This window comes from Homalodisca vitripennis, chromosome 6, assembly GCF_021130785.1.
Source record: "Homalodisca vitripennis isolate AUS2020 chromosome 6, UT_GWSS_2.1, whole genome shotgun sequence".
Classification (NCBI taxonomy): domain Eukaryota; kingdom Metazoa; phylum Arthropoda; class Insecta; order Hemiptera; family Cicadellidae; genus Homalodisca; species Homalodisca vitripennis.
In genome coordinates this window covers 143,165,074-143,237,162 of record NC_060212.1, presented here as the reverse complement: position 1 = coordinate 143,237,162, position 72,089 = coordinate 143,165,074, and the positions used below count along the sequence as shown (strand labels likewise).

Genomic DNA, 72,089 nt, shown 5'->3' with positions numbered 1-72,089 from the left:
TCTGTAGACGAACTCAGTATAAAATCATATTTTAGCTAAATAAATAACCCAAATGAGGAATATAATATTTATATAAGTTATAATATAAGTTTATTTCTGCTGGATAGGTAGACACACTATGGCTGGCACAAGCACAGTAGCCTAGTTTGTTTATTTAGGATAAGGTTCCGATAAAGCTCCCGTATTAGCTTGTAGATGTTTCTATCAAATCTGTATTTATTTTTAGCATCCACTCAAGTGTGTACAGCTGTCAAGATCTAGATTTCTCCGAAACTACTACTACACGTCCTTCGTATTGTCGAGAACTCCTACTTAACGTTATTAATTATCGTGTTCCCGCTTAGTAAGGCACACACCGTATGTCGCGTAACAGGATGCTTCGATGAGGTGGTATGCTAAGTATCAATACTGTAGCTAATTTCATTCTTGAGATGTCTTGCGGACAGACAAACAGACGATCGTGCAGAAAAGGAGTTTTTACATCCCCCGGCAGACAAAAGAGGGTTTTTTACATCCCCCAGCCTACTTCCAAGAGTGATAGACGAGTGCTAAATCCATGAATGGATACTGGACTTGCACTATCGTATACAACTCATTCTTGTCTACGTAGGAAGTAATTTCATTCAAACGTTAAACTCTACAGGTGAAGTCTTGAGTCTTGAGATATCTTACGGATGTTTAGCCTACATAATTATATTATTATGTCACATCTTCAAATGTCATATGATTGTAATCAGTTTGTTTAAATATTTATTTACTCTGCGATTGTTTCGTTGCCATCACGATTGCCCATAAGACCAATCTAGAAACCTTTCGTTAACGCTTAAGCAACTCTCATTAACTTTGATGTTGCCCGTACAAAAAAATAAAGTTTCATGCAAATTTGAAGTCTATAAGTCATGTCTTTCTCGAGATTTAGTGCGAGCATACAGTTAAATAAACAGATAGGCACTCAGAAATGTTTTTGTGGCACCTCTAATTAGGCTTTGCTAACGCCCAGCCATACATGCGTTTAACTCTCCAGATACCCCAGGAGAGTTCACTTGTGGTTGGTTTATAACTTCCAGTCCACCCTTCACCGGGTACAGCAAAAACCCGATGTGACATTTAAATCTAGGTAACCCTATGGATGCCCAGGAACGGGCACATCACCAACCGCAAATGTTGAGTTATTGGGGTGCAAGAATGCTAGTCTACTGTAGGAGTTGGTGGGTTCCTAAGGGTTAAAGGAAGTTGCTGGCCTAGATACAATGGCCTGCCACCCCTGCCTGCTTTGACTGAAGAGGCTGGCACAGAGCTGGATTTCCCCTCTTCCAAAATCATTTGTAATGAATCTTGGCATGAGGCGCCTACTTCCAACCCTACCAATCAGAATATTCTTCTGCTCCGGAAGCAGCGCAAAATTCTTTTTAGGACTAAGTGCAATTTCTCAGCTTCTTGTCCTAAGAAAATAAACACCCAGGTACAGTGAAAAGAGAAAGTATTTAGTATCACTAAGGGAATGATTGGACGAGGCGGAGCGGAAGGCGGTAATCCTGCAGAGGGTGAGATGCAACTCTGCTCTCCTGATACACGATTCCCTTCTCCTTGGATACGTACAGTGTCTATAGATAAGCTGCTCATTTAGGCCCATATTCTGAATCACTATCCATTGTAAATAACACTGACTTCTACCACAACCTCAATAACTCAAGATTGTTTGTTTTTGTTAGTAGTGATTAGCCGGTGTTCTTATGGTAAACAGTGAAACAGCTGTTTTACTTTACTCCCTAGGGGTAAAGTAAACCACTTTAGAAGATGTAATGGCTGTTTTGGATACCAGATGGGGGAGGGGGGTTGAGTAATTAACGCTGCTGTAAAAATGTATATTATAGTTTTAAATCTTTTAAAGAAAACACATATTTATTCGCTGGAGGCATAGGGTTACAGTTTCGGTGTTAGGAAACATTTGTAACGATCAACCATATTGGACTTATTAAAAACCTCACTAATTTATTATTATATATTTATTACCTAAGTGGAACATTGTGAAAACGGTGTAACTTTACTAAAATATTTAATTTACAAATTAGTACTAGACATTCCTGTCAATTTTGTTTATAATAAATTGTTTTAGTTCTCACACCCATCCTACGCGACCGGTATGTTAACAATCATCTACGTAATCCGACTAATATCTCAAGATTTTAATTATGTCTACGAATTTTTTTTCTATTATTTTACTAAAGAAAAACTCACAATTATCCAATAATTTGTGTATTTTATAAAGAAATTAAAAAAGTATTTAGAAAACATCTTGACATGAACATAACATTTTGCACACCATATAAGATAAATAACCTAATTGGAAATCCAAAAGATAAAATTTTAGATGAAAATAAAAGTGGCATTTACAAAATTAACTGTGAAGATTGTGATAAAATTTATATAAGGCCAGACAAAAAGAACCATTAAAAAAAGATTCAAAGAACACGAAAGATATTATAAATATGGACAAACTGAAAAATCAGCTATTGCCAAACATGCATTTGAAACAAACCACACCTTTAAAAACTTTACATTATTAAAACAAGTCCATAAACAAGAAGAACTCGACGCATATGAAACATTATACATAACAAAACATAAAGAAAAAATATTAAACAATGATTTTGGACCGATTCAAAATTCACCATTCCTTTAAAATATAACTAAATTCTTTTTTGACAAAAACTTTTATATATATATATATATATATATATATATATATACATATACTAATATTTATTTTATTTTATTTTACTTTTAACCATATAAATTTTGTATTAAGTTTGATTCAGCTGATATTTATTTTCAATTGTTTATACACACCTGATGATGGCATCTTCGATTTCGAAAGGCCTCGTGATAAAATACACAAATTATTGGATAATTGTGAGTTTTTCTTTAGTAAAATAATAGAACATTTATATTCCAATAAGAAGAGCTCCTCCTCCTTCATTGCAATGTCTACGAATGTTTGACTCATTATGAAATGACGCATAAGGTTGTGTTGATAACGTTCGCTTAATCTCCAACACTTTAAAAAGTGTCTCGCTTATGCTTCGCCCTGTATACATACAAAGTTTCGATTCCAATTATGGATTTCTACCATTTCAAAGTTTTGAATATTGATTTCTCTTAGTCGCCCTTTCCCTTCTTCAAATGGAATAGCGGAATAAATTCCAAACCCTCCCCAGTCACACGTGTAGGGCGACCCACAGGTTGCGTGAGGGCGAGGCTGGAACTGCGTTCTAAGGGTTGAGAAGGGCGACGACTTACTGGCTCGGGGGCTAACCCCCCCCCCTACAATCGATATCAAGTGCAGTAGCGTCAGCGTGTATTGTTAATATCTTTGTGCCTACTAGTGAGATCGTACACGTGTCCCTCCCCTGCAAGTGCATTGACTCACCGGCTTACACACACGGCAGACATTGATTAGTGGTTGTAATTAAATAGTGTGGCATTTCAAGTGGTGAGACCAAAATGTCTGCAAGCCTTTGTCTAAGAAGTACTCGCTACACGTTTCCTTTTCCAAAATAAATTTGGCAAAAATTCAGCTACCCTAGAAATCAGAGTTTTGTCTTCAGTTGCCTAAGAGCTGATAGTTGTTATAATCAGCTAATATCTATGGAACTGTAGTGTTTGGAAGGGTTGAGACAACACAGTGGAAATCATTGGTGCACATAAACACCTGGTACAGTTCGAGGACTTTAGCTGTGCGCGTGTCCTTGATACTACCCTTTCAAAAAACGCGGGAGGGGTGGCGGGGTAGCATTATGCGCTACGTCCCGAAAACATTTCCTGTGACTCACGGGTAAAACCCTCCTTTCAGGAATCGTATTGGCCCGATTAACTAACCACACTCGCTAAAATCAGTCTGTTTTGTAAAAGTGCTGATTGTGGTGGAATTAAATAATAAGAGAAAACCAAATAATAGGAATAATAGGACTTATCCTTGTTTTTCAGTTGTTATAGTGCTGTCTAACGTGTTTTTGAAAATAACGTATTTGTCAATTTTATCTGTAAATCAAAATCGTGAGTTTAAACTCGTCAAAGAGATTGTTGCGCCTTCATCTCAGCGGCTAGCACGTAAACGCAACCCGCCACACACATAGCGTTTATTTGTTGAAAGGGTAGTATTAGGGCTGCACGAGCACAGCTAAATTCCTCCAACTGTACACTGGAAATAATTAGTCTGGGCGCGCGGCCGTCGGTGGTTAGGCTATGGCGCGGGGGAAGAGGGGTGTGTGAATCGGTCATTCCTGAAAAACATCACGCCCGCGCCACGGTGGGCGGACTTCAAGGTCGGGCCAGCCGGAAGGGCTTGGCTGACTTGTGACTCATCTTTCCCTCCAGCAAACCTTCCCTCCAAACAATTTAATACCAGTGTGACATCTGTTGTCATAGAGTGAGCATCGCTAAAACTTCAGTATTAACAGTGAGTTGTTCTAAGCTGTGTGTATTTACTGTGTGCAGTTAACTGTGAATAATTATTACGTTCAGTGTTTTTGTATTGTGTTATTTTGTTTTAGTAAGAAGCTTACTTCATAAGCAATAGTGTGACCCGCGTGAAATCAAAAACTGAAGGGTAAGAGTTTTGCACAGTCAAAGTCGTGAAATTGTCAGTAATGTATATACATTCATGAAAAAGGAGGCTGATGAAAAAACTTTAAGTATTCCCTTGGCAAAGGCCCGTGTCCGAACAGCAGTAGCTACAGGCGTCTCAGAACGTGAAATCTCAAGAATTAATAAAGAGCTTAAAAATTTAACCGTTAATAATGACAATGGTGAAAGTAGCTTTCTCACCCCAAACAAATTGAAAAGGAATCGTAAAAAGCCTATTACAGGATTGGATGACTTTGACAAAGCTCTGATAAGGCGAGTTGTGTACGAGTTCCATCTTCTAAAAAACAAGCTACCAACTGTATCTTTGTTACATGAAGAATTGAAACAGCGGATCGACTTTAAAGGATCAAAATCAAGCCTCAACAACTTCTTAAAGAACTTGGTTTTCGGTGGAGAAGGACACAAAATAACCGCAAAGCTTTTGATCGAGACTAATGAAATAAGAGAAAAAAGAATTTCGTAATTTAAGAGCACTCAAACGTTACAGAGATGAAGGACGTCCAATTATATACTTAGACGAGTCTTATATACTGACAAGTCACGTGTCAAGTTCATCGTGGTCTGACGAATCAACTAAAGGAATGCGTGTTCCCATTTCGAAAGGGGAACGGTTGATCATGATACACGCAGGAAGTGAAGCTGGTTTTGTTTCCCAATGCATTGACAATGTGGAAGGCATCGATGTCATTCGGGTCTCGTGGAATCAATGATAATTTCACTCGGCAGCAGTGACAGTGAAAGCAGTGAAAACGCGCCAAGATGACTTGAGCGGCATTGAAGACTTGGGGTGATTTGAGCGGCATTGAAGATTTGGATTGAAGCGTATGTATTAACTTTGTACATATTTTATTATTATTTATTAACATGTTTTTAAATTACTTCTGTCATTACAAAACTGTGGAGAATGTTGAATACAACACTGTTCTGTTCTATTCTATTATGTAAGGATCTAGCTTTATATTTAAGCCATTTAAAGACAGTTTAAGATTTAAAAATGTTAAAACTAAACTTTTATCCTTATTTTATCCTAGAAAATATATTAGGTGAGGTTTATATGTAAGCCAAAATGTCATTGCTTTCACGCTAAAAGAACTGAAGACCGTACTGAGACTGGGAGAAGCTCGCGCGCCGAGTGTTTATAAATATTAAGATAACGCTTAATTTCCCCCGGAATGAGGGGTCGTAGAAAAAAGTTTTTTAGACAAAAAATGCAGTTTAATATCGATTTTCTAAAACTTTTCCACGGGAAGTTTGATACTGACAGAATAATAAAAAACTTCCTCGCAGAGCGAAAATTTCATGTCATAAAATTAACCAAACTAAAACTGTACTTGGTTTTTACTAATTTAGACATTATTATTTTAGAATTGACATTTTTTATACGTATTGGTTGGAAAGACAAGAATGTGTTCTTTAATTTGATATAAATTTTATTACGATAAAGTAATGGCAAAATGCTCATTTCATGTATTAAATGGAATGACTTTTGTGAAACGTTGCGCGTGACAGCGAAATAGAACCTCGACCGAGCCGAACCTTAGTTGAACGGCTAGTAGTGCCAGAGCGCGAGCCCAGACTAATTATTTCCAGTGTATGTTTGGGTGGTGTATCGTCGCGGCAAGGCGCGGCGTGTCGCCCGGATTTCAGGGATCAGCAGGCGTGTTGAATTTGTCGCCAGTTGACACCTGGCGGCTTCGCTGGCCAATCTTGTCTAGCTTGTATCGCCAACTTCGGTGTTGAAATATTTATCACGTACTTAGGCTTTTAGGCAATTCTTATTTTGGAATACCATAAACGTTAAAAGCAAGGAGATTCGCCAAAATCTTAAGAAGCTGTGGTTGTGTAGTTAGCAATTAATTGTATAAATCAATATTTTATCACAAAATTTCAATTTTTTATCAATTTAATTGACAAAAGAATTTGACAGTCTATTTATTACATGTTTATTACAACACTTTAGGGTTACAAGGAATACGCGTTGGCGTAGGATCACGTTGTAAGCTATGTTCCAGTGAGACTTATCTTTCCAGTTGTTAAGGCCTACAAAGCTGTAAATTTGTTCCTATGGTAACTAATGACTAATTTTCATATGTTATACATCAGTTAGTTTTGGATTATAAGCTATTACTGTGTATAGGTACGTTCTCAATCTTAGGTCATAAATACGATGTTTTCGAATTGTTCCGTAGACAATAAAAGAGCAACCCGATGATGTGTATGTTCAACTGTTGAATATTTTTATCCAGACGTAGTGGATGGATATTATTCTATACAGTGATTATTTAGTTTTCCATTGTCAGCAATGCGAATTGGGAAAGGAATGTAAATTGGAAAGAAGCGAAAAGAGAAGAGGGTGGCACCCACAATAATCATCCACTTTAATTAATCCGATTACCAATCAAAGTTACGATCACGACAAGATGTAATTCCCAAGATATGGCTTCCAAACCTTGATTCACAAGACTTGATGCCCCAGACGAAATTCTCAAGACATAACCTCCAAGACGTATTCCCAAGATGAGACTTCCAAACCTTGATTCACAAGACTTGATGCCCCAGACGAAATTCTCAAGACGTAACATCCAAGACGTTATTCTCAAGATGAGGCTTCCAAACCTTGATTCTCAAGACTTGATACCCCATACCGAAATTCTCAAGACGTAACTTCCAAGACGTATTCCAAAGATGAGGCTTCCAAAACTTGATTCACAAGACTTGATGCCCCAGACGAAATTCTCAAAACGTGAGTTTCAAAACGTATTCCAAAGATGAGGCTTCCAAACCTTGATTCACAAGACTTGATGCCCCAGACGAAATTCTCAAGACGTAACCTCCAAGACGTATTCCCAAGATGAGGCTTCCAAACCTTGATTCACAAGACTTGATGCCCCAGACGAAATTCTCAAGACGTGACTTTCAAAACGTTATTCTCAAAACGTGATTCCCAAGACGAAATGTCCAGAGAAGTACAGTAAGCTCTAACTTACTGAACTCTACCACAAGAGACAGGTTCCGCTCCAAGAGATCGCAGCAATGAAAAACTACTCAGCACAGGAATCTTCCTTATTCAAGTAACACCAACACTCAGGTCGTAATTCCTTTCGCATACTGTGCCTGAAGCCTCAGTAACTGCTCTTGTGTCAAGGTTCAGCTCCATACAATCACCGTCTCGTATGACTCTGTTAATAAAGCTTTATACGACCACCACCACGATCTATGTGGCAGCTTTGCATTAAAAGAGCGCTAGGACTGATATGGATATTCCAATCACGTCACCTTTGTAGTTGGTTATTTTATTTGGAAACTGTTGTAGTTTGTCCAAGCCAGTCGAAGTTTACACTAAGGCCTGAACAGTGCTTCATGAAGATATGGACATTGAGGTTGTTAGAACTCCGATGGTTCTTAGTCCACTGTTCCGCTCCGTCTATCATTGTGGGAAACGCGGCCCACCGTCGTCCATCATTCCTAGCCTGAGAACCCACGAACTTTCACTTTCGTGCTGGATGTCATCTGTCACTCTTGTTGTCAGTCGTGTTGTATATAAACTGAGAGCTATTAACTTTTCGATTCACTCGTACTTCTGTGACTCAATCTTGGATTTTTACCCGGACATAAACCTACTGTATAAAGGTAAATTAGTGACAAAGGCAAACAAGAGATGCCAGAACAGATAGGGGTGGAAGGTGAAGACGCTGGTAACCATATAAGAAGGTTGGACGGTCAATTCGTGAGGAAACTGTAGTGGTGCAATTGTATTTACAGCACCCTATCTGCATTTAGACCTTCATTAGTAATTCTCTTCAGGGATCGAGATACCCACGTGCAAACAGACCGCATTCTGCTCTGATGTTTTCCTTCTTCATCTAACCCCTAGATCAAATAACACTTGCTATTTTCGGAGACTTCATTGCAGCGTTTTATCAACTTCTAATTGTGAACAGCTCTGACAAAAATTACATTTAAAAGGCAAGAATCGATCCTATACAAACTGAACATCATACTTGAAAACATCAACGCACGCTCTCCTCCGTTTTAAGTGTTCTGTTTGTAACGCCAATAATAACTTATTAGAATTCCAAGAAAGAGCAATTCACGAGAAGCTTTTATCAAGATTAATACTCAGTACAAACACTTTTTCCTTGCACAAAATCATGTTCAAGCATTTACCTGTTTTTAATTTAAGTTTTTAAGGAAAGGATTAGAAATAATTTAGCATGCAACAATTTTGACCTTCGTTGTTATATTACACCGCGAAATACGCATTTTACACTGGCTTTAAGGTGGCCATTGTTACGTTTAGCTACATCATTTTAATACAAAAATATAAACAATTTTAGTTACTCCACAAGGATGTATATGTATTAAAAGTAGTATTTGAATGGTGGCAATGAAAATAGATTATTAAAGGTTAAAAGTGTAATTCCTGTGAATTATAAATAATTAAAACCCGAGTGATTTTCTGAAGTCGTAACGAACATTGTGCAAACAATCATACTTTTTTATATTCAGGTGTTTTTATTTGGATTTTTTGTAATTTTTTAATACCCGAAATTCGTATTTAAAACTACTATTGTATTTTATTTCGTAGATAAAGAAAAGTAAGTTTGAAATAAAAACAATTAAACCAACCAAACCCGATTGCGTCGTGTACAATATTCGATGACAGTACTCATTGTTGTGTAACTGTTCATTGATAGACGTGTATTTACTAAATTACTGGCTACTTTCGGACATAAATTGAACAGCTTCTTGTAAACTGACCAAATTTATGTTTAAAAAACACTGGCTTTTTGCAGTTTTAGAGCAGACTGAAAGTTAATAAGTCAGAAAATACTTTTTCCTGTACGGCAGAACTTATGGCTTGTTTACATTGAACTTTGCTCGAAGTCAACAAACCCTTTACATCGTCCCATTCCTTAAAACTGACGATGCATTTATGTCACAAGTTCCAATTCAGTGCTACAACATAAATTTACCACTTTCCTTTGTACGAATTGTAAAAATATTGACAGGAATTTCTTTGTTAAATAACTTTCGTTTCTGTCAGAGATTCCTACTAAGGTCAAGTTTATCAAGTCGACTTTAACACCGTATTGTGTTTTCACTTATCACGTTTGCACTTTTACCAGTTGCGGCCGAATAGAACCTAGATAATTTTTTGTTTCGTTCCCTGATAAACAACGACCTTGTTGGTTTTTCAACTTGTTGAGTCTTATCGGAAGAAATAAAGTTCGAGGTCAGTCATTGTTTACGTTGTACTGTATTAGTACTTCCTCGCCCAAGATGAAGCGATTATTTCTAGTTTTCGTGTAGTGTATCCGTCAAACGCCCACCGCCTCACAAGCGAGCTACAAACATTTCCGCCATCGCGTTCCAATCCGATTGGAATGATATCGCCGTGATTTGTTCAGCAGGTCGATTGAATAGCCTTGCCATATTAAGGTCGTCCAGGTAATATCTGTTGGCCCGTATCGGGTGGATGTAAAATAATTGGCCGGCCCAACACAAGATTGGAGTGGTAAGACACGAGCGGAGAACAACCTCCGGGCACGCTAGACGCGACTGTGACGGAGGCGTGGGCGCTGACAGGCTCCTCTAGTAGTTACAGCACCTGATGAAGGCCGAGGGTTTATGGCTCGAAACGTTGTTAGTTTTCCGTACAAGCCGCCGTGGCGACGCTCCAGGACAATATTTCTCGGGATTTCCACTGTTTATTTTTGCTAGATCACCCGGACAAGGCAAACAGTGTCTTGTTGGATTTAACTTTATCGCTTGCTAGTAAAAATACAGCTGGTAAGAAATGTTGGCTAACCATTAGTTTTTAGAAGTGGCGTTGGTGTTTTGGAATTTTCGGCTGGACACAAGCAAGACTTCTCAACGCATTTTCACACTCGAAGATTCTTAAACTGTCATTTTATTTCACGAAAATGAATAACAGCAGAGTTAGAGACGGATCAATCTCATGTGACAAATGTATCATTATCATTCCAACTGTACTCTTTTCTCTTCATTTTATGAAAGTGTAACACGAGGTTACTCTAATTGCACTGTTGAAAATCATAAACGTGCAAAAGATATCACTTAGTTCAGAAAACGACGTAGGAGATTGTTTTTAAGCGTTATAATTAAATGGGTTGCAATTTATTAGCGCGCGAAAGGTCAACACAAAAATGTGTCACTTTTAAGATTTGTTTTGTTGCATGAGGTATTATTTTATGAGGTTTCTGTTAACCAATAACGGACAAATAAATACATAAACACCGATTGGTGATAACTCTAATATACTCGTATTACTTCTTCTCTTGAAACACGTTTCTGGAATTAATTCCCGAGAAATTCTCTGAATTTCACTCCGAATGAAGTGTTAATAACGTCCAGTAACGTAATATGCTACTTTACCGTTCATAGTACTCAAGTACGGACTTTAATTGTTATTACAGACCTTCCTTTGGTATATTTTCTATATATGTCATTTTCGTTTTCATTATTAAATTTTCACGAATCCATTTGAAGTTAGCTTTATTTTGTTATCAACTCATATGCCTGATTGTTTCGTAAATAAGTGTAAAAATAAATACTAAATTATTATTTATTTCGTGATGCTTGTGTAGATTTAGAAGTTTTATTTTCCATCTTAATATTTTAGCACGGAATTGGTACCTATCCTGTTATTTATTCTTTTGAATCTGTAATAAGTTTAACGAACGTGCAATAACATTTATTGTATATATAAATAAAACTTTTATATACTCGTACATAAATAAAAATTATATATATATATATATATATATATATATATATATAAAATTTTGTTTTAATGTAAACAAATTACTGTACAATCTTCATGTGCATAAATTGTATAAAATATACAAATTTTTTTTTTAGAATATATATACTGTATATATATATATATAAATCATATAAGAAATAGGAAGATATTAAACAATTTCTATATTTCGGCTTAAAAACCGTCTTCAGGAAATTAAAAATGATAAAATATTAGAGCAAATAAACAACAACATCAACACAGAAAATGAAAGTTAAAGGATGAATTATGTATAATGGTAAACAAATGATTTGATTTTATAAATATTGATATATATATATATATATATATATATATATATATATATATATAAAAATGAAACTGTTCGTGTGTAACAGCATCACTCACAAACGGCTACGATTCGCCTAATTTTTTTTTAATTTGTTCGTCTTGATCTGTAGAAGGTTATAGGATACTTTTTATCCCTTCCCGATTCAGGATTCCGCCCCACTGGTTACAGAAATAGTAAGAAATGCATTGCAGCAAACATATGTTATTAAGTGAAAGAGTCTTTTCAAAATAATCAGCTGTTCAAACATATATAATGCGACAAAAAATTGTTGTTATTTTTGACAGTAACTAAGTAAACATAAATATTTTTGACGTTTCTATGTAAACAAACATTTTTTGACATTTACAACGTGTAAAATGTCAAATTTTTGATAAACGTGATTTGATATCTTATACAAGTTCTTAAAGTGGTAGCATATTAAACCAGAAGTTCACATACACGATATATATTACGAATATGAAAATATATATATATATATATATATACACACACACACACACACACTAAAATAATTGAACTCTGGTTAAAAGTTTAAACTGAAGTTAATAATCAATTCTTTAAAAATACAACCTCTGTTCATGTTCCTTTTTCATTGTTTGTAGATAAACCACATAAATTGTACAATTGATTCATATACGTGATATAAGTATTTTAAGGGCACGTTCTGAAATATAGGTTCGATTGAGCGTAGAGGTTCTGTGGATTTTTATCACTATTGATATCTTATAACATGCATGGTTATTCATACATACGTTGTAATTGTAATAGCTCGAATTTGTTACTCCAAATACTGATGTAGTTCGGTAATTGGGTTAATTAATTTTCCCACGTGTTTGTGTCATTTGAGGTAGGTCAAGTATTAGGCTACGGCGTATTGTCCAACGTTGGTGGTGCCACACGATGAAGTTCTAAATGTGATGTTGATTCTAATCAGATGTCCGATGAAGGTGTTGAATTATCTTATATTACGTGTTCTGGTTCAAAGTGAGGTTATGTTTACCGGCACATGTGGTCACTGCGTGTGCTGAGAAACCAATGTCACTTAGTTTAATTAATAATTTATGTTGACTGCATGTATTGATTGGACTTTTCGTACAATTTTACATGTATAACATGATATCGAAGTAATTCCAATGAGTTCCACTCCGTAATGAGTAAAAACGCCGTACTCACCAATTAGCTGATCTCTAGGACAATAAGTTCTGTTATGTTTTACTCATATAAATTTATATTTTGTATTTCAATATATTTCCAGTCACCAATCTAATTTACTTGAACATGTTACTGATGATCGTTATAACAATTGTTTTTTTTTTTTTTTTTTTTTTTTTTTTTTTTATCAAAATAATAATGAAATTCAAGTACATTCAGATATCAACTGCACTACATTGTCTAAATTCCAGTTAACACTTTACAGATTTTATCAAAATCAATTTTTTAACGTGTGCTTTCTATCACGAGGATCACCAACACACGGCTTCCCTCATTAACAGACCAGGAAGAAGAAGGGTGAGCAATACGCTACAACTGCCCTTGTCTACAGACCGGAAGTTGTGAGCTCTTTCAGCCTCCGACCAAACTAATACGTTTTACTTTGATGTTAGTTAATATCACCAATAGATTTTAAATGCCTTTAGTGATGATCGCAATTAAATAACTTGAATTGATTCCAGTATAAATTTCACTTATCTTTTGCTTTATTAATTATTGTTTTAGACTTACACGTGATGAAAAACATAACATCTGATCTGCTTTATCAGCTGTTTGTGGTACACGACAACTTCCGCTTACCGAACTTGCCGCGAACTATTTGAAATTTAAATTTGACCGATATTGATCTGTTACAATACAACGTTGATTCTAAATTACCTACGAACGTGCTTTATCCCGTTCGCTAACATCTTCACATTACATTTGCTTGGATAAAATCGTTTTAAAATTTAATTTAATAAAAATTGCCATTTTAACTGGTACTTTTGTTTGGATGTTATTCATCGTGACGACTTTGTATTCCATAAATAGCTTAGCACATTACAATGAAATAATGGTGGGCCCCTTATAGTAGCACGTGGTCGGGTAAAAATAACAGAGCGGATACAATAGGAATAGGAATAGAAACAATTAAATGGCTGTTGAGGCGGGCGCGGCCGCGCAACAATAAAACGTTTGGTCACTTTTGTTTGGAGCGCTCGCAATACATTGGAAGGCGCGTCTGCCAAATCACAATAATTATCGCTGTGTGTGTGTGTGTGTGTGTGTGTTTTTGCCAAGTTTATCTCCACTAGCGCCACCTTGGCAAAACGACAGAAACAGTTTTTACCCTCCCTGTGAGGGTTAATTAGTAGGGTTTTTGTGTATACAAACTTTATACATTGTGTTATAGCCTACAAAATTGTACATTTGTGTATGCCGGTGTATGATATCCTAATATACTTGACTGACAAGTGGGTAGTCTCGCCGTCGCGTGTATATTGGTAGTGCGGGTCCAATCATGGTTTTCTAACAGGTACACAGTCTCGCCACCTTTTATAGGATTCCAAATTTAGGTAAAAAAACCATAGGTACTTATGAGTATTACAATGAACAGACTATAAAGGAATTATTCAATTACTAGCACATGCCGCTGCTTCACACGCAATTCCTCTAAATTGCATTGCATGTATTTGACTGAATGATTTCAGTAACACTGGTAGCTATTTACACCAATGCGAAGAAAACGCAAAGTGGAAGTTTTTTATCTTTCTTAGTGAAAACATTTATGATGTAATACGATGGAATGGAAAATGGACGCAATGCCCTGCGACGATTTTATCTCATTCAAAAATTGCATTTGGTGTCTGGTGTATTGCTTTGTGTTTCACTTGTAGTTACCCGCAGCTTCGCATGCAATTTCGTAAGCTTTACAGATGTATGAACACTTCTGGTTCACGTGAACTATATTTCAGACGCCAATGTTGAGATTGGCTTGTTGCAACGATAAAAAGGTATAAACATATGTATGGTTGTGTTGTCATAAAAACGGGTTAACAAGAAAAGTTGATTATATTTAACAGACTCTTTCAGTTAATACTTCGCAACTTTAGAGACTAAGATAAGATTTTTCGCTACTTTAGGGACCAGCGGAGCGTAGCCCGGAGGGATTTTCGAAGTAAAAAAGGTTTATATCATGTCCGACAAAAACCTGGTACCATATACCAAAAAAAGTCCTAACACTCACCAACAAAAACACTCCAAACAATGAATTGAATTTATTTTTTCTGGTTATTGTATGGATTTATGGGACCCTACGAATGTCCATTTAAATTTCAGTACAATCGGTTGAACGGTTTATGCGTGAAGCAAAATAAACAAACAAAAGCACTTGCACGTATAATATTATATTAGGATAACGCGATAATTTTTTACATAATTTCAACTTTGGACAGGTAAATTATAACTATTCTATAGACGTTTTTTTATAAAAAAGACATGTTGCGCGTAGTTACCGATATTTTGTGGTCATGATGTATTACTTTTTTCTTCATCCAACCGAGAAAGTTGAAGAAACTAACTGGTACGTAGAGTTGAGGAAGATTACTACAGCAGCACTGCCATCCGTTAAATGGAGAACACGCAAGGTTTACTTTACTACTTTACGAACCGGAAAGACTTGAAATAACCATTCGGTGGCCACCATTCTTGAGCGGGTGTGACGAGAGTAAAAATACTCCATCAGCGAGCGCGTCGCTCCATGCACCTGGAATGGAGTTGGATGTAAACGGCGTTATGACGAACGACTCCATCCACGCTTTATGGAGCATTTGAAAACTGTGTTAATGGCCTCACTCGTTATCGTCGCCACTAAAATCAAAGGCCTTTTAATTTCAATAGTTTATTATCGGTTTTTATTTACTCCCATACGTTAAAGAGGTGGAAGCATCACTTGTCATAGCGCGTCTCCTGTGGTTTTAGGAGCATCAGCCGCTTTCTGAGTGAAGCACGTAAACTTGTTACTCTCATTTTGATCGTTAGATTTCTCACCATTTTATTTTGTTGCTTAGGAAAATTCACGATCTTGGCATCTAAGGAAGATCTTGTATTTTCAGCAGTCCACCTTCTCACCAACTAACCCCTCAGAACGTTGTAGAAACTGTTAAACGTTTTTCTGGAATAAACACGCCTGATTAGATACGTATGCCAGATACTACTTGGTGCATCGCAGTTTATAACAATTTGGAACTCCCCCTATTTGGAACCCGTGAAAAGGTAAGTGGAAAATTGGGGATTTTAGGCTTTTCTCGACTTAACATCAAACTTTTGCACCAAATTTTAGGTCTAGTACGTCTGGAAATGCCAAGACTTTTTTTGTCGCTGGATGAGTAAGATCGAACGTTACAGCGAACAACACCTTGCCACCAATTGGCTGTTGGTTTTGCAGAGTACTCAGTAAGACCTTAAGTATTAAAAAAGTTGCAAAAACATCTTTGAAGACTTTCCGGACGCATTTCATATTAGAGTTAAAGATGAAGAATCTTGGAGCTTATACTCCTGTTGAAGTTTCTTTGTTGAAGATAAAGTCTCTGTGGGTTTTTGACCTTGAAAGATTTCTACCTTTGTTATTAACTTCTTTTGGAACAAAAGAAGCGACCGTTGGTGACTGGTTGATACCTTAAAACCTCCTTCAGTTAGGACCGGAAACTGTGGTCTGGAAAAGATCTTCTAGGGTACCTCAGTCTTCAATCTCCTTCAACCTCCTTTTGTTCCATAGGACATTTGCGGCAGCGGAGGACCGACATTTTCCTAAGGAAAGACGAACAACTCTTAAGACGTTCCTTCTGGTCTGCCTTGCAAACCCTTGTTCAAGGGTTGTTAGAATTGGATGACCTGATTCCCACGAAAATATTTATCAAGTTTTAATATTTATGGTGTTGCAATGGAAGGAAATACACCTGTGTTCTGAATAAGTATCAATAGTTTAAATTCATTCAATTCGGCACGAAACATAGTGAGTTGTGTTAAGACGCTATTCTTTTATCTCGTGGCTTTGATCACAAAACTCGAATGCTTAAATCAGAGCTCCGAAAAATCAAATTTCCCAAATCGGGCAAAGAAAATCACAGCCGCCAGTTTCCCTAAAATGGTTTTGACCTTGCACCGTTTAGAGCACATAAACGCTCTAAATATATCATGTCTTAAGCCGCATTTGAAAGGACAATATAGGAATTTCCTTTTCCGCCGTCTAGTCTAGTTATACAGAGAATAATATTTGTTGCGTCGCGTTTAAACTGGAAGTCCCGTACGTCATCAAACCAGTTTCCTTCACGTCTTCAAGAAATCTGTCTAGAGACAGATAAATAGATTCCTTTTTTGTAATGTTGTTCAGTAAGAAACATTTCCACTCGTATCCGTTCTCAAGAATGTGACTGGCGTTTTTAAAAGAAACTTCTATATTAAAAAAAATCAGCTCAACGCGAACAAATTGGAATAATATATATACGTTTGGACATTTGTAACTTCGGGTAAGCTTTTAATTTGGCTATTTTACATTTTTTAGTTAACCTCCACTCATTTTAAAATTATTTAGAAGATGTACAACAGTCTCGGAATGAGTTGTTTATGATTTTTAATTCAACACATTGTTCTTGTACGTTATGGTTAGCTGTTATAGACATGAAACGCCTCGCTGTGGGTTATCAGTGGGAAGTTAGCCGAATTCAAGCAAAAAATTCTAATAAATAAATAAACACCTAACCTTTTACGTTAGCTCACAATTCCGCAATAAAAGAAAAATGTGATAACAAATTAGAATCTAAAAGCAATTTTTTTGCTAAACACACAGATCTAGCACAGTTTTCTTTTGACATGTATAGTCATAGTCAATCATAAAATAAATTAATGTGTCCGTATCGCCAGATTCGAGCTACAATCATACGTTTGAACACGATATTCGATTTTCTGCATTGTATTTTTGAAGGTTTTACAATTGAATGCATGTTTTATACTTCCACAAAACTATGTGAAAGTATGAAACATTTTTTCTGAAACATAATAGTTGAGCCACGAATAAAATATGTGAAAAATATAAATATAAGTGTATTACAATATGAAAGTGCTACATTTGGTTATTGTTCTTATTGTTTGGAGCCGAATTTCATATCTTGCCGCTCCTCGAAATACCTTTTTAATATTGCAATACAAATACACGTATTCCCACAAGAGCGTGTATGCTTGTACAGGTACTCGTACGTATTATGTCGGTACATGTGGATAGTACAAAAATTGATCTTCAGTACATCCGGGAACGGTCGGAAAAAACCCGAGTCAAACTACACGTGAGCATATGTGCTGCCATGTTTGTAGTTCTTTGGGAGGCTGAACAGTCTCTCGGTGTACGTGTAACTCCTAGCCGCCAGAAATTAGCTTTGGTCTCAATATTAAAGGTCTTGAAGTTGAAATAAACCCGTCTTTTTGGTTTCCTGTCGCCTACTATACAGAAAACAAAAAAATGAGTGAGGCCTATTCAAATTCCAAGAACTACAAAAGTACATCTCACATGTGTATTGATTATGTCAGTATTTTATTACTGCTATCTTGAATATGGTAATAGTACATAAAAAGGAGACTTAGTTGTAGAGAATTAATGTGCTGCTACACTCAGTTATGACATTTGTTTTCGTTATTAAACGACTGGATCGTGTGTCCGCTTTTCGAGTAGCTGCGATCCTGCCGTTTATGGAAAAGTGCGTGGGATGATGACGTACTGTGTGACACTCACAAGGTCCTGCAGGGAGCCGCAATACTTAATTGGGGAGCTGCGAGACACCGGGTAGAGGTCACTCACTCAGCGTGACACCCGCCGGAACAGGAGGTGAAGCCCGTACACTAAGGTTGAAGTGGGAAGGAGCAGTTTTATTTTGGACGGCAACTGTACAATCACCTCCTTGAGAATGTTAAAGTAGATATGCATTTACTTTTAAATCCACGTTAAACACTTTTTTCGTCTAATATATTGTTTTGTTCGTTATTAGGTTTAAAGTACTATATGCATCTATTGTACTGTAAGTCTGTTGTATGTCTTTTTACCATTATAACAGATATTTAGTTTTTAATCGATTATGAGCCTAAGCATTTTTGTCGCCTTGTCGCTTTATTAGTTTTAGATTATATTTTTATTTATAAATACACAAGAGTTGTTCTGAAAATCGATGTTAACTGAGAAATGCTTAAAATAAAGTCATTTTTATGTTTACGTAGTGTTGGGAAATATGATGTTTTTATTATTTGAACCTCCATTTACATTTGGCTTCATCTGTATTAATCTACTTTTTCAGATTTGTAGAGTTCACGTTGACATGCACTATTGTTGACTAAATAACATTTAAATATCCCCACACCATGTTTTATTATTAAGGTGTGTTTACCTAAAATACGTATGTACCATCTTGAGGATGACGATTGGGAGTTACCAGTAAAACACTTTTAATTCCTATGCCGACGTTGATTTGTTGCAAAACCAATGCATTAAACAAGTATATAAGGTTGGCTTGGCAGGGATAGGAGTAATGGGAAAATGTTATTAGTCGGCAATTGTAGTGGAAATAAGGAAAAGTCGGTTTAGGAGAACTCGTATTGTAGAGTGTAGAGTGGTAAGAACAGTTTGCGCCAGTTACGTTGGTACTGCTGACTATGTAGTACTTATCAGAACTGTCCTCTAGGAAGCATCTCGTTTTGGAGCGGGCTTCCGAGTAGCATGTACAGGCTTCTGGAAAACCGTTTCACGGAAGATCAACGTGCAAACCCGTCCTGCCAACAAGGGAACGTAAATTTGCAATTGATTTGAAGACAATGGATTGTACATGAGAATCGATTAGTGCCTTCTTCGGAATCTTATGGAAGCTTGCATACATTACCATAATTAATTATATTAACTGTTTCAAGCGTTTTGTTCTAGGGTTAGGTACATCGGATTGAAAAAAAAAACTAGTGAGATTGAATTTCATGAAATATGCCGTAAATAAAATTAGCATGACCGTTATACGACCAGAAACATTAAAACAAATATTAGTCACTTTCTACTCTAGCAAGATCGGTTTGGCCTCTTCGGAGAATCAAGAAATTGTATAAACAGTCGTGTACAAGGACGGTTGTGTGTTGAACACGATTAGACCTCACAGGTATCGTGTAGGCTTTTTTAACACTAGACGTACGCTTGTGGTAGTTTGCCTGACATTTCCACAGTAACTTGAGGTCATCCGAAAAAGTCACAGCATGATTGTATAGTAAGGTTGGTGTTTGGTTTTACTGGCTGAGCTTTATATCACTCGTGGAGCTGGATAAATTTAATTCCTATATGAGGAACAATGAGTTCTATGATGTAGCATAGTACTCTATGGAATTTGGATTAGATTTACTGAATATTTTTATACCGGTCTTATTTATGGGTAACCATGATGGCCACGAGAAAATTACAGAATAAATAAATTTGGAAACAAGCCCAATACATCCATAAGAGATTCAAACATATGTCACATGTTAACACATATAGCCTAAATCATTTCGTAATCATTTCATAGTAAATAGGTGTGTAGACTCATGGGAATGTATCATGTAGCAAAATATATCGAGAAAGATTGCATACTGTATGTAGTTTTTAAATTTTGCGTGAAACTTCATTTCTACAAGAATGACTTACATGATGCGGCATTTTTTGTCAACTTCTGTTGTATGATTGTCTGTCTGTCTATCTGTCAGCAGGACATCTCGGGAATGAAATGACCTCTAGATTTGACCTCAACGAAGCCTGTTACGACACCTGGTGTGGCGTACCCCTTACCTTGTTTGTATTCAAATTGTAATTGTGTTATACACCAAGGCAACCGATACAGATCGATAAAAAGATTTGGATTAATTGTCAACCATTTTCTTCATCTATACAGTTCCAGAGACCCGATCGTTGCCACCGTGGACAAGGTTACATTACCGAACGCGTGTCTGTAAGAACTAGCCCCTCATTACAAACAATGAGAGCGCATGTATAGTGGAAAATATTTATGCTAAGTTGTCCCCTTACAAAGGTACCAGCATCAGACCAGTTCTTGTATGAATGTAACGAGTCTAATCCATTACTAATATCTAATCAGTGAGGCCGCATAAGTTCATGTAGCTTAGTAATGGATTCTTAGTAATCCAAGGATGAGTGTTTTATTACCATGCATGTACTTGCGCAACGACGAAGAAAGTAATGCCGTCTCTACATTGTAGTAAAAGAGCATTTATCTGTTACATTTAAACTCTTGACTGTGCCTTTTTGCACACATAATTAAACCAGAACATTTCTTCTTAAGGGGACCCGGAAACCCAAAAAATGATTTTTTTTTCAATTGTTATTTTATATTTTTTTATTAAAATATGGCTCATTCTTTAAGAGTTTATTGATATATAATACTTCTAAATTTATAATAACATATTTACCTCACAATAATTAGTTAAAATATGTTTGCACAAGACGTTTTGCTCAAATATAAGGGTGCGCTTCAAATATATTGCCTGTGTACACTATTAATAATGCTTAATAATAAATATTAATGGCATAATGCTATGCCAGAGGCTATAATGGCTGCAATAAAGCTAACCTTCAGGGCACTCGTTGACCAAAACCTACTAAAAAATGTTTACATGGTAAGACGCAAAATGTCAACGAGAGTGTCAATAGTGTTCATATGGGCTAGGATTCAAAAAAATAATGTTGTTACTCTAAAAACTCTTGAATTTGGAGTGTATGAAGCAGTTTCCAAAGCAGTTACAAAATGCAGAGTCCTACATGAAATGGGTCTTCAACCAGGTATTCGCACAATAACCGCGTTGAAATTATTGGACTCTGAACGTATCCGAAGTGCTGAAAAAGCAGTGTCACACTTTGTTAGGCAAGCTAGAAGGAAAAAACAAGCTAAATAAAAGAAAACTTGGACATGATGAAGAAGAAACACCAGCTTATATGGCTGGAATGTATTAAGGTAATGAATAAAATAAGTATTTTCAGTTTTTTGCCGTTTTCCGAAAATTTAATTTTTTTACATAAAAGGAACATTATCTCATAAACTATTGCAGATATTAATTTAAAATTTTTACACAATGTGTAGGTTGCTATGATACATATACTGAGTTTTTTTCACTGGATATAGTTAATATTTGTGTATTTTAAAAAATATAATAAAAAAAATAATAATTTTCAAAAGCGATATTATGAAATAATTTTTTTCTCAGTTATGCTAGCACATACACACCCATTAAAAGACTCAACATATGTATCAAGAGTTACTTAAACAGTGATAAAAAATTCAAGTCTGTACTACATACAGTTTCTTAGAAAATGTTCCTTATATTAACATTACGAAGATGGGCGTTCCGGGTCTTGTTAATGTTCTTGTTAATGTTAAGGTTCTTGTTAATGTCGTTATTTGATCGGCCAGTGTTTATGATTAGCATAGTAATGGGTAACAATAATAGTACATTTTATTCTTTAAGAGAAATTTCAGAAAGATATAATTAACAATGTTGTTTCTCTCAATTAAACAGACCATCCATATATGATATTATCAAAACGTTATTTTCTTTGAAAATACGTATGTGTTGCTTCCCTTTTTTTAATGGTGCTCATAATCGAAACAATTCTATTGAAATGGCTCCTAAGTAATTCGGTAATGATTCGAAAAGTTGATTTACATCTCGGTAATGATTTCTTGTCTTTCTTGTTATTTATGTTTTTTAAACAATATGCCAAAAAAAAAAAAAAAAAAAAATAAAAAAAAAAAAAAAAAAAGGAAAAAAAAAAATAAAGAAAAAAAAAAAAAAAAAAAAACAAAAAAAAAAAAAAAAAAAAAAAAAAAAAAAAAAAAAAGAAAAAAAGAAAAAAAAAATTAAAAAAAAGTAAAAATTAATTTTTTTTTTTTTTTTTTATTATTAAGAAAAACCACTCTCATTGTATTTAAGGTCTTGAAAAAAGGTCACCACTTCGACCATGAAAACTCTTCCCACGATTACTGTTAACTTAATAAATTGGCTTTCGGATCCGGAGATACATGCATGGCACTGCACCCATAATTATGGCGAGAAGAAACTAATAGTTTACATCTGCTGCGGACATAAACTTCATGTGGATCTGGACTGTATCAAACTCTTTTGCACAATCGTATTTCTCAATATGGTACTACGAAAATGAAAATTTGTACAAAATAATGAAGTACGTTAGGTAAGTATTCAAAATTGCCTTTGCTTATGTAATATCGACTTAACATAACGATAACATACTAATCTGTATTCTGGTGAGGGGAGGAGGAATATAACAATCAAGTAGGACTATTATAATAATAATAGACTTATAGTACACAAAGTTCTCGAGGAGTGGGGCTATAGCACAATCTTGTAGGACTGTAATAATAATAGACTTATAGTACACCAAGTTCTCGAGGAGTGGGGCTATAGCACAATCAAGTAGGACTGTAATAATAATAGACTTATAGTACACCCAGTTCTCGAAGAAGTGGGACTATCACACAATCAAGTAGGACTGTAATAATAATAGACTTATAGTACACCAAGTTCTCGAAGAAGTGGGACTATAGCACAATCAAGTAGGACTGTAATAATAATAGACTTATAGTACACCAAGTTCTCGAGGAGTGGGACTATAGCACAATCAAGTAGGACTGTAATAATAATAGACTTATAGTACACCAAGTTCTCGAAGAAGTGGGACTATAGCACAATCAAGTAGGACTGTAATAATAATAGACTTATAGTACACCAAGTTCTCGAAGAAGTGGGACTATAGCACAATCAAGTAGGACTGTAATAATAATAGACTTATAGTACACCAAGTTCTCGAAGAAGTGGGACTATAGCACAATCAAGTAGGACTGTAATAATAATAGACTTATAGTACACCCAGTTCTCGAAGAAGTGGGACTATAGCACAATCAAGTAGGACTGTAATAATAATAGACTTATAGTACACCAAGTTCTCGAGGAGTGGGGACTATAGCACAATCAAGTAGGACTGTAATAATAATAGACTTATAGTACACCAAGTTCTCGAAGAAGTGGGACTATAACACAATCAAGTAGGACTGTAATAATAATAGACTTATAGTACACCAAGTTCTCGAAGAAGTGGGACTATAACACAATCAAGTAGGACTGTAATAATAATAGACTTATAGTACACCAAGTTCTCGAAGAAGTGGGACTATAGCACAATCAAGTAGGACTGTAATAATAATAGACTTATAGTACACCAAGTTCTCGAAGAAGTGGGACTATAACACAATCAAGTAGGACTGTAATAATAATAGACTTATAGTACACCAAGTTCTCGAAGAAGTGGGACTATAACACAATCAAGTAGGACTGTAATAATAATAGACTTATAGTACACCAAGTTCTCGAGGAGTGGGGCTATAGCACAATCAAGTAGGACTGTAATAATAATAGACTTATAGTACACCCAGTTCTCGAAGAAGTGGGACTATAACACAATCATGTAGGACTGTAATAATAATAGACTTATAGTACACCCAGTTCTCGAAGAAGTGGGACTATAGCACAATCAAGTAGGACTGTAATAATAATAGACTTATAGTACACCAAGTTCTCGAAGAAGTGGGACTATAGCACAATCTTGTAGGACTGTAATAATAATAGACTTACAGTACACAAAGTTCTCGAGATGTGGGACTATAACACAATCAAGTAGGACTGTAATAATAATAGACTTATAGTATACCAAGTTCTCGAAATTTTATGTAGCCATACATATTTTGTTTCACTCATTTATAGGCAATATCAACCCTCGCAATATTTCTCTCAGTTATACTATTTTAGCCCCATATCAGCCCTGAAAACCCTGTTGGCCCTTAACTAGTTTGTGGCCTTTCCAGGCAATTTCTAAAAGAATGAAGTCCGATTTCTTTATGTCTGTACGCACGATAACTGTCGAAATAGTTGACCTAAGGGGTTAAAATTTATGTTGAAATTTTTCAGTACCTCTACTCAAAAATGGTACACATTGATCCTTTGAGAATGTCCGTTTCTGTCTGTCGAAATGTTTCTCCGATTGGATTAGCATTATGGAGTAACCGTGTTGGCAACGAAAATTCACAGAAGAAACATATTTTAAACAGAGCACATAGTAAAAGTTAATCATATGACATATTCTAGTAACTTATTAACACATTTTATGAAGTTACCTTGTTGGATTAATTAACATACGATATTATCTTCAAGCAGGCTAAAAGGTAAATGGCATTTTCACTGTGATTAGTTGGCTGTGATTACTGATGAAAGATGGGATGATGAATGGATCATGTATCTCATATGTGGTAATTAAAAGTTTATATTGACCCACATTCTTGTCTACCTGTTAAGTATAAATATTTTATCAGATTTAAATATAGTTTGCAAAGTCCTTAGAGTATTTGAATTTATGATATTGCTTCCAACTAGATAACGGTCCAGCAATTTAGTACTTTATATGATGGACATTCGTATATACTGTACGAACATATGAGATTTTAAATAATTCCGTAATATAAAAATAGTAAATAAACATTAAACAGTTGCAAACATGAATATTGGTCTATTGATTTCACCAGTTAATATTTCTGGCGTGATACAATACTATAAAGACTTTAAATAATGAATAGTTTTGCTGCTGTGAGAACAAGAACTTGACTAAATCCTTAATGCATTATCTGGAATTGAAACAGAGGTTAGATAAAACTCCGCCTTTGTCTGCTAGAACGAGATTTAGAAGGACAATGTTGGACAATCGACATGGGGGGGGTGGGGGGGGGGGGGGGTGGGGGGGGGGGGGGGTGGGGGGGGGGGGGGGTGGGGGGGGGGGGGGGTGGGGGGGGGGGGGGGTGGGGGGGGGGGTGGGAATTTTTTACAAGAAGTTGCGAAAAATAAGAAGCATAAAATTATGAACGAAAAACGTTTTTTAAATACCTCGTCGTAATATAAATAATCCATAAAAACATCACGTATATAACCTCAAATAAAGGGTGATTCATTTTGGGTTTATTTAATTCCTTCCTCCAAAAACTATTTTTATTGGTAAATCTTGGTAATCTTGCATCAACAGTAAAAGCCTCCAATTTTGAATTTCAGCCTGAAATACACAGAATAACAATTTTAAGCAAATACCTTCAACTAGCAGTTTCCCGCGGATCCGCACGCAATTTCATTTTGAAAACTGGGTCACCATGGAGAAAAAAGTATTGAGATAAGTTACTTACTGAAAGATATTCCAAGCTCTGATCCATTTTAGATATCAGATATTTTAGATGGGGCCTTCAAGGCAACTGTTTTTTGTGCATACGTCCGAAATTTCTCGAATTTCTCTGCAATATTTCATTATATTTTATTGAATAGCTCCAATGATAACAATAACAATTTAGCTATTTAAGGCTAATGTGGAGAACCCTCAGTCTAAAGGTAGGGTAAAGTCTTTAGCTTTTAGTTAACACACCTATTGTTGTAATAAATTATGACAATTTTACTGTATTTGATAAAAATCCCAATAAAAGAAAACTAGGACAAAAAAGCTTCTACATTAACGTGAAATTTGTAAAGTGTAACTGATTTTTAATTATCAATAACAACAAACACTTGCTACTACCTGTTTAATTGTGTATAAATTATAATGTTATTATTGTTTATATGAATTATTATATTATTCTTCTTGACTTTACGGGTGATGACAATCACATTATTTACTATGTGCCAAATAGCCAATGCATAAACTATAATGTAGTGTTAAGGTAGTTTTTCAAGACCGGGGACATAGCCCGGAGGTATTTTCGAAATAGGAATAAGCCTATACGTTAACCAGGGATCCAAAAAAATGTCCATGTAAAATTTCAGTACAATCAGTCCAGTAGTTTTACAGATTAATCACATACAGACATACACCGTTAGATTTTGATGTAGTAGTATAGGTTTTTGGAGATGTATAATTTTTAAACGACATACACATCCATGTGCTTATCAGTTTTAATGTTAGTAATAAAGTAATTAATGTAAGATTTATTTTCTACATAACTTACAAAATCATGGAAAATACAAAGCGTTTGGATTATCTTTAAACGGTACATACTACATAAGTGTACGATAACAATAACTTTGAGTGATAAGCTCGACTAAATCCTACTCCTCCACTTTCCTTTGAGTAGAACCAATTACAGAAAATGAGGAACCTGTCCAAGTAGAAGTACGAATGGAGGTTGTTAAGTCTCAGGACTTGTTACGCCAATTATATGGAATCCGGTGCGATAAAGGTGCGATACTGTCGCTGCTACTGTCCTGTCACCATCAAGAGTGATTTAGTGACCGAGTTGTCACTGTAACAGGAGCTCCCAGTCACTATTATGTCCCTGGCTGTGATTTAGGAAGTCACGATTCTATATTAGGTACTTGCAATTTATTACTACCATCTGGTTTGATTTTTCAGGTTATTGACTTCCGGTTTTTTTTTTTCTAGAGAATACAAATTATTAGAAACAGGGCGAAAAATTGCCTTGTAGGAGCTATATCTACTAAACTGCAAAGGATACTTTCTAATATTAAAGTTTTTCAAATGTTTAAAACAAACTCAAACAGCACTCACCGCACTGAAATGTTTGGTTCTAAATATCTATACAAGATTCATTATTAATTACATGTAAAATCTGTTGCACATATAAGAGCATTTTGATTACAAATCACCGCAATTTATTTAATATCAGTAGATGTTCTGTTTGGCAAGGTCAGTCAAGCCATTAAAAGATGTGTTGAATATTTTTAATACTTAGGTATTTCAGTTTTATAATTCTTAGGTCTTTGATAAGGTTGTAAATATAATGTAAACTATATTTCGAATAATACAAGATTATGTGACGCTATGAATAAATTGGAGAAGTATTTTTCTATGCGAGGCTCGATTGGCCAGTTAGTCGATAGAGGGCGGAGGGTACAAATTTTGGACAAATGTACATACAAACAACTATTTTCAAGAAAGTTTGTATCTTCTACTAATGAGTAGAAACTTTATCAAATATTTTGTTTATTATAACACTGCGACTTTGAATTCAACTTTAAGCACAACTTGGAACAAGGATTCAATTATCCATGATACATATTGCCAGGACAATTGAAACAATTGAAGTGACGAGGATTATATTATGAAGTCACTTAAGCAGCTACTTGATTATCATAAACGATTTGTTATAAATGTTTTTCTGAATTTTCATGACAAAATTGGGTTTTGGGACGTTTTAGTGCAAAATAAATTTTTAATGGTTAGATTGTTTTGTAATTACGTTTGAAACGTACAAAAAGGCCATATTCAAATTAAATGATATTTTCAAAACATGTTTTCAAATGCGGTGTGTTAACTTTCACTTCAGGTAGGTTATAGATTTACTTAAATTTATTGATTTACATGTTTATTTTGCAGTTACATCCAGTGTTACATTGCCATAAAGATTGTTCCTTCCATTGTGTAGAATAGCCCGTGGATTTTGTAAAAAAAATTATCATAAAACTAACTTTTCTCTCATTTACTTTTACCATGTAGACAACTAAGTCACCACTCCTACCCTTTTGTTCACCCCTCCACCCTGAAAATTATCGTTTTCCAACTTTGGTTTACAGCCCATACTTGGTTTTCTTGATAGTTTCAGAGATAATTATGTTAACACTTTTTCGTTTTCTAGTACCATTCTTCGTGTATTTTGCACTGTAAATTTTTCATTTTGTATCTACAACTTGAACATAATAGTTGTAGCACAACCTATAAGCTGTTCATAAATATAAGGATATCCATAGTTTGATGTAGTTTTTAGTTTAAAACGCGACTAGAGTGTAAACGAAACACTAACGTCGACTTTTTGTCTTCGGGCATTTATTATTTAATTAAAATAAAAAATTTAATAAAAAAAGAGAATCAATTTTTTATATGTTTTATTTTTAAATTTTTAAAAATAACTATAGTTTTTTTTTTTTTTAAAAAGAAAAAATTTATGCTGTTTTCGATTTTTTAAAAAAAATTTTTTCTTTTAAAAAAAAAATATTTAAAATTTTTAAAAATCCCCAAATTTTATAACCTTTTTTTAATCTAAAAATTTTTTTAAAAAACCGTATTGGAGAAAAATGGGTTTTTTCTTTTTTTACCCCAAAAAAAAGATAAAAAAATTTAAATTTTATTAATAAAAATTCTTTTAAAGGGAGGGGTATCACTGGTTTTAAAAATCGAATTTGTTTCACTAAAAACCCGGGTTTTCTTTTCCTTATTTCTTAAAAATAAAGGGGAATGTTTTGGAAAAGGGGAAACCTTGGGAAAAAAGGGGGTTTTTTTTTTTTCCAAATTTTTAAATTAAAATTTTCGGGTCAAATGGGTTAAATGTTTTTTAAGGTTTAAAACTTTATTTTGAAATTTAAAAAAAAAATTTAAATTTAAAAATTTAGGGTTTTTTAATCAAAATATTCAATTTTTTTTACCACTTAAATTTTTTTTTTTTTTTATTTTTTTAAAATTAAAAAAATTTATCTTTAGTTGTAAAAAGGGAAAAAATTTAAATTAAACGACGTAAAAAATTTTTTTTTTTAGAGGTTTTTAAAATTTTTCCCCCGGTACCTTATTTTGAGGTCAAATTTTTTAAAATTTTTTTTTTTTTAAAAAAATTTCTTTTCTAAAAAGAAAAAATTTTATTAAACTTTTTTTTTGAAAAGTGGGTTTTTTTTATTAATTTAAAAAAATTTTGTTAATGTTAAAGGGGTTTTTTAAAATTTTAATGAAAAGAGTTGACAAAGTTTGTTTATTTATTTTTGGTTTTTTGGGCTTTTCCCCTTTTTTTATTTTTTTTTTAAAATAAAAAATTTCAAAAAGGGGAAGTTTCCGGGAAAAAAATTTTTTGTAGGTCACCTTCCAAAATTTAATTCCCAAAACTTTTCATTGCTTTAAAATAAAAGTTTTTTTTTTGGTAAAACATTTTTTATTGAAATTTAAGGGAAATTTAAAAATTTTTTTTAAAAGGGTTTTTAACTTAATTTTTTGTTCCTTTTTAATTTTAATGTTTGTAAGGTTTTAATTTTTTTTTTAAAAAAAAACGGTTCACTGGTTGGGGTAACAAATTTGAAAAATTAGAAGGGATTTTTGGGGGGTAAATTTTTATATTTTTGAAAAAAGGGGTTTTGGTAATAAATTAGGATAAAATTTCTTTAAATTAAAAATAAAATTTATTTTTTTTAATTTTATTAAAACTTTTCCTTAATTTTTTTATTTAAAAAGTTTTTTTTTTCCCCGGGCTAATTTTAATTTTGGGTGGTTTGGGTTATTTTAATTAACTTTGGCTATTTTTGTTTTTTTGGAAAAAGTTTTTTTTGTAAAAATCTAAAAAAACTTTTTTTTAAATTTTTTATTTTATATTTTTGTATTTTTAAAAAAAAAAAAATTTTTAATTTTTTTGTTTTTTTAAAAAATTTATTTCACTTTTAAAATTAAAAACAAAAATTTTTGTTTTTTTAAAAAAAAATTTTTTTAATTTTGGGTCTAAAAATATTTTTTTTTTTACGCCAAATTATAAAAACAAAAATTTGTAAATTTTTTAAACTTTAAAAAAAAAAAAAAAAAGGGTTTTATTTTAAAATAAGTTTAATTTTAAAAATTTCCTTTTTAAAATTTTTGTATTCCCCTTTAAAAATTTTGCTTGGGGTTTAAAAAAAAAAAATTTTTAAATTTTAATTTTTGGGAAAATACTTTTGGGGGTTTGGGTTTTTAATACTTTTTGTTATAACAATTTAAAAAAAAATAAATTTTTCCCCACCATGTTATTTTTTATCACGAAAAAATTTTTTGGGTTTCCCGGGATTTTTCCAAAGGTCGGGGAGAGATACATTTTAAGGAATCCGGGGATAATTTCCCTTTTTTAAAATGATGGGAAATGGCTTTTTGGGGGGAACCAAAATTTTCGCTCTTTTATTTTTTGAATAATTTAAAAATTTTTTATGGTTTTATTTTTTCGGGTTTTTTTTTTTTTAATTAAAATTTTTTTTCCTTTTGAAAAAACTGTTTTTTCAAATTTTAACCACTAAAAAACCTTGTTTAAAAAAAAAAAGGGGGTATAAAAAAAAGTGTTAGGGAGGTTATTTTTTAAAAAATACTTACATTTAAACCCCCCAAATTTTCCCAAAAAAAAAATTTTTTTATTTTAAAAAAAGGAAAAAGGGAAAAAAAAAAAAAGATTTTTTGTTTTTTTTTTGAAAAAAAAAACCCTCAAACTTTTAAAAAATTTATACAAATTATTGTGTGGTTTTGTTTTTAAAAATTTTAAAATAAATTTTTAAAAAAAGGGGAAAATTTCCAAATTTTTTTTTATTTATTTTAAAATTTTTTTAAGTAGGTTTATAAATCTATTGAAAAAATTTTTTTTTTTAGGTATTTAAAATATTTTTGAGTTATAATAAAAGGGTGAAATTTTTTACCCATCCCATTAAAAAGTATCACTTCGGCATTTTTTGAAACAGGTTTTTTCATTTTTTTGAATTTTAAAATTTTTTTATTTGAATTGATGTTTTTACTTTAGAATTTTCAGTTGCAACGTTTGGTAACTTAAAAAGGGACTTGTTCCTAAATTTGGCTTTTCCCCCCCTTTATTTAAAATTTGTTTTTTGCACAAAAAAGGGGGGAAATTTCCCCAAACAATTCATTCCCTTTTCAAGGTTTTCTATCCCAAAAAAGTTTTTTGTTTTGGGGTTTTTTAAAGTGTTGTTGGTATTTAAAAAAAAGGGAAAAAAAAGGTTTTTGTTTTTCAAACGTCGCAAATTGAGTAAAATTTATTTGAAAAAAAAATTCTTTTTAGGTAGATAAAAATTTGAATTACAAATCGTTTGAAAGGGGGGTTCCAAACCCTTGGGGGGAGGGGCAAAATTATTATGGATTTAAAAGGTTTGGTGAGGTAAAATATTTAAAAAATAAAACCTAAAAAATTTTGGGGCCTTGTAAGCATTTTTTTTTTCCAAAAATGTTTTTTTTTTAAATTTTTATCGTTTTTTTTTTTGTTTTTTTTTAATTTTAAATTTTAAAACTTTTGGTTTTTAATTTTTATTATATTTTTTTTAAAAAATAAAAAATTTAAATTTTAAGCAAATAAAAAATTTATGTTTTTTTAATTACCCTTTGGAAGGGAAAAAAATTTCATTTGTCTTCCCGGGGGTTTTTTTCTTTTTGGGAATTGAAAAAAACCCAAAAAACGGGAATTTTTTTTTAAAATTAAAAAAAAGGGCATAAAAATTTCCGGTTTTTAGAGTCCTTTTTTTTTAAACTTTTCCCCCAAAAATTTTTAAGGGGGCCGGAAAACAAAACATACCCGAAAACCCGGCGAAAAAACGTTTGTGGTTTTAAGGTAAGAAATTTACCAGTTTTTCCCTTTTAATTTTTAAAAAAATTCCGCAGCCGGGGTTTTAACCCAACCTTTTTCCCCAAATTTTCCCAAAAAAATTCGGGAAATTTTTTTTGCAAGTATACAAAAGAATTTAAAGAACGATTTTTCGGAAATGGGTTTTGTAAAAATTTTGAAGAGTTTGGGGGGAAAAAAATTTCCTGTTTTACATGTTATTTTTTTTTAATTTTTTTGGGGGCTATGGTTTTTTTAGGGGGAACGTTTTTTTTAAAAGCCCCCCCTTTTTTTTCCTTGGCGTGGGTAAAATTTTTTTAAAAAAAGGGCAAAATTAAAGAAAAAAAAATTTTTTGGAAAAAAGCCTTTAAAATTTTTAAATTTTGCAAAAAATTTTTTTAAAAAATTTTTAAAAGTACTTTCATATTTGGGGGGTTTTTTCAAGGGGTAAAAAATTTTGAATTTATTTTTTTAAATTTTTTTAATAGTTTTATAATTTAATTTTTAACCATGGTATTATGGCAATTCCATTTTTTAAAAAATTTTTAAAGTTTTTAAAATTTATTTTCCCCCGGTATTTTGTAAAAGTTTCATTTTTAATGGGAATTTTAAAAATTTTTTTTTTATTTCTTTTGGGGGTTTTAATTTTTTCCAATATTTTAAATTCAATTTTAAATTTTCCAGAAAAAAGAAGGGGCTTTGTTTCTCTAGTTTATAATTTTAAAAAAAAAATTTTTTCAAAAATTTTATCAAATTATTTACTTCCATTTTTTTTTGGGGTTTTTTATTTTTTATTTTTTGGAAAGTTTAATAAAACCCCATAAAATTATTTTCCTAATTTTCAATTTAAATAAAAGGGGAAACAAATGAAAAAGTACAAATAAAAATTTTTTATTAACCTAAGGGGTAATTTTTCCCCTTAAAAAAACTTAATTTTTTCCCCCAGAAAAAGTCCAAAGGGCTTTAAACCCCAACATTGTTGTTTTTCCCCTAAAAAAAATTTAAAAATTTTTTTAACAAACATTAAAATTTTTTCCCCCTTATTTAAAAATTCCCCGGGACAAAAGTTTTTTTTTGTGTTTTTGTAAACCCAGCATGACCAAATTAAAAATGCTTTTTGGGTTTAAAACAAAGGAATTTCCTTCGGGGAACTTTAGTACGGGGTCATGTGTGGCCTCACGGTAAGAGGACCCTTTTCCGCAAGCCCCACCGCCGAAAACCCCCCGTGTGGGGGCCCCCGTCCGTATTTCCCAAAAATTTGGGTGAAGTTTTGAATTGGGAAAGGTTTTAGGTGGGGTTAAAGGTTTTTTTTTAAAGAGTTTTTAAAAATTAGGGAAGGTTTTTTTTTTAAAAAAAGTGAAAACTTTTTTTTTATTTAAATTTTTGTTTTAAAATTCTTTGCAAAAAAAATTTAAAATTTTGGCTTTTTTAATAAAAAAATTTTTTTTGATAAAAAAATTTTTTTAGGATATTAGTGATTTTTAAGAACTAAATTAAAATATGAAAAATTTTGGGGGGGTTTATTAAAAAATAAAAAGATTTTTATTTAAAATTCCTTTAAATTTGGAGTATTGAATTATTTTAAATTTTTCCCCGGTTTTTTGTAAGGGCTATTTTTTTAAATGTTTTTTTTTTTTGTTTTTTTTCAAAAATTTTTATTTTTTTACAAAAAATTTTCAAACAAAAAGATTTTTAAAATTTTTTTAAAAAAAAAATTATTTAAAATTAAAGGTTTCCCTTAAGTTTTTTAAAAACAAAAAAAAATATTTTTTATTTTTTTTACAAAAATTATAATGCCTAAAAAAGGGTTATAATAAAAAAATATAATGGAACTTTTCCAAAAAGTTATTTTTTTAACTTGTTTTTACATTTTTTTAAATTTATTTTTTCCAAAATCCATTTTTTAAATATTCAAAAAAATAGCATGCTCTTGTAAAAACGTGAGTTTTGCGTCGGAACTAGGACATGTGGGGCCCCACGGAAACCGAACGACCGCACCCACTGGGCCCGTATGTGGGCCCGTGGGGGTTTTGTGTCCAAAAAAACCTTTATTTTTTTTTTAATTTTGGAAACTCGGAAACCAAGAAAAAAATTTTTAAAAAATGGGGAAAATTTTTTTAATGAATTTAAACTTTGGCTAAAATTACGGGCCAAACAACTTGGGGGGATTTATAATTAAAAATTTTTTAAAATATTTGTTATTTACCGGTTTTGGAACAAAATAATCGAAAATAAACTTTATTATGTTCTATACTTTTTGGGGTCTCCACCTTTTTTTGGGGTTTTTCTGACGGTTAAGAGATTTTCTAAGCCTTTCACATTTATGAACATAAAGAGCATAACTAATTATTTTGGATAAAATAAAGACATAGTAATATAGAGACCTGGTATTAAAGTTTTGAGACTCAAAATTACATTAATAAATATGAATATTTTCCTCAGTACAATGGTTTGGTATAGAGGTATAACTGTAATTTATGAATGAAATACGATTATTGAAAGTACAATGTATTATAATTGTAAAAGAAGCAGACAAGTATTCTCGGGAATATGGTTTTGGAAATCACAATTTGTATACGTCCAACAATTTGTATTGAACAGACCAGGGAATAACCATGACTGAAGAACGTCGCAGTTGATGCTGGTGTAACTCTGAGCGCCTGATACTGGCCGACTGGCCGACTCGTTTTTGCGCGGCTGGTGCGGCGTCGAGTGGCATCTTTAGCAGAGAAGGTCCGAGAGATAGCACCACCGTATATGGAGTACGGGACGGAAATAAATGCGCTCTAACAGAGAAACTAGCATGTTTTTTAAATAACTGGTACCGACTTTCCGTTCAATTATATTTATACTGAACTGATAGTGAACTTCAATTAAAAGTTTATCCAAAGTCAGGAGATTAAATTCAGTGATGAATTATTTTAGTCCAATAGAAGGCACACTTCATCAGACCACGTTTCTGACGCTAACGGCCATTGGATTGAAGGGAACAATATTATCTCTCAAAACGGGGACTGGTTGAACAGCTCGTTTCCTGCGCATGCGCACGTAAGTCCTGCGATCGCGCGTTTGCCAATGTTGGCTTCGTGGTGTTGAGCGCGGCGCATTTCTATCAGGCGTTCAGAAAGCCGTAGCTGTACTGCTGTAGCGATTCGATAATTGAATGTTGGGGACTCTCAACTCAGCAACACAGTGTTGTGTGTAGTGTGCTGCGTGCGATTCTCTGATCTTCTAATAACTCTGCACGACAAAGCATCGTCTGTTAGGAAGGACAGTGAAAACCCCGACCGATTCCTTCTCGATTCCGTTGATGCACAGCCGGTTTCTTCCTTGCTACTAGTGCACCCAAAAGCTTTTGTTTTATTTCGAAATATCGCTTGATTTTTTCTTGCTACTCCTAACTTCCTATTGAAATGGAAAATAGGGACTAGGCTTTGTCACTGTTCTACTCAATAAATTGCTCTCTTTTTTCGACAAAATAATACCTTTTTGTGCAGAAAGGGGTCTTGTCTGCTGAGTTCTTCTAAGCAAAGTTGAAATAATCGTATAACATACATACAATATATAATACGTACTGTTAAATAATTTTGGAAGTTCAGCAATACAACTTTTTTCTAGGGTAGTTACGAATGTCCAGCTAGTTTATGTTATGTATTCACTAATGTGGTCGTCTAATGGCACAATCCCCGGTACAGTAGCAAGCAGTCTAGTTTCTGAAGACAAAGAACTAAGAAAATTGTTATATTTATTTTGCGTATGGATGCGAAACCGGAAGGCCACGAACCAACAACAGACTCACTGGCTGACTGACTGAACATGAATCTAACTAACAAGCAAAAACTGGGTAGATAAGATAGAGAGAGAGATACACACCCTCTCACTATACTGTCCCTAACCAGTTGGTGCTATGCCGTTAGGTACCAGGAGAGCAGAAAACTGCAGCACACTCTGTCCTTAAAATTTTCGGTTTTGTCAATGCGAGTTGTACCACAAAACATTGTTGCTAATGCGATGTCCGGACATTGAGAATTTGAGACAGATTATGGAGCTTCCTGTTCAACCACCAACGTTAGTGGTATAGTAACAATTTAAAGAACTGACCATGTAGGGTGAATTGTAAAAGTCGATTAAGTTCCGAATTTATCGTATTTAAACAGTGTACTTGCCGTATGGATTATCTTAGTATTGTACCTTGTTGAAAAAGTAAGTATAGTTAAGTTTCTTGTATATGATGGTAAATAATATAATATGTCTCCTGGACATCTACGCGCCTATCGATTCAAAATTAAAAACTGTTAATGACATATATGAACAAAAAATTAAAATACAGTACAGACTGATCACATCGCAAACGTAAAGTCCGATGAAGTCTAAATTAATCAATAAAAATTAAGTAATTCCCGGAAACATAAAAAGACGTTAGTGTCATACCGGTTAAAAGAGGGCTATGCGGTTAGTTAGTTACTTACCTAGGCAGTATAGCCAAACATAAACCCAGTGTGAAGTGTTCAACGTTTTGATCAATCGAAGAGAAGCTGGGCTTAGAAGTCAATGATAACAATATTAAGAACCTCATTTACTAGTGTCCATCTTGAGTTTAGGCCCATAAAAGTAATATTAAAACTTTTAAAAACATTTTTACACTTAACATTTTGACTTATCGCATAAGTAATTCTAAAAAATGTTTCGTTATAATCACATATATTTAATATAGACCTGCATCTAAAAGTATTAATCTATTTAGTTAAGCATGTAAATCAATTCGTTTAAAGAAATAAAAATGTATCAATTCAAGTAAATTATTATGTGATAAGTTAGATATCTGTTAATTTAAGGTTTGTCAGTAAAAGTGTTATGTTAAATTGAGTTATGTCTAAAAGAACCGTAGTGATGTCTGTTCTTTATTTTTGTATGTAATAATACTCCCTCCACCTGACGAAGAGGATGGATTCCAATCCTCGAAACGTTGTGCTATACTGTTTGTGCCATATAACAATGGCAAATGTTCGAGGTCCTGTAATCCTTTCAAACCTTCTATCATCAGTAATAAATTTTAAACAAAGAATCGTAGTAAATTTTTTGAAATAAAAATATTATTGTACTAAACCATTCCTTCTTAAGTATCGGTGAAATAGGGTCTCTTGTGCTAAATATTTGCTAGTATATATCAAATCATGTAAATAAACTTAGTGCAGTTAAATGCATATAACGTGAATAAGGATGTAAAACAAATATATATAATCTGACTATTACTGTTGATTATTTAATAGTTTTATTGCATGAAACATCCATGGCGTTTAGAAGAGCATTAAGGAACATTTCCCCATTAGGGCCGAGACACACATACCCGTATTAAGTTATTTAAATACATGACTCTGAAATAAATACGCAAAAAACACTTATCCTGTCTCAAATTACGTGCTTTATGCAGGCTATTAATAAATTAAATATTCTAACAAATTTTTGATTATTAATTTTACAGACGTTGCCGAAAACGATGCCCGAAAACGATTTTAAGATTGCTCAGATTCACGTCTGACTGACAATCGGTCAGACTTTGTACTTCATTCACGATCAATAGTCTAGCAGTATGTTTAATCACTATTTAATTCTTGTAACTTCTAATTGGGCAAGAAGAATATTACGGTGTTTTAATTTTGCTAAGTTGGTAACCATAAAATAACAATAATTTGTGTTTTTCCAGTAGTTTTTTACATCAATTTCCACGATTCAATACGTACAAAACTGTTAGTGGATGGAACGTCTGATTAATTCAGTATACAAATAATTTTTCCTTCCAAGATTAATCTTTCTATTTGTTATGGGGTAGGACGAATCCAATACCGATACACAAATTTTGGTTTCAATCATGTTTAATAATAGGCGGAGCAAACAAAACTAACTGAATATTATTCATAAACATTAAACAATTAATTATTAAGGAATTTAGATATCATACGAAAAAGTAGGATTAATTTTACCAGACTAAAAGTATATATCCTTCTTCTTCGTTATAAAAACATTAAAAAGAACTACAAAGAAGAATACAAATATCCTTTAAATAATTGTATTCTTTTACTTTGGGTTCTTTGAAAGCTTCTCTTTTTACTTTGGTAATTGTATACCTTGCTATTTCCAGTACATTAATTCCCTTAATGAACTCACGTTTTTAACCATTATTAATAATATATTGTTTATTGGATTATATTGCAGGTAAATCATGTATCGTTTATTTTATGTTCTCTTGGACATTTTGTAACAATGTAACTTACGCATTAAGACGAAAACAAAGCGTAATCGATTAATACAATTTATTCTGTTTACGTATTTATATTTTGTGGTGTAAATAAATTGAAGTTACTTCTATGAAGCACTAGACCTGAGTTTAAGAATGTAGTTATTTCGGGGGTGAATAAATAAGTTATCGACTATTAACGCAATTGCTCACTGGATATAAAATAAGAATAGAAAATACCGCAAAACAGTACGGGGATTGCTCAGCAAATAAAGTGTCATGGTTTTATTATTAAAATTAATATCAAAATAATTGTATGAATATTCCCAAGTAGGAGCAATTACTTTACTTAATTCGCACCACCCAATACAACGTATTTTCTGTCATACAAAACGGACATATAAAACAATCAGGTGATAAAGTTTTATTTGTTAAGCCCGACCGTAATTTTGAAGCAACGTAATTTATAATTTAATTTTAAACATTACGTTGTGGTAAAAGAGAATTGGATGCAAACAAAATATAAACAACAACTGTGATATGTGTGAACTGTTTATAGTTTTTGAAATATCAAGAAAAGAGAATCTAAGCAATAAAAAAATATTACAGATTATAAAAGAAATTTAATTTTTAAATTTAAGAATTATTATATCAGGTTATGTTTTTATATCATACACATTGTTCATTTCTGACATTGTACATTAGTTTAAAAGTATAATACATTTTAAACTTGATTTAATATGAAATCTCCTCAAATCAACAGTTAGGCCAGTGTGTGGTAATTTAAATGAATTAAATGGCTCATTTTGTTTTTTTGTACAAAAATTAAGTAAAATATGGTTCCTTTAAAAGCGTTAATTCATAAACTGGCATCAACTGGTGAAAAAGATTACAATGCATACTGAATATTGTAATATTAATCTTAGCAATGAAATTTTAGACGTTAGTTTTTATGGAGAGTTTTTATAAGGGGAAGAGTCGGTTCAGTACAAGACCCACAGACTGAAGTTTAAAATCTTACCTCAGTGCATCTTTCCATTTAAAAATAGGTTTCCATTTTGTTTGGAATTTTGTTGAAAACTAAGGGTTTTACGGCCTGGCGAAGCCAAACGTAATTTGTTTGGTGATTAAGACATCTATCAACGGCAAATCACTGATGTCAAAAGTTGTTCTGGACAGTTATATGATTGAAAATATAGCGATGAAATTTTTTTTTTCAAACAATTTGGGTGGTCGTGAGGTTCCAGGCTTTGTCCTTGAGATTGAACGAATGAAGAGCAAGAATTTTCAAAGCAGCCAATTTTTAGGTTATTGATCTAAATTTATGCCTTCGTTCCCGGAAGCCAGCTTATCTGTGTGGTCTTCCAATATTAGTTCCTGGTTTCTCTGCTGTTGTCTTGTCTTTTGTATCCCCATGCTCTTCTCGTTTGGTTGACAGAACAACGTGATAGAAATATATATTTTAAAAAACCTTGAGATTTTTGTACTTAGTTTTGTACCTCAAAAAATAATTCTGTGTTTTAGTTTGTAATCAAGTCTGTTTAAAGAATTTTTATTCAATAATGTTTTCGTTTTCATCGTGTTTAATCATAAGAGAAATATGTAATAATGTTTCCTAACCCTCAGGCAAATCCCATGGCGTGCAATCATCGAAACCAATGTCCCTTATGTAGAAATGAGGCTTTCAAGCAAAATTTCAAGTCTATAGGTAAGTTAATTCTCACGACAATTTATACACCCATTCCCATTGCCATGCATATGAAGTTGTCCGAAAAACATTTATGCTCATGAACTGCGGCTCCTTGTCTCCAAGGGAAAGGGGATTAAATAATGATCGTCATTTATCCCAAGGAATATTCATGTCAATTTTGGTTCAAATCGATGGGTCCCTAAATCTTCTAGAATTGTTGTGAAGAAATATGAAGTTGGCCCTAGAACTTCCATCTCTGTGGTTCAACATTTGGACTATGTCAAAGTTGGTTAAAATCTATGGATCTGTACACCGTCCAGCAGTATTGTTCGAATATGGATTTAGCCATCGGGATTTACTATACTTGAAAAAAGAAATAGGCTTATGATATCATATGTATATGTGACAATAGTTCCACATGGTTCGGTGCCTAGCAACGAGGGTTGTTGTTATTATAAAGACAGTTAGTTTACTTTATAATATATTGAACAGTCTATCAATTTTACTCAATAAATACATATCTCGTTAACCTGTATATACAAGTATTTATAAGTATTATTTTATAGGTATCAACTTAACCTTTTCCAGATCAGAAGGTTACGTGTCACGTCGAGGTCACCAATGTAAGAAGAGGTTGGGTTGAGTCTTATTAAATAACAAAACTTGTATATACATGGTAACGAGATGTGTGAGTACAAATTAAAAATTATTTTTGACATTTATAACTTAATTTCCACGAATAAACTATTTTATGTTGAAGCGATATTCATACAGCAACAAATATTCAATAAATAAAATAAAAATACTACTCTTTTGCAATTCTGTAATAAAAGAACTATCTTTTCCGTCATTTTTGCAGTTTTACTCTCGTGAACGACGACACACGAGTTCACTTAGATCCGGCAATTTATATTTTTGTATAATAGGGACCAAGCCTTTGAGAGGGCACGCTAGTTAGCTATTCCGACCGCCCATTTGAGACTCTACTTTTAACAAGGCGATAAAGTTTAAAACTGCGTTATAAACATGAACTCAAACCCATGAACGTTGAACGCTTGTATTTAAAATAGAGTTTCATATTGTAAATCTATACTGAATATACGTTATAACAACTAGTATTAACTGTAATTTTAACAATTCATTACCATTGAAACACTAATAGTGAGCGTGCAAAACGTTAAAACCTCGGATTACAATAGCAGTGACTTAATTTATATGAGACACGTAGGATGTTGTTTTTTAAACTATAATTTGCAATGTTTACCAAATATTTTTTGTGCACTTGATTTTTCCATTATTTAAACAAATTATTTAAAAAGTAGTTTTTGACCATATAACTTATATTATAAAATAGTAATTTTTATTTATATGTGGAATTTCACCTAAATAGATATAGAGGATCTGAAGACAATCATAACTATAACTAAAGAAAGATTATTATAACTGAATAAATTTAAGATACCTGTGTGTATCAAGCAAGGCAATTAGGTATTTTGAACAGGAGCAAAACGTGAAGGGGCATCGAAGCGGCAGTCGCAATTTACAATGAAATTTATCGGCTAGTTTAATTTTAAATAACATGAGCTCTGTAAGTGTTGTATGTGTTTTAAAAACTAAGCGAATTAGGGAGAATGAAATGATGGAAGAAAAATTAAAAAATATTTGTTTATATAAAAGTTTAAAATTTTTCCTATACGTCAATAATACATTTTCGACTCCACTTCTCGGTATTTTTATAATGGTTTCATACAAAATTAGGTAATGTTTTACTTTATCAAACAAATCGGTCCGATTACACCACTGATCGTTGGGCCAACGACCCTTTTATTTAAAACTAAACTAATGTTAGGGTCGTCGGCCCAACGATCGGTGGAGTGGTTCTTTTCCGTTAATTCACTACCACGCGATTTTTGCCCGCTGCGCAGCGCTTTGCGCTGCTTGCTCTTTTAAAAAAAAAATTAACTCGAGCTTGCAAAGTCCAAGCCCAGATCAACTCACAAAACTCAGACAGAACTAACGCAGGTTTCATTACAGGCAAAAGATAAGCGGCGCGAGTTTATCACTGATAAGATAAGACGAGTTGGTTCTTTTCCGTTAAATCACTTCATTCCAGGTATTTACTATTATTAACTAACACAATTGGCTAAAGAAAACCAAAATTTAATCTAATTTAAGTACAAACATCATTGGTAGTGAATTAACGGAATTCCAGATCATAAAAACTAATGGTAGTGAATTAACGGAAAAGAACTGGTGGAGTAATCGAGCCGGCACGCTTGTTATTTATATAAGTGACTTGTCCAGTCCAGTAACTTAAGTGCTAAGTTCGTAACGAGCGCTCGTAGTTTACTGTTTATTGGTTGTACAATATTTTCAAGTATCGAGGAACTTAGAATTTTTTTACCTTATAATTGGAATATGTAGAATATATAAGTTTAAGTTTTCGTAGGTTTTGGAGTGGTTTTTTTATTGCAAGCACATATAAATAATTAACAATTAACAATAATTGTATTGCAAGCACATATAAAAAATAAAAGTTCTAATCTAATAATACATTCTGCGCATTTCACTGTAATGATGAGTACAAGATTAAACTATTTCAGTATGTTGCAACACTCTGCTCTCCTAATACTCCGCGATTGAAGAACCGCTCCGTGCGTGATCTCGAGCAGCTGCGCGAGGTGCTGCTGCGGTCGTGGACCAAACCGCTCTCCGCCACCCAGCTGCAGATCGTGTTAGCGAGGCGCGGCGCGCATACTCGCACAGGGGGTCCGCGCCCAACACGTGATCCGCCGAGTGTCGGCCGTCATACGGCGAAAGAATTGCGCGGTATTCAACTCCGCAAGTCCACTCATGTCTGCACCGACAACGTTAATTTAATCATTTTGGATGTATTGAAATTCCTTTTCAAAAAGTTTTCTTGGTATTTTTTAGGGATCAGATTTATTATAATGTTTCCTTGACATTTCATTTTTTTTTACTTCTCATTACAATAATCTTAAATCCAAATTTTTTTTTACAGTTATAAGGTTTGAAAGTACGAAATATTATTTAACTGTAGTTTATATTTTACAAAGATTTACTATGTTTTACCAATTATTATAAGAAGACTTACAACATGAATAAGTCACTAATTTTTAACTTGCTAAATATTTGTTAAAAGTATCTGTTATTTTCCGTATATAAAGTACGTATATATTTTGTACCCTTCAGACGAAACATGACTTCAAATGCCAGAGTCAAGTCTGCAACAGCATCAGATTTAAGATGCTGCACATAATGAGAATACGTACACATATTTATGTATGTGCATCACAGCGAGAATAATATTACAGTTAATTAAAGTAATGAGCTGTGTAACATAACAAACACTGATTTCTTTGTATTCAAAAAATGTAAGAAATAGATTTCATTTTTCTGATTAATACAAATTGTCAATAAAAATTATTTCAATCAGTATTATGTACTAAGCTGATCTAGTTCTAGGATTGGATGAGAGAGGGCTTATATATATCTGATGAGACAATGAGAATACCTTTTTACCTGGACTGCACACATTTTTTTAGTCTGGGTGTCTCTGATGTCGGAACGACACGGGGGATTTCGTTCTAAGCTTCTTCGTTCTTCGTCGCCAACTACTTTTTGGATCCCTTCAGACGAACATGACTTCAAATGCCAGAGTCAAGTCTGCAACAGCATCAGATTTAAGATGCTGCACATAAGAGGAAGGTGAACGAGCTAAACTGAACATTCGTACGTAGTTACTTAATATTCTGTCTTATTCTTTGTTGCGTAGCAATAGTTTTCATTTGTTAATCAACAGAATAAAATATATTGGGTTTTCGAGAGATTTAAGTTTCCTTCATCATATATCATGTAGTAGTCTTACCAGCTTGATCTTCATTCTTCCGTTTTAAATTATTTTTTTCCTTTTCCTATGGCTGATTTTGCAATTAATCTTTGCTGCCATACGAGTATTAGCTTTTAAAATCCTTTTCTTGTAAATTTTGCTGAAGGTCAGAGCAAATTATCTGTCTATATTTGTACATTTCTGTAAATCTTAGTTCTTTTCCAAGAACTCATGTGATTTATTTATTTTAGCCTTCCATATCCTAAGCTTCCAATTTGGTTAAGCACGCCAACTTTTACTTTGATATTTTAATCAAAATGATATTATTTCGCGATTCAGTACAATTTTGGGGTAGTACACGTATACATTTTTTCAATACTCCTTGATTATGAGAGGTCTCCAAATATAATCTTTATTAGTTTAACAAAGTAGTATATTAGTATAAATGTAGTATTATTAGAATACAGGTATTAACTAGTACAATGGCTTACAATATAAAATGTAAAGGTGTAAGCAACTCTTAGCCACCCCCCTTATACAAGATAAATAAAAACCTGACTGTAAGAGGATGTTATTTGATTTTCAATACTAATTATTTACCTAACATACCGTACATGTAAAATTAATGGATATAAACAATTTTCCTGAGTACTTTAAGTTGTAACATCATGGAAGATAATAAATAATTAATTCAAGTTTAAAATACAATTAAATGAAATCGAATCACATAGATTCTTATATTCGATGGGATTTAATAAAATTACATTGAAATTGCCAAGCTTTTCACATTGTGTAAAACAGTAATAAAAACTTCTGTTATTGATTACTGTACCAATTTAGCTAGTGTACGATATTATATTATGATTATCATAAATTGAAAAAATCAATTTCATCTGCAAAGTTGCAAAATAGAGATTTATTACTATTGTATTGCTATTATTGACAGACTCTTTGATAAAACATAACCCTAAGTTTAGGCTCTATAAACTTTGTCAACTACATGTAAAGGATTATGAAGACTAGTCTATTTACTAGCAAGGAAAAGGAATGAAACAGTCAGTGTTTTCCGCGCTGTCAACAGTTTCCAGGTTGTTCTCAGGTTTCTGACAGATTCTGTTCTCCTAATACTCCGCGACTCTCGGCGCCGCGGGAATGACGATTGGAATGTCTGCCGGTGGGACGCGGGTACGCCTGCTTGTCGCAACCGCGTACGAGATCAACCAACCAACCCGTCTCTTGAAAAACGCACAAGCCCCAGAACGTTACACTCATCCAAGAACGTAAGTAAGAAGAAACCAAGAGTTTAACACGCCGCGCTTTGAGATGTCATAATAAGCTTGTATTAATTACTCCACTGACTTGGAGAGTAACTACGCGCCTGAGAGCGAGGAGCACAGGCGCAGCGGAGCGACTGAGACAGGGCACACCGGCCGGCGGCGCGTTGGTTCCTCCAATTTTCAGTTCTGCTGCTATTTTAAAGTACTACATAGAAACTTTTAATCGTCAAAGTACACTTGTGTAATAAACACAGAGAGTGAGGTTTTTTTTACGTTTGCCGAACGCCGACGGACATAGTTCGAGAAGATGCCTCCGTGCTTACCTCACCGGCCCTGGCAGTTGATTCACTGTCGCTAAGTATTAGGAGATCAGAGTTTCACAGAAACACTCACACACAGTGTGACCTAAGAGTTACAACTCTGTTCATTATTTCTTGCATGTCAGTGTTCTTTTATATATTTAATCCAAATAAATAATCTTTTAAAATAATTAAGATTATAGGTAAGTGTTTTTATAATCCAAGCAAATAAAAAGGAAATCATTTTGATTTAAAAACAGAGCTCATACTGATACATGATTAGATCTGACAACAGTACTTTTGATTTTGAATCACCAATCAATCTATCCGGTGGTGTAGCTTGGATGTAATAAACGTACATAATAATAATGTATAAATAAGTATAATAATAAAGTACAATAATCGCACCGCGTTGATAAGTCTAAAATATACTATTTTAATTCTACTCTGGAATCATTCTGTAAAACAGTAATTTATCATTGGAGCTATATTTCAAATGGTTTCTTTCTTTCATGCCGACCTCAGACCGTTTGAATTAAAAATAAAACAAGTACATTGAAGTAACGTAATTGTATTGCTGCCAGATGCGAGAGGTAAAATCTGTATTTAGTACCATAAAACATTTAATTTATTAGCATTTGTTAGTTTTTTTTTGTTATGCTGAAACATTTATTACTGTCACTTATTCTGTCCGCCCCCAAGGTTCAATGCAAATTAGTATATGTTGTATTCATCACGAGTTCGTTCAAGCAGGCAGAGCTATTTCCGTTATGGTTTACTTAAGGTGCTTTGGTTGGAAAATCTTAAAATGTCTGTCACAGCTTTTTAAATTAAATTTTATCAGGACTGAAAATAAAAAAAATATTTTTTTGGTCTTTCCACTAGGACCTGTAAATAATCAATGATGATATAATTGGCTGAGCGTTATCACTCGTGCGTGGAGCTGGGAAAATTTTATTTCTGTCTTATCTTTCTGTATAAACACGCGATAACTAGAAAGCGAACTAAACTAGTATATAGGCTTGGAATTGTGCTTTATTTCTAAGAGGATCATAGTGAGGTTCCATTATTGTGCATGTTGTTTATTGGGCTTTATTGAGCGTTACCGAATATTTTTACGGTGTTCTTATGGGGTGTTCTTCATGATGTCATTGATAAAATAGCTTAATAAATTTGTAAACAAACTCAGTACTCATAAGAGATTTTAAAAAGTCAGATATGAACACATGTAGCCTAAATATTCCACCACACCCAACATAATTTGGCGTGTAGACTCATTACTTAAACACGGATATAAAACCTTATTTAATGAACAAATTTGTGAACGCACCATGTGGAATATCTCGAGAAATATTTCATCTCAAAGCTCTAAAATTTTCTTGCAACTTCATAACTACATGGACAAGAATGTGTTATGTGTACGTCCAACAATCGAATTAGGCTGAGCGTTATAGATTTCTGTCTATCACTCAGTATGCTGACACATTTTTTTGTTTGGCCGGGGTGTAAAAATTTCTCTGCCGAACAAAAGACTTAACATTTTGTATTGAACCCTGTTACGCAATACGTGGTGTTGCGCACTCCTGCCTTGTTTATATTATGTCAAAAGGAAACATATGACAATTATTAGGATATGAATTGTAACACATGAAAGATAACCCAAAACATGCGTTTTTTCTACTGAAAAGTTAATTTTCTTGCATAATATGTTTTAAACATGCAATTTTCTTAAAACCCATTTAAATAAAAACGTCATTTTTTAAATACACGATTCGAAACTACGAGTATGTTACTTTCGCAAACTATTTAACATTTAATTTGTTTATCTTCAGCATGTCTGTCTCGCAACAAAATATCCTGTTTAAGTCCTTATGTAGTGGTAAGAAATTAGTATCTAATCTTAAAAGGCTATGAAATCACTTTTAATTAGTATGCCACCAATCTCTTTTTACTTTCAACAGTTACTTTTAACCAACCTTTCAGCGATACATCAATAAACATTTGATAAAGGGTGATACAATCAATGTTATTGGCTGAGCGTTTTCGAAGCATATCAGTCAAGGGCCTGGAAAACATTCAATTATGTCTGAATTTACATTTGACATTTTGCATGAAGTTTATTTTTATAAACTCATTAAGATGGTACACTTCACTTCATGGGATTTAGCTAAGTGTCAGCTTCAACTTCATTTCTACATAGACAAGAATGAGTTCCGTGCAGAGCATGTCGAACCATGGGATTTGGCTGAGTGTCATAGAAGCCGTAGGCTGCCTGGGATATAAGCATATATTCTCCATATGATTGTCTGTCTGGCTATCCGTAGATCATCTCAAAAATAAGGTGACCTATAGACTTGATATTTTGCATGCGACGAGTGTAATTTGAGTGTACAATTGAAATATTTCCATTAAAGTGTAATACTTAAATAATAATTTAGTTGCATTATATGTCATAATAACAACATAAATACATAGGCTGGTTACAATAAAAACACAACACACATTTACTCGCCGCACACCACGCGATGGGAGGGAGAGTTGCTACAATTTCTGTTTTCCTGATACCAAATGGGGTATTTGCACATCCACGGGTCGGGACGGTCTCTTCCATACGAGCCTCTCTCTCTCTCTCTCTCTCTCTCTCTATTCTCTTTCTCTCCATGGTTCTCTAAGCAATTGGTTGCATACTAATTAAAAGTGATTTCACAGCCTTTTAAGGTTAGATTCTAATTTCTTATCACTACATAAGGAATTAGGAACTCAAACAAGACATTTTGTAGCGAGACCGACATGCAAGATAAACAAGTTAAATGTTAAATAGTTTGACAAAGTAACATAGATTCGAATCGTACATTCAAGAAAATGGAGTTTTCAATTAAATTAGATTTAAGAAAATTGCATGTTTAAAACCATATTATGCAAGGAAATACTTTTCAATAAAAAAACACATGTTTGGGTTATCTTTTATGTCATATGTACTGTTCCAAATACTATCCTAATTCATATCCTAGTTATCATCTGTTTCCTTGGGACATAATATAAACAAGGCAGGAGTGCACTACACCACATATTGCGTAACAGGGTTCAATGCAAAATGTTGCCTATAGGTCATTTCATTATTGAGGGATAGATCGACAGGTAATCAATCATACGGCAGATAAATTTTTACACCCCGTCCAAACAAAAAAAATTGTGTCAGCATACTGAATGATATATAGGCATCTATGACGCTCAGCCTAATTCAATGGTTGGACGTACACATAACACATTCTTGTCCATGTAGTTATGAAGTTGCAAGCAAATTTTAGAGCTTTGATATGAAATATTTCTCGAGATATTCCACATGGTGCGTTCACAAATTTGTTCATTAAATAAGGTTTTATATCCGTGTTTAAGTAATGAGTCTACACGCCAAATTATGTTGGATGTGTAGGAATAGTTAGATTACATGTAAATCATGAATAATACATGAATAGTTATCCATGTGTAAATCTCTTAGGAGTATACTGAGTTTGTTAACAAATTTATTGAGCTATTTTCTCAATGACATCACGGTTCATAAGAGCACCGTAAAAATATTCGCTAACGCTTGCGGCGAGTGCCGCTATAGATTTGAATTTGGCGCGCGTAATCCACCAGTAGCCGCAAACACGATAGCCAGCTGCGCCGACCTCAAGGTCATAGGTTAAACAATAGGAGCCTCCTACCATCCGGAATTCTTCTGGACAGGTTCTGGTAGGATGATCCCTCCCAGGTTAGCAAGCGGAGACCGGAGGTTGAGCGGGAGTCGTTGTGCAGCGATCGGATAGAGTGGACGGGTAGAAGTGAGTGTACGTGGTCTAGGATTTAGTATAATTGTTAGGGAACCTTTCGGAAACCATATATAAATTATTAGTTTATCTTTAGTCATCAAAGCTGGTTAGGTTTTCGATAGGAGGAATCTAGTGGCGGATCCACGGTTAATTATTATTCCTCTGGAAGGTACCCTCTTCCGGTTGCGACGACACGAGGTCGCACGCTCAGCCAAATCCCATGAACATACACAATAATGGGACTCCCTATGATCCTCTTAGAAAATAAACTTTATGTAAAATTCCAAGCCTATAAATAAGTTTGATTTCTAGTTATCGCGTGGATCATATCTAGCTACTGTACGATCACATGTGGGGAATAGGAGATAAAATAAAACAACACTTTATTTGCTTCTTTTATTTTGCTATTTTAAGGCAATTTCACACGCTTACAGAGTACACGCTTAGTTCATGGGCAAACGTCATAACAGTGACCTTCGTAGCAGCACTCAGCACAACTGTAGGTTCCATCGTCTATCCCGCAAGTTTGGAGTATCTGCCTAGCCGCGTAAACGTATGGGTACCAGTTCGCCAAACCAACCGCAGTATGTAAAGAAATGTATGATGGCAAAATCCCTGCATATCACCAGAATATCAGATATTATTTGTTATATTATTATGTTCATAACTTAGTTTATGTAAATGTAAGTATTCAGACCTAACTTGTAATGATTTCATATCTCACTTAAATTTCTTTGTATACGAGTACTAGCCACTGGACTATATTATTTCTATTGTATTATACTGCATATATTAACCTTAGTAATTTTAATAGCATTTTTTCCGTTAACTTTCTATTCATAGCCTTATTGACTTTTACGACCTAGCCTTAAACGGATGTTATTATTGTATTAAGGACATTTGCCGAACACAAATAAACAAGCACTAAGTAAATTGTATGCACAAGAACATGTCCAAACAAGCCTTTGTCTTAATAATTTTGAAACTGTTTAATCAATGAAGATAACATTTTGCATAGCAACATTTGCATAGTTCCATGTATCATGAGAGCTCTTTTTTATCTACGTATCAGTATTAGCACTGATCAGTATCAATAAAGTATTTATAGGAATTAGGTGATTGAATTATTTGTTTTTTATCTACTTCTTCTTTATACAGCTTCTAATAATTGGAAAAAGTTATAGGAAAAGGAAGGTGCGGTGAATGGAAGTGTGATTTCTTCACTTGACGGACCGAGTGATGACCTTCCTAAGGGGGATAGTGGGCTCTATATATGTATACAAGATGACACTTTAGAAGAAGGGGATGTTCCAAACTCTTTCAGTCAAGGCGAATAGGGACAGTACTCCCTCATGATTAGAGTAGGAACACGAAGAAAGCTCCACTCACTTCAACAGTATTCCTCCGCTGTTAACTGACCTATCGACCAACCCTTTTATCCCAATACATTCGGTCAGTGATGTGCCGCTCCTGAACATACATATGGTTGTCAAGATGTAAGTGACACGCCGGACTTTGCTATACCTATTCTAGGTTCAACTGAAAGGTATAAAATACCCAGAGGTGAACCTTCCTGGGAAGAGATCAAGACAGAAAAGATGGACGCTGGTGACTTAGCCGTTCTACAAACTGGAACTTACAGACTGAAAGAATAACATCTTTGGGTATTTTCAGGAATGTATTGGATTTAAACTTTGTGGCCTCTCTTTGCATCAAAATCTTTGAAAAATTCATTTCATGCAATTTTAAATTAAACAGATCAGTTTGATTTGCCCTCAAAATATTGTGCGATAAGAGGTCTCTATCTTGATAGGGTCAGGAACCAAATCAGAATTCTTAAAAACATCTGTCTACTTGCACATCTTAGTACTTATTAACTAATTCCTAATAGCACATTTGTTGCTATTGTACTATATGAAATAGCAAATTGTGTACAAGTGTGTTTTTGTACTACCAAGGTTTGAACAAGTAGCTTTTTATTTGTAGTAAATCATAAACAATACTTACCGTTCAGATCGCAACAATACATCCCGACAATCTTACCCGGTACGTAAGCAAAAATGTAACATTTGTAACAGTGTTCACCTAAAAAAATAAAAGATCATTAATCATTTATATAATACATACAAAATACAATCGTTACTCAAACTGTTTAAAGTACATAATACAAGGGGGTTATTAAATTAAATTTGGTTTATCGTTTAGCTTTAATATAGTTTTGATAGAAGCAATACATATTATGAGTCAAAAGACAGTATCTCAGGATCCTTAATTAATAATAAAAGACTATTTAGTTGTCTTGGTTAATATAAAAGGCTTAGTAATTATATTGCATTGTTTTATGTGTTTTAGAAGGTAAAATCATCAAATTCAGTGAAAAAATTGATTCTGAGTTGTTCTGATTAGTTTTGAATACATGTGAAGTTCACACAAGGTAGTAAAGTTTTTACTATTAGTGACAAATTATAATTTTGCTATGGAGACTGAGCTTAAGCAATTTTTTATTTAGCCTATTGTTTAAAATAGGTGAATTTCTGCAGTTCAAACTTATTTCACTTAATACTCGATGCATAAAATTTAATTTATGTTTATTTTTTTTTATAGTATTGAAATGTGTTTGAACGTAAATTGTAAAAATAATTAGTTGAAAGTGTGTGTTTCAGGGTAGCGATCTATCTAATCTGGTAAACTAAAATCTACTATTTTATTACGTACAAACCGCTATTACTTACCATCTGTAACGAGGAGGGTATGATCTTCTTCATACGTAACGCTTACAGTTACGGCTTCAGAATACCTGTGAAAAAAGTTAATATTGATTCATCACAAATGGTAATCCTTCTGAATTAAACTTTACCATTCACTACAGCAATCTGCCACACTTATAATATTTAGTGGAGGAATTGATTTATTGATCACCAAAATGAGGTTGCCTTTCCATCCCATTCGTGTATCCTGTTCGGTTATTAATTTTGTTAGACAATTATTTAACTCCTGGGAAATTAGAAGTCTGATAGGTTTTTGACTACTAGAACACTTATTGTAAAGGGTGACATACACTCCCTTCATTGTTTTACTGATCGACAGATATCTGTTATTCTACTTTCATGATTATGTACGTCTCTAATTGTTATAAGTTTCCAATGTACAAACAATAGTTATCTGTCTCCTGAACAAAGAGACGGGGGAGAATTAACAGCGTCAAACTATTAGGTTCTATTTTCCAATACTTTCTAATGAAGTTTTGTATAAGTATAACTTTTGAAGTCCGAAAACGTATTGTAGGTTTGTAAAAAGCCATCCTCCCAAAAGCATCAAAGCATAGGTGACACGAGGAAAAGTTAGAGCAAAGCAACTGATTTAGACAAATCTTGTCAACTTGCTCTAGATAAATGCCAAGGAGCATTTCGCACAAACGAAGTTAATTGAATCCGGTCCATGCCAACTCTTGGTTGAGGATGAAATCGAGGAGATGGTGAGGAGATAATGGCGGGTGGAGAGTGGTTCTATCTGATTGACTTCCGCTAATGTCAGTTTTCCATTTCTTTGCTTGAATTCGTATTGGAGAGTATGATATAATCTGCATACTACACGATTCCCGTACTTTAACAATCAACCAACATCTTCCAAGATCAAAATAAAATAGGGTTGGTTTCTCTAGGACTTCGTGATCCAGCTCTTCTTGCATGTAAATTCCTTTTAAAATTTTGGTCGTGAAGCGAGGGGCTCTTTTTTGACATCGTACCTGGATATATTTCGAAAAAGATTAAGTCATCAACGGAGAAAAGGTTTTGGGAAGGTGTTTGAATCCGTTATCGAATTTTCATTATTCTATTTTACAGTGATTCGAGAATCCAAAAGTAGATCGAAACTGTTTTTAAAAGTTCAATTTCATAATAACTTTAGTAATAGAATGAGACGTCACATTTCTATTAGGTGCTATTAAAGTCTATGGATTGATAAATTTTGTTTTTTTCATCACAAACTCTTCAATAAAGTTTAAGTATAAGTTATTTTTAGTTATTTCATTATGACTAGTTAAGTATACTTACGAGCAGTTGCAGTAGTGTTCGATAACGCCTTCCTGGTGTTCAATCATGAAATTCGTAGATGTGCAAGTATAGTAATCTGCCAATCTGCACGATAGGTACCTCGTCAGAAAACATGACTGTAAGCACAAAGATGAATAATTAGCAATCATTAGATAGGTAAATGTGATCATAAATGTAACTGCCATGTATTATCTTTATATTTGCGTATAGAAGAGCCAAATTGTTTTTAATTGGTTGAATATTTTTCCATAAGAAAGAAAGTCATCTTTATTGCACCAATGGAGTCGCAATGGGATGACAGCGACAAAAACGTAGCCAGGAAAAAAGTTAGGAAGGAGGGGTCCAGACAACTGATATTTTCCCGTAGTGGACAGAAAGTAAGGCCCCATTCTGTTCCTTACCAAGTTCTTGACCCGTTTCTTTGATGAGAACGATCGTTCAACAGTACATGTCAGTAATACTGAAGTATTTAAACAATAATGATCGTTTACTAAAAAGAGTAAATGAAAAACATTGAAATTTTGAGGTCCGATCCCTGTATCCAATCACCATAATAACTTTATCTCAACTTATTTTCACTCCTCATGCTTAAAACTTACCGAGGGGCATAACATAAATTGATTATTTAGATACGCGTCACTCTCCTACGTAAAAGACTGAAAAATATCTGAAACTTGTTCTATCATTATCATGTCAGCCGACGCTGATATATTAATCATATTTAGGGGTATAATAGTTGGATTTTAAATAAGTAAATCTAATGAAACAAGATCTGTTAGAAATGTATTTCATATATACATTAAGTCCATTCGCTGTGATTTTGACCCAAAACAGGTGATAACGCTCCACTTCTTTGTTAGGAGAAATTATTCTATTGGTTAATTGAAAATTAAATTAAATTATAAAACTTTTCATTGTACGTAAGAATCAGACTTTGTATTCGGTTAGTACAAAAGGTTGGAGACTTCCCATTGCTTTTGGCCCAAAAAGGACCTTTCAAAGTGACAGGACATTAAGGAGGGTTAAGGTTTTGGGGTATAGTCTACCTCCCCTCTCTTGCCAAGGTCCAATGAGGAGGGAGAGGCATCATCTCAGTCACACCACCCTGGAAGAAGGGGAGGTCAGCACTATATCACCCTCTCCAGACAACACGGATATGGAACAGCACGCCCTCATGATCAGGATAGCAACAACTATTGCCACTGAGGAGGCTCTTCCCAATCTACCAGTCCTCCTCCTCCATCTACCCTTTACCTAATATTTGATGTGCCGCTCTAGGGCATCGAAAGGGTTGCCCAATTTTAAGTGACCCATCCATTTTGCTGTAACCAGTTTAGGTTCAACTAGGAGTGAACCAGCCAGAAGTGAACTTATCTTCTGAGGATGTTAAATAGTTGAAAAAGACTTTAGATTAGAGTGGCCTTCATCAGTCATTGTGACTTAAGGCAGAAGCAAGCTTAAAAGCTGGTCTAAGTAAATAAAAACAAAAACCTTACAAGTTCCTTTGCTGCTTCCTCATCAAATGAACAGCTGGGTAGGCATTCAATAACACTGGGATCACAACAGTTTCCAAGGTCAGGCACCTCATAGTTGCCCTGGACTGTGGAAAGGCAAGCGGCAAAAGCCAACACAACCATGGCCAGAACCCCAGACATTGTAGCTGCAATAACACGTTTCATGTAAGTACAATATTCTTATGAGTTAATCACACAATGTAGTTAAATGTATCAATTACATGATAATGATAATATGAAATTGTATAGCCTACTTGCAACTAGACACACGGTTTTAAACTAAACATATGTGCTTAATGTCATAATTTACGTATTTGTTCGTTCATCTTGCGTGCTTCGTTCTCATCGTTTGCCGCAGTTTTAATTTTATGGAAAATCTTCAAGATGATAGAAGGTTAACGGATATCGCTGTATCGACGAAGCAGGCAAAAATATTTACGAGAATATCAATAGTTGGATTAATAAAAAAACTTATAGAATAATTGTTAGATTCCAAATATTCAAATCGTGAATTCTTCCACTAGGCCTTTGTAAGTATGTTTTAAACTCCTTACTCTGTAGATAAATTTATATATCTTCAAATCGTGGATTGTTATTGTTTGTTTTAATGAAAACAGTGGTAATGAGTATTTCCTCTTCCTTATATGAGATCCATTTTAGCAAACTAAACCTATTTCAAAACGGAATACTAAAATTTTGATTGAAAAACATATTTTAAATGTTTAATATTTAAGATAAACTGTGAATTATATGTTGAAATGATTTTAATAGAAAATATATTTTTAATGATTCCAGAATGTAATTTAATATTAAAAGTGCTTTCCCCGGTAAAGTCATCATCAGTTAATGTAAACAGAAAACATGCGTACACTTTATAATAAACAACAGTCGATAAATCAGTTAAAATATGATTTAAAACTAATAGTAAAGACCAAAAACTAATTATCGAAGTGTTATGTGGAAAAATATGGTTTACAATTCATAATTTTTGAACGGATTTATTCTTTTTACCAAGAGAAGGAAAGTGTCTGAAATCTAAAAAATGTTGGGAAATGCATTCATTTTTCAAAACCGTCATACATGCACTCTCAATTTTGTCTCTCTTAGTACAGAAAGATTCTTTAAAAAGTACACTTGATTATTCAAAAAGAATATGGTTATTTTCCTTTATAGCACGTTCCACTAATTTAGATTTTTCAACTTTTTTTATAATTAAAAATGTGTTTTTTTTAATTTCGTTTCCACATTCTTAATGTTTGTCCAATATAATAAGTCTTTGAGCACCCGCCGTGGAGTTTACAAATTACATTCTTAGTTTCTTGTTCTTTATTTATTGTTTAAATTAACTTGTTTTTTGTTTGTTTGAAGTAACTTCTTAGATTTTGATGAGTTAAACAGAGTACGGATGTTAAATTTAGAATTCAATCTAATTTTATCCAATGTTCCTTTTAGATAAGGAATAGTTACAGTAGTAATATAATTAGGAACGTCTTTTTTGTTAATTTGTCTGTAACGTTTGTTTTCAGTCTTAGCTCGTTCCGTAATTGACCGATGATAGTTATTTTAAGAAAGCGCTTTTAATATTAAATTATATTGAGGAAATATTAAATGTATCGTTTGTATTGAAACCTTATGACTTCCATTAAGGACAAAACGTAGAAAAGGTTAGTACAAAACGGTTGATTATTGTGTATAAGTGTTATATGTAAAATACTTATCAATCAGGTGTCTGTAGAAAGAAGTATTCATACAAAGGCGTCTTTTCAACGGAAAAAACTCGTTCAAATAAAATTCTCATTCATATACACTATAACATTTAATTACGTAGTTGTACAAATAGGACTTGGCTAAGTGTTTTTTTGTATTTTTTTAGATAGTTTAGTACGTAAATTAAACCACAACTGTTTTTTAAGAATTGTTTCAAACTTTCATTTACACCAATAGTGAACGTTTTGAATTTTTTTAAAGTAATAATGGATAACGATACTTTCAGAGTACAACGTTAAATAATCAAACTAACCGTAAAAATTAAAGTTATGATAAATAACCATTTATTTATTACATTGGCACGTGAATTTAATGAAAAAATTTATTTTGCTTAAATAAGAAACACAACTGGTCGTTCTTTGATTTCTAAAGGCCTCACGAAGAATATAGATATTCAAGGGAAACTGTGTACTAATTATTAGTTACATGGAATTACAAACTTCTAAACTACTTCAAGAATCGTTAGTATTCTTCGTTTAGACATAGCCGGTGTTAGTTTAGTCTAATTTTATGAAAAATATCATTAACTAGGGCTAAATATGATGAGTCAATAAAAATATAATAATATCTAGGACTGTTAAATTCTCAATATATGTAGTTCAAAGTCCGTTTGTGTATGGTTTTGTAGAATTTAATTTATTTGTAATTCATGTAACTCATATTGAAAAAAAGTAATTGTAAAATATATGAAACGTTTTTTTTTTTAAATATATTTCTCAAAAACTTTCAGACTGTTTTATAGTTTGTTACTTAAACACAATTACTCAAAGAAAATTACTACGTCCTAAGTAGTTATAAATAACATAATTCCCTTCTTTCACATCCTAAATTATTTTGAAAACACTAAGATTACCTGTAAGGATGAAGGTGTTCTGTACTAGAGGAGAGAACACTAGTGTAATGTCAGAACAAGTGCAGATGACGGTTTATATACCCATATTCATGCGGTACTGGGTGACACGTGTGTATCTAATAGATATTTATGAGTATTAAGTGTCAAACTCGGTTACACGTAGAGCGATTTAAATTAAGTTGATCCAATTGTCTTTTGGTTAAAATGCGTTTTCTTTATTTCAATGCAAAAGTCCTTTTGGACAACCTCCCTGAAGACAAAAAAATTACAATATTTTTTTCATTACTCTACGAGAAATTACAGGCGTTTAAATAAGAAAAATTAGAAAGTTTTGTAAATAGGGCTGAACAAAGGTGGTTGAAGGAAAATATGTGGCTTTTTACAATATGTATATGAATGGTTTATATCGAACTCGTTTTTAAACGATTTTTCGACCTACAAATATTATGTGGAAAATAATATAATATTACGTGGAAAGAAGAAAGTTTAAGGAAATTACATATTTAATAATTTCTTTAATAAAGCAATTAAAAAAAATAAAAAACGAATGATACTCTCTGCAGTGGTATTTTATGCACATAATAAAAAATATCTTTAATTTTAAAAGTTATTACTCAGCCTGACGATAAGGCGCCCACAAATTCTACTTTAAATACCTGCTGTTCTTTGTGGAATAACCAAAAGTCCTTTTTCTGTTATTGCTGTCTTCAGAAAAGGCATCTTGTTGGGCAATAAAAAAATGTTTGATAAAAATCAATTTTAACAGAAAAATGACTGCATAATATTAATGCTCTTTGGTAGATTTAAATACGTTTGTTGATGTTCCTTATTTTTGTTTTATTTAGCTTGGTGGAGGGTTTTTTCATAATGTATTTTATAATATAGTTAGTATCTATGTAGACACACCTGTTCCATTGTTTTCTTACCATTTATGTAAGTCGCTGATTTTTTCAGTTTTTAATGTTATACTTACCTTCGAGATTCCGTTTCACATAGAAGTTGCTTGAACTCAGCGGGTGCTTATTCATTTTGCAACCCTTCTGTCCCAATTTATGTCATATGTGTAAGTTGTGTATCTGAAGGAACATCTGATTTTGAAACGTCATAAATCACTTGTTTTATTATAAATTAATGGTAACTAATTTGTACAAGCAAAGACTAAGAAAATAATTTGGCGGATTTTCCCTATATTACTATCACAAGGAAAAGTGTACAAAAGAAACTCAATTTTGTTCAAAATATACAATTACACTTGTAATGAAGTGCATTACAGTCTTTCATAATTGTTAATAAGTAACTTTTTTCGGCACAAAACAATAAAGCTAAAACCAGGGGTGTATCACTCAGAATTACGAATTTAATAACTTTTCCGATTTTAATCGAATTAGCATTTGTAGTGTATAACAATACCACAAAAATGTGTTATTATTAATTAAATATTTTTATATATCTCATCTTTGTATAATATATATTTAATTTAAAATGTTTCTAATTTTTTATTTGATTTCTCACATCTCACTAAACGTTTTATAAAATTCCACATTTCATATTTCTAAGAATAGCTGGTTGAAAATATTATTTATTTTTAATTTTGTTAAAAATACAGAACATTCATTGAGAAAACTAATCAAATAAATTGGATATTAATTAAATCCGATAACCAGTATTTTTCTACGAATGTAAAAAAGCATTTTTTTCTAGAATAACAATCAAATTGGTATTTAAATTCAAAATATTCCATACGATTGGAAAAAATATCAAATAAGGTCATCCCAAAAATATTATTTCCAAACAAATATTTGACTTATATTTTATGTCTATAACAATGAAAAATAAAATTATGGGGAACAGAACAACGACGCAAAGCCTCAGTGTACCTAGCCTATGCATTTTAAAAATCTTAGGTAACCATGAAACGGTCTATTTAATAAACGAAGTAATTTTGGCAAATTATAGCAGTAATGTTGTAATAGTGATTAGATTACTTTATTCTGTTCAACAGTAAAATTATAAACATAACCTCATCCTCAAGCTTTGGAAATTAGCATAACGTAAATCTTAGTATTTACAAAATTGTCATTCTTAGTTTAAACATTATATCTCATGGTTTAAGAAAATTCGGATCATCTATTACTATGTTGTAAATTAAGATTCAACCAAAACATAACATCTACCGTGCTACAGAGATTAGAATTCAACGAACTTTTTACAAAACACTGTGTATTTAGAAAATACGTTTTGACACTACACTAGAGTTCATGATTTACAGTATCCAAGGCTCTAGTAACAGTCAAGTAACATTAACACAGTCAATTGCCTTTGATCCATTGCTCTTCTTATGTCATCAGTTTACTCTAATCAAAGCTGTTTGTGTGCTAAATGAGGCTCTATATCCAGACTGATATTTATATAAAATATTGTTATCACTTAAAAACTTATATACTTGTTGATACACTAAGTTATCTAATACTTTACCTAAAACACATAATAAGTTTATTGGTCTATAATGGACTAAGTATACACTCTACTGGATATTTTATTTTAAGAAGTGGTAGGACTAAGGAATATTTCCACTGACTAGGATATACACATTTCTCCAATGAATAATTAAAAATATGACACAATACAAGTTTTATCTCTAAAAAAATTAATTTAATAAACCTTACTTGAATACCATCATTACCAACGGCATTACGTGATATATCCATGAAAGCTTTGTGTACAACTTCACTATTAACTTGGTAAAACTTAAAACGACCATACTTAGCAGTATTTCTTTCTGATTTGTAATAATCTATTAAATCAATATCAATGTTATTGTTTATATACCACAGAAATACTCATTAAGGCTATTTAAATCAACTACAGGACTTGGATAACTTTTTGGTTCTTTGTTACTTCCAAACTTTTTTAAGGCACCCCATACTTTTTTACTACTCTTATCTGGCCCCAACACACTAGAAAAATATTGATTTGTGGCATCTCTCATTACAGTCTTTACTCTATTTCTAATGATTCGATAAGTTTCCCATATTTGATAATCTTTAGTATGTCCATATCTTTAATAATTTAATCCCTTTCTTTAATAAAATTTTATTTATTATATATAATAGAGAGAGAGAGGAGAGAGAGAGAGAGAGAGAGAGAGAGAGAGAGAGAGAGAGAGAGAGAGAGAGAGAGAGAGAGAGAGAGAGAGAGAGAGAGAGAGAGAGAGAGAATTGACAATTATTCGTTTATTTTCCCTGCCTTGGTTTTGGACCGAGGGTCCACTCCTCCACCAAGACAGGCTTCAAACTTTCACAAATACAGAATTTTACAATTGAGTGGTGGCATTATTGTTAAACTTAATAAGAATAACAATTACATCTCGTTTTACTACTTTATATTTATATATTTACTACAAATTTTCACACTTACACTCGGTATCTTCTAAATTTATACACTTCAACTTTATGTCATGCAAATCACTTTATCTCATATTTTTTAAAAAAACGGATTATTTATATCACAACTGGTAACACATTATCAATATAAATATTTGAAATTAACCTAGGGTTACCGATAGTTATTAGTTTACATTTTGATATATTAAGATTCAAGCCATGATCAGTACACCATCTGTACAGATTTCCCAAATCAACGTTTATATTATTTATAGCTGTATTAATGTCTTTTAAAAGGTAATGTATATACATTTGGGTGTCGTCTGCATACAACATCAACCTGCTAAACACAATAGGTTCATCAATTCTATTAATATATAATGAAAACAATAAAGCTGAGAGGTTTGAGCCTTGTGGAACTCCTATACTATTTAATTTCCAATCCGAGAAAGATCCCCCCGTTGTCTTTACCCTTTGAATTCTTTGTTCTAAATACGACTTGAACCAATAACAGTACTTACACTAAAATTATACGATTCAATTATGGATAACAAAAGTTGATGTTGTATAGAATCAAACGCTCTTGTAAAATCTAGTAATGCAGTTCATGATGAGTAAAACACTATAGAGTAGTAACCTTATAAAAGAACAATACACAACCACTAGATGTACTTAACCTCAAGCAAGGACACAACTACACAGCGATGATTCCGAGAGAGAGAGAGAGAGAGAGGAGAGAAGAGAGAGAGAGAGATTCCCGGAACCCTGTTTTTTAGTACTTTATAAACTTTCATGACCTCCCAAACTGTCAGCCCCCTCTGAAATCATTTTTATATACACTACGGAGTTTCAGGATTGGCTGTTATTACTACGTTGATGTACAACGTATCAAAAAACCAAAAAACATTGTATACTATGTGTTATGATTTGATGGAAGTATGTATCTTACTATAATATCATATACTTGTACGTACATGAACGTTTTCACTAATTTTGAAATGAGTGTGTTTTGCGAAAAAACAATGTAAGAAAAATAAATTTGCCGGATACATAAAACCTAGTTCTTAGGAATACAACAGAGCATTGTTGTTAGTTTTCACCAGTACATTAGTGTATATTCTCAGTGGGTCCTCCCCCAAAACCAACATAATGGTAGAAGTTCCAATAAGAAGGTCGGTCAAAGGTCATCAATATGAAGGTTTTCTAACTGTAAGAGATCAGATGTCAAAAGGCCAGGTTTTTAAATATATACTTTGAACCTTGAATATTAATTTTAATGCCCCATGAAAGACGCTATGTATTAATGTACTGAACGGTTTAAAATACAATGGCATCAACATTACTGTCAGCTCTGTTTTCCTCATATGAATTATGACTTAGATAAAGTCGTACCACGTCATAAAAATTGTTCATATTTTACATAAGTACATTCATTGTTTTTATTTTTTATTTTTTGGATTAATAATAAATGGAATTTCTTTACATGTTACTGAAATACTATATACATGGTGTCCCGCAAAGTGCTCTATCAAACTTCACCTTTGATTTGCCAGGTCAAAATAAATAAGAAATGTCATAAATCCCTGTCTTGCTTAGTTTGGCAACTGTGCGTTTATTTTTGTTTATTTTCAAACATCATTCTCTTGACCATATCTATTGCTCTGAGATTATTAAAGATTGAGATATAAACAAATATCCCACAAGGATAACACAGAAATTCCCAGAATAGAAGTAAATAAAATATACGAGTATATATATATATATATTGGGGGGGGGGGTGGGGGGGGGGGGGGGTGGGGGGGGGGGGGGGTGGGGGGGGGGGGGGGTGGGGGGGGGGGGGGGTGGGGGGGGGGGGGGGTGGGGGGGAGGTAAAGCGAGGAGAGATTGCGCGGTAGGAGAGATTGCGCCCTCTTTGTTCCAGCTGGTTGGAGTTGGGTGCGCGCGCAGCGTCCCTCAGTGCCTCGATCCGCTTCATTAGTTGAGTGTTCTGTCAAAAGTTCAAGACGCTAAGTCTGTTTATTAGTGATATATATTAAACCTACAACTTTCATTTCAAAGGTAAGTGGCTGAATTTTGTCTGCAGGATGCATGAAATTTAATCAGTACGATGCTACGATACATTATTCGGTATTTACCATTTTTTCTAGGAGAGGTAATGACATAGGCAAACTGTACAGATAGTGGTTGGTCAAATCTCGCTTCGGCCATCTTAGTTTAAGCCTGCGCAATCTCTCCTACCGATTTAGGACAGTACGCGCATTTCATGTTGAGGAGAGATTGCGCATTTATTCCATTTAATGTAATGGTAGGAGACATTGCGCATGGATTTCATAATTAATATTAACTATTTGTGAATCTACATATTCGTTAGAAATTCATTAAATGTTATATTATGAATCTTTATTTATTTTATTAATATGAATTGCATATTACCATTAATAAAACAACTTAAAAAAAAAATTAAAACATATTATTTACCAAGATGACTATTATTTATTTATTTTTTTACAGGCTAACATGCCTAACGTGTACAAGAGGAAAACAAACAAAGGATCCTGGACAGAAGATGATCTATCATCAGCTGTATCAGCAATAAAGAATGGATCATTATCAATAAGAGCAGCAAGCAAGAGGTTTAAAATACCAGAGTCTACATTAAGACATCGAATGAAGAAGAATGATTTTGCAAAACGGAAATTTGGGTCCAGATGGCCAACTAGGATTGGAAGCCGAGAAAAAATTGGCTTTGCACATAATAAAACTTCAATCTGTAGGGTTTGCACCTACACAAAAGAATGTTAGAATGTTTAGCTTACAATTTAGCAGAAACATTGGGTATTAAACACACCTTCAACAAAGACCATAAAACCCGCTGGAAAAGTTTGGTTTTCGTCATTCATGCGGCGACATCCTAATTTAAGTGTGAGAAAAGCTCAAGGCATTAGTAGAGCAAGAACAGAAGGAATGAATAGGGAAGAAGTAAAAAGTTATTTCAATCTTCTCACTTCCACCCTTAAAAGAAAACAACCTTTTAGATAAGCCCAACTGTATTTGGAACTGCGACGAAATAGGAGTGCAGCTTAATAATGAGCCTGGAAAAGTTATTGCCCAAAAAGGAAGCAAAGACGTTCCACGTCGTTACAAGTGCTGAAAAGGGAGAAACTTGTAAACTATTATGGCCTGCTGCAATGCAGAGGGACAGTTCCTACCACCTTTTTGTATTTTTAAGGGAGTTTACGCTAAACCACAATATATCAAAGATGCTCCCCCTGGAACTGTTTTAAAAATGAGAAGAGAAAGTGCGTACATAAATAGTGAACTGTTCATGGAATGGATTTCTGAACACTTCATCCCAAGAAAGTCTCCTGGAAAGCATTTGCTAATTTTAGATGGCCATGCCTCACACATGAACTGTCCCCAATATGTTGCAAAAGGCTTATGATAATGACATCATTATCTTATGTCTGCCTAGTCATACTACACACTACCTACAACCCCTAGATTCGTGTAGTATTCAAGCCTTTGAAAACTTATTTTAAAGATGCTTGTAACAAATTAGTCACATCTCGTTGTGGTACTGGCAAAATTTCAAGGGACGATTTTGGCCATCTATTGAATTTATCTTGGCCTCGTGCTGCCACTGTTCAACTTGGAGTTGCTGCGTTTCGTGCCACAGGAATCCATCCTCTAAATATTGATGTGATACCAGACTATGCATATCTTTTACATATGTGACCAAGATGTAAAACCAGATTGTTTCCTGATCCCACAACACTCCAACCAACCTTGACATCAGTTAATAATCCAGTATCTGAAAACACTGAACCACCTATTTCAATCCAATCATCTCAATCAAATCATTTAATCCCTCCAATCTGTCAACCATCAACCTCAAGACAATGTTCAGCAGCCGCATCTGTAGAAACTCCAACAAAAGTTTTACAAAAAACTTTCACACGATTCCTAAAAGTTTGGAGCCTTCAAAATCAAAAAGGAAGCAAAGTGCCATGAATGTTACAGATCCAAATAACATAACCAAAAATCAAGATAAAAAAAGAGTTAGCATCAAACAAGAAAAAGCGACCAGATGAAAATAAGAAACCTGCATGGAAAGAACAACCAAAATCTTGCAAGATACAAAAAAAAGGACTTAAAACAAAGAAACGGTTTGATGTTTGAGCAATCTTCTACATCTGAGGAAGATGACGCAGACATTGAACTTCTTTCCGATCATGTCAGCGATAATGAAGATGATGAGTGTACAGAGTGTCTTGAACTATATCAGGAGACTACTTCGACATCTGACTGGATCAAGTGCATGGTCTGTGGAAGATGGATGCACGAGAGCTGTACAATTTATGAAGGAAAGTGCATTGACTGTGGACGCCGTGAAAAACGTCCAAAAAAAATGATTTTAATGCTCTATTATGTAATAATGTTTTTAAAATGTGCCCAAGTTAAAATGTTTAATTTTTCAATTTCTTACATCAAGTTTGAAGGTTTCATTAGTTTACATTAATTAAATATGTTTAAAGTGTGAATTGCAGTAGTTATTCCCATAAACAATCTCTCCTACCCATGTGCGCAAACTCACCCTACCCTACGAGGAGAGATTGCGCAAAAACACATTTTACGATTTTTTTTATTATTTCGTTATTAACATAATATAAATTCTGGAAAAATTACAGAGAATAGACAACCATACAATGTAAATATAACACTAAAAAAATTGTATATTCAACTAAAAATTTTCGTTTTATTTAGATATTTTGAATTGTGCGCAATCTCTCCTCCTCGCTTTACCTTATAATTTTTATTCTGCTCGTTTCTACGGATCACATTCAAAGTAAGCAGAACAGAGACATCTTTATAGAACGAGATGGACTACAGAGACTAAAGTGATCACACTCTCGCAGAATATCGTTTTTATTTCTTATGAGATGCTCAGAGAGCTACTGAATTCTAATATTTAAACATTAGTCCACTAAGTAAATTTGTACAATTAAACGCAAATCTCAGAGAAGACATTGTGTAGGTCCTATAGAAAGCAACAAATCCTAATTTTAAATATCAACTTTAATTTAAGTACTGTATATTTTGACGTGTAATTAATTCTACGTACGTAAAGGATGTGAAAAGAACGAAATAGAGGGCGTTACACTTTCAAAGCATTTTATTTTCCCTTAAAGGCTCCGAAGTCAATCAAATAGTAAAAAAACACTACCCGGCAAAAATCTTCAACTAGTAAGAAAAACCTTTGAGGCTTATAGTAAACCGAGCTGGCAAAGAAATTTTTCCAATCAGAGGTGGTTTTGACTGGTGTTCAAAGGTCAATAGGCCATGTAAAGGTGGGAAGAAGTCCCGAGGGAGAGAGCCTGGAAGTCGCCCAGACCTTTATTTTAAGGAGACTCAGAAAGTCATGTCCTGTAGTGGAAAATGGCTGAAGCTGCCATTAAACTCTGATGGTTTATAAAACCGGAATACTTATTGTGGAAATTGATACTTCTAAAGAATCAGAGACTAGGTAGCCTTTCCCTTAGCTAGGATACGTAGTTTAAGGCATGAAAGTTTATAACTGGAAAAAATCTAATAATTGTGTACTGATACACAGTTAAAGCTTTAAGTATAAAAATAGCCTATTCTCATTGAACGTAGTTTAATTTGATTACATTTTAATCGTTTATGTATGATTGATTGCAGGCCTTCTGAGAAATTTACTTTATAATTTTTTTACGTTTAATATTTTGTGAAAAAAACCTGAAGGATAACAGTTCTATTTTAATTATTCATAAATTACTTTTTATCCCCAACCACAATGTACAACTCCTCCAGAAGCAAGTAGTATGCAACACACAAATAAAAGCAAAGATATTCCATTTTCTCCATTAGAGGGACCAATATTGTTTAAGAAAGCAAGACGGAAGTAATGAATGCACTATTAAATATTCAATCATCTTTGTCATCTCTATCAAATAAATGGAGTAAAGCCCTCTCAAAAATGAAGATTGATCATCTCCATCTCAATACTTCACATCGGTTACGCGACTTGACTGGGTATCAATTCTTCGTCAGTCAGTTTTGACATTTAACAAACGTTATTGAGATTAATCTATGTATCAACATTTTTTTTCATTATTTTAAAGGCATTTTCAAAATACTAGAAGCGCTCACATGATGGGAGCAAATTCCCAAACATAAAAGGCACTAAGCATTAGCTCTTAAGTTTTTCTGGAGGTTCTGTCTAGGCTAGATGTATTTTCATGAGTTTTTTCTAAAGGTCTGTCCAAACCCATTTGAAACTTTTTGATTTACCTCTTGGTAGTTCTTGTGTTCTTGAGTTCTTATCTAGATGTCGGCCAGCTCGGATCGCCCTGTGACCGCTCTTATCTGTGTGAGGCCTGTCCTGTTCCGGCCGTGTCGCCGCCTGTCTGTCTACCGTGCGATTACTTTGTGCTGTTTACTACTCCGTTTTCTTCTAATATATTTTTTATAAGACATATAAACCTTAAATTATTTATATTAAAATTAATAAATCATGCCAGTGTGTGCAAAGTTGTTCCACCGAACTACTCGAACACTGCACAAACCTTGACGTGTGCAGAGTGCAAGGGTTTGTTTCACCCGGGTTGTACGCGCATGGAGTCCGCTGATGCCTTTAAAAAACTGTCAGTTCGTAAAAAGGCCGCCTGGAAGTGCGATTCGTGTGGATCCGAGACTGCTTCTACCGTGAGCCACGATAGCCGCGGAGATCCTGAGCCTACTCTCTCCACGCTGCTGGACGCGTTTCAGTGTCTGGGGAAGAACTTGAGTTCGCAAAATTTCAGAAGTTAAGTCTTGTATTGCCGGAGTACAGAAGGAGAGTTTAGAAGGAGTCAACGGCACCATCGGGGAGATGCAGGTAACTCTAAATTCTCTTGTATCAGAAAATGAAGTTAGGAAAGCCGAGTACGCCAAAAACTGGCACACGAGAATAAGGAACTGAGTAAGGGGGTAGCCGATCTTTCAACAACAAGTGCGTGAAGTTTGAGCAATACTCTAGAATAGACAATTTAGAGATTGTTGGGATACCTCTCACACAAGGAGAGAATATATATAGTGTTCTCGGTAAGCTAGCCAAGGTGCTAAAGTTAGAGTTTTAATAGCCGGGATCTGTCAGTGGCCCATAGACTGCCTCTGAGGGTTGGGCAAACTCACCCCTCTATTATAGCAAAATTTGTATCACGAGAGGACAAGGTGCAATGGGTGCGTGCGGCGAGGGAAGGTCGCGGGGGGCTTACTGCAGCAGCACTTATTGAGTCGTGGCCTACCACACCCCATCTATATCAACGATCACCTCACACCTCATTTCAAGATGTTACTTGGACGAGCAAAGAGACACGTAAGAGAGAAGAGGCTTGCCTTCGCCTGGACGCGCGACTGCAGGGTGTTCGCTCGGAAGACTGCTCTCCCGGACTGTCCCCCGACTTTGCTCAGGACCCTGGAGGACTTGGATCAGCTACTGAACTAGAGAGAATGAGTGAGTGATGTAAAGCCAATTTGTATTTTTTCTAACGCAATACATTTTTCCTCCATTAGTTGTACAAATTTGAGCTTGGTGTTTCTTCTCTAATTCTAAAGTTAAAAAATATTTAATGCAAAGTATAAATAGCGGCTTGTTCGTATATAAAAATATAATTTTAATATTGTATCAGAACCTTCATAATCAGAACAAAATATCCTTGGATGCTAAATATAATAGCTATTTTACTTAGTAATTTTAAACTCAATTATAATATTACAATGATTTTTCAATCATTAAAGGTATTTTATATATACAATTATTTCTACTTTACATATTTTTTAGAAGAGTCTAATGTATATCGTTTTCATTTTGCAGATCTTTCCTTACTTATTTCAATATATTTTACTTGTACTTCCTATTTACTATTTACTATATTGTTAATAAACGTACTGAACTTAATGCATATATTTATCTGGTTGTTGTTTACTTGTTGTATTTCTAAAATTTTTTTGTCACTAAATTGGTCTGGTATGAAGTTTAAACAACACTAAAATAGTTAATTCAATATCAAAACAATAATGAAACAATTTTCTCCAAGAAATTATTGTAGGCATACAGTAGGTATTATATTGAACATCTGTAAATAATTAGTTATTAATAAATCTACTAATGTTAATTATTATTTGATAGTTGACTAACTTTAAATACTATAACTTAAGACTTTTTAGTGTAACTATAAGTAACTTTTTTTTTTTAGCGGCAGCAGTCTATACGTTATGTTCATTTTTTATAATTCTAATTAATTTCCGTTAAAATATGTAGGCAATTGTTTGTTTTGTTTTGATTTTTGAATTATGAGTATTTTTACTCTGTTTGGTGACTCTAAGCGATCGGTTATTTTCTTTAGCATTTTACTAGATTAAAGTTTATATTAGACTTGTAACCGTACATTAATTTAAAATGTATAATTCTCGGAAAGTAATAGTATTTTTTAAACTTTAGTGTTTTTGTCCTGTAAACTATTACTTTCTCCTGGTTGATATATTATTTAATGTCGGAAATAGCAAGCGATTAAATACTACATTAAACTGATTTTGAAAATTTCATTCCAATCAAAATTTGCTATCGTAATAAGAGTTTTTTAATATAGTTTTAATCAGCACTGATTTAATATAGTTTTTGATTTGAAGCACTAATCCTACAAATGTACTCGGGATGGTTGGCGATGCGGTGGACGTTTGGGTTGATGGACGGTGACACACAGACACTTGATGCACTCGACAATTACAGACACATTTATTGCGAACAATTTGACACACACGATGACATTAAACACTTTTTTTGACAATATCGATACCGACAGGGAAATTTTAAAGATGATTCATTTTAACATACGTAGCTATTACAAAAACATTGACAGTTTTATTAATATTTATTGAAAGTTTGTGTATTAAATTTGATATTATTACTCTTACTGAAGCGTGGATTGACAATGAAAAAACGTTTTAGTTTCCTTAGAGGGTTATGATATTTACAGTACATCGAAGAATTGGAATAGAAATGACGGAGTGGTTATTTATGTGAATACTGAATTACGCGGGGTTGTACAACAGAATTACTTTGGGAGAGGCGACAGGACTGCAACTGAACTTTGAAACTGACGGTCTACCTTACAGTATGCTAGCGGTTGTACCGCAGCCCTTCGATGAACTGCAACTTGTTTCTAGATGACTTACAACAGTACTATTCTAAAACTAACGAAAACACAACCTACATTTTTACAGGCGATACCAATATAGATACTTTAATATCATGTAACAATATAAACGAGAAAGACTTATATTTAAATATTCTATGCGGAGCAGGTTTCATAGAATGCATAAATAAACCCACAAGAGTAACAGGACAATCTATAACTTGTATTGATCATATTTTTATAAAACACTCTGACTGTACGGCTGTAACTGCAGGCGTTTTAACTACTGACTTGACTGACCACTACGCGGTGAGCTGGCCGGGGTTGAGTGTAAACCCCCCCGCTCCCGTATTAACAGTGACACAGACACTTATCTGGACCAGACACTACTACAGGAAACTGTTGGGGGAGCAGTCATGGGACCATGTTCTGCGGCAGGAAGATGTGAACGTTTGCTGTGTGACCTATTTATACAGTCACTTCGAAAATCTTAAAAAATTTATCACTTAAACCGAAAAAGTCTAGTACTCGAAATAAGAAGCTTAAACCATGGATAACTGTAGATTTAATCCAATCAATTAGAAAACGAGACAAAATTAGTAAAATTTTAAAAAGACAACCGTTTAATGATACTCTTAAAAATTATTTTAAAACTTTTAGAAACAAATTGGCAAAAGATATAAAAAACACAAAAACAGCTTACTATAGAGATCAAATTATAAATTCGTCAAACAATCCAAAACGATTTTGGAAAGTTATTAATGAAATAAGCGGTGGATCAGGATCTAAAAGTACATTCCCTATACGAAACTTTCTTCAGGCTTCGGATCAGGGGGGTGGTGACATTAAGACTGTGGCAAACTCATTTAATGTTTTCTTTTCAAACGTAGGTTCATGTCTTGCAAAGGAGTTGCCGCAGTCGGTCGGCCCGCCCCTGGTGGATGATGCCTCATACAAGGCCGGTCATGTCTTCCAGCTGAACCCGGTCACCGACAGCCAGGTGGAGAGATGCGTTGCCGAGATGCGCGGTGGCTCGGCTCCCGGGTTCGATGGTTTACCAACATCGATTTTAAAAAATAATTTAAAGTACCTTCTTTTCACCACTAAAACATTTGATTAATCTTAGCATTGCTTCGGGAGTTTTTCCAGAAAAATTGAAAATAGCCAAAGTAATTCCCTTGTATAAATCTAATGACAAATCAGATATGAATAATTACAGACCGATCTCGTTACTTAGTGTGCTTGGTAAATTACTGGAGAAGTGCGTAAAATATCAGTTTCAGAATTATCTTGAAAAACATAATCTTTTATCAGTATCGCAGTTTGGATTTAGGCCAGGTAAAAATACTTCTGACGCACTCTTTGATATTAATAAAATTATAACCGAATATTTAAAGGAAAATTATAAATCATTACTTGTTTTTATTGATTTAGCCAAAGCTTTTGATTCCATAGATAGAAATTTGTTGTTTAATAAATTGGAATGTATTGGAGTCCGGGGAGTGACCTTAAATTGGTTTAAAAGTTATTTGAGTGGTCGAAATCAAATTGTTAGTATTGATAATATTAGTAGTGAACCACTGGAAGTAAAGTACGGCGTGGTTCAAGGAAGTACGCTGGGTCCGTTGTTATTCCTAATTTATATAAATAACTTAGATAAATTGAATATTACGGGAAAGCTTCTCTTGTTCGCTGATGATACGGTTGTAATTTTCAATGGTAAAACTTGGCATGATGTATACGACACCGCTTCTCGAGAATTAAATTTATTATATACATGGTTTTGTGATAATATTTTATCGATGAATGTTGGTAAAACTAAATGCTTGCCTATTGCATTACGCACCGCGAGCGAGCCACCTGCTGATTTACGGCTGTTATTGCACTCATGCGGAGACTTGTATAATAATACCTGCAATTGCCAGCTGATTGAGAGGGTGGACCAGTATAAGTATCTAGGTGTAATAATTGATTCAAAACTCAGATG

At 33.5% G+C, this 72,089-nt stretch overlaps 1 protein-coding gene across 1 annotated transcript; it reads right to left on the bottom strand.

Moving 5' to 3' along the window:
* Positions 1-49,718: 49,718 nt before the first annotated feature.
* Positions 49,719-57,662, bottom strand: LOC124364966. Its single transcript, XM_046820818.1, has 6 exons — positions 57,523-57,662; positions 54,885-55,048; positions 53,389-53,504; positions 52,069-52,133; positions 51,344-51,421; positions 49,719-49,951 (listed from the first exon to the last, which is right to left on the bottom strand). The coding sequence occupies exons 2-6, from the start codon at positions 55,041-55,043 to the stop codon at positions 49,785-49,787; spliced, it is 585 nt and encodes a 194-aa protein (XP_046676774.1). The 5' UTR covers positions 55,044-55,048; positions 57,523-57,662; the 3' UTR covers positions 49,719-49,784.
* Between the last annotated feature and the right edge of the window lie 14,427 nt (positions 57,663-72,089).

Coding starts and splice junctions, on each gene's coding strand:
- LOC124364966 (XM_046820818.1), bottom strand. CDS start 55,043: ATGTCTGGGGTTCTGGCCATGGTTGTGTTGGCTTTTGCCGCTTGCCTT. Junction 53,505..54,884: donor AGGAAGCAGCAAAGGAACTT/GTAAGGTTTTTG, acceptor TTGTGCTTACAG/TCATGTTTTCTGACGAGGTA. Junction 52,134..53,388: donor GAACACTACTGCAACTGCTC/GTAAGTATACTT, acceptor CTTTTTTCACAG/GTATTCTGAAGCCGTAACTG.